The following is a 72,089-nucleotide window of genomic DNA, read 5'->3' as shown; positions in this document are numbered from 1 at the left end:
TGGTAGGGGATTTTAAGAACCTTTGCCTAGCCTTGATGGATGAAGTAGGGAAAAAATTTAAATGATATGGAGATTTGAAGAGTGTAATGACAAAGCTAATATTTTGGCCATCTCTCTATATACCTATGTCTATATCTGTATCTGTCTTTATATGGAGAACTTCTCACTCAATGATTAAAGAAATTCACATAGTTTCATTCATGAATGTAATTTATAAAAACAGAGAAAACTTCAAAAATATTAAACATTTACTATATTATACCCCACATTCTCTATAGCAAAAGGAAAAAAGAAATTAAACACCACAAAAAACACACAAAAATATACTTTGCTAAGTTTTAAAAACATCTTCTAAATAATTAATGGTCAAAGAAAGAATTATAATAAAATGTAGAAAATTAATCATACTTGTGGGAGATAGCTAAAAGTTTTCTTTTAAGTTTTTATTTTATTTGAGAGAGAGAAAGAGAGAGAGAGGGCGAGCAAAGAAGTGGAGGAGAGGGGCAGAGGGAAAGAGGGAGAGAATCTCAAGTAGGCTCCATGCTTAGTACAGAGCCTGATTTGGGGCTCGATCTCACAATTGTGAGATCATGACCTGAGTGGAAATCAAGAATCTGATGCTCAACCAACTGAGCCACCCAGGCATCCCTAAAACACTTTTTAAAAATAAATCTGTATCTTTAAATATAATAAAGTGAAGCAATATAGTTAATAGGAAAAACAACAACAGATTAAATACAAAGGAAGTATAAGAAGAAATCAAGAACAGAAATTAACAAAATAGGAAACAAAAATAGAATTGAAAAGATTACTAAAGCCAACAGCTGGTTCTTTGAAAAGACCAAGAATAAATAAACCTCTCGCAAATTTTAGCTACAAAAAAAGGAGACAAATACATATAGTCTTAAGCAACATCTACCAAGAAAAATATGACAATTGAGGTTAGATTTTCTAAGAAAAATATAACTATAAAAATCTGCTCAGTAATAGATAGAAAACCTAACTAGATCTATAACCCACAAAGAAAACAAATTTAAAGTTAAAGTATCTGTTTCCCATTCTTTTATATAAACAAAATCCTTGAATTCTGTCAACACTCTAAGAGATAAACACTTTCTATCTTATGCCAACTGTTCACACAATATGGGGAAAAAAGGGAAAGACCTTCCCCCAAATTCTTTTATGAGTTAGTATAACCCTGATACCAAAACTCAAAGAAGAGTAAGATAGAGGAAAATTATTGGACAATTTTACGTATGAATACTGATACAAAATTCTAAATAAAATATTGGCAAAATAAATGCAAAAATACACATAATACATTATCACCAAACTCTGGAGTTTTCCTAGAATACAAGAAGAGTAATTTACCACATTCACAAATCAAAGGAGAAAATAATGTAATGTTTCAATAGATGCAGGAAATAAATTTTATGTAATTCAAAACCTATTCCTAATGAAAATCCTTAGTAAACCATGACTAGGAAGGAAATTACTTAATAACCTATCAAACCCTACAATAAACATTATATTTACTGGGAAAATATCAAAAGCATTCCTTTTTAAATTAGTATTAAGCTAAGGATATCTACTATCACAACTTCTATTTAATATTAATCTTGAAGTTCTAGTAATAATGAAAAGAACTGTGATGACTGAAAAAGAAAAAATGGTAACTAGTAATATTTCAAGACAATATGTTTATCTGCAGATAAACTATTAAATAAACTAAGCTACAGATAAACTTCTGAGAGAACTCAGCAAGGTTGCTAGATATAAGATCAATGTTCAAAACCTAATGGTTCCAGGGGCGCCTGGGTGCAGTCGGTTAAGCGTCCGACTTCAGCCAGGTCACGATCTCACGGTCCGTGAGTTCAAGCCCCGCGTCAGGCTCTGGGCTGATGGCTCAGAGCCTGGAGCCTGTTTCCGATTCTGTGTCTCCCTCTCTCTCTGCCCCTCCCCCGTTCATGCTCTGTCTCTCTCTGTCCCAAAAATAAATAAACGTTGAAAAATAAAAATAAAATAAAATAAATAAAATAAAAAAACCTAATGGTTCCATATACCATAATAACTTATTAGTAAATGGGATTACAGACAATATTCTCTGTCTAGCAACAGGATATCATGTAACAAAAACGATAGGTCTGTGTAAGAAATTACAAAATTTATTGAAAGACATCAAAAAAGATTTAAATAAACAATTAATTTTCCTTAATTGGAAAGGCTCAATATTGTAAGGCTAATAGTTCTCCTGAATTAATTTCTAAATGAATTGTAATTCCATTCCTGACTGGGAATTTTCCAAATTGATCCTAAAATTATTGTGATATAGTGGAAAAGGCAAAGGTAGCAAAGGTAGTTTAATGGAAGGCTAATGGTGGAGAGGGTGGGGGTTGTTGTAGACATCAAGACTTATAAAACTATAATTATAAAGATAGCTGAACTGGTAAGGGATAGAAAAACAGACTTGTGGGGCGGATTATTAATTCAGAAACACATCTCATATTTGGTAACCTGACATTTGATGGAAAGTTGTCATTACCAATCAACAGAGAAGACTGTTAATAGACAGGGCTGGGCCAACTGGCTGTCTACGGAGGAAAAGAAAAATAGGTTTGTATCTTACTTCTCACAAATTACAGACTTGTATGAAAGGCTGTGAAAGTTTTAGAAGAAAATAGAGTTTTAAAAGAAAATACTTTTATGATGTTGGGGGTAGAGAAGCTGTTCTTAAGAAACAAAAAGCACAAATGAAACAAATGACAGGCATGAACATTTTGATTAGATGGTTTTAATGCTGCATCACAAAAGATACCCTAGACAAAGTACAAAGAGAGGGAGACTATATCTGCAATCTCTATAAAGTGACAGAGAATGAATCCACACCATATGAAGAAATCATATAAATGAGTATAATTAAGACAAGCAACCCTATAGAAAAATGAGCAAAGGATGTGAACAGACGCTTGTGGAAAGGAAACCTAAGTGGTCAATATGGTGATCTCAGCCACAGTAATAATCTGGGAGATAAAAATTAAATTATCACTTACACTCCTCAGAAAGGCAAGGTTTAGAAGTCTGGTAAGAACTGGCAAGGATGTGGGGACATGGAAATCCCAACACCAAGTGTACATTGGCACAATCCATCCCTTGGGGAAGTGGGGTAGATGAGTGTTTGGAGATGTGCACATGCTATGACTTGGCGGTTCCCAAAGAAGCCGTGAGCAAGGATCTGCACTATAGCCAGCCTTCTGTGTAAGAGTCACCATTTCACCAGGACGATACCAGGCCATGGGGAACCTGAAACACTGTGATCTGTCTAAATTGCCAACCTGCTCCCCACCCCCAAATACATACTCCCTACTTCCATTCCTTCTTTAAATGTTCTCCTTAGTACTGGCCACTGCTGAAGTATATTTTCCATATACAATATATTTCATATACATCATAGCATATATTTGACATTTTAATCTTTTCTAGTATCTATCTCACAAGGGTAGGTTGTCTATGTCTTTTTTTTTTTTTTTTTCCCAATCCTACCACCCAGAACCTAAAACAGTGACTGGCTTATTGCTTGAAACCTATAATTATTTGTGGCAAAAATAAATGGGTGAAATCTCAAAAATACAATACTGAATGAAAAAATGAATATGTGAAAGGTATGATACCCTTCCTGTAAATTTTAAAGCACTTGATAGTACATAGTTTATGGCTACCTAGTGGGTATGTAGTAAAAAAAAATAAAAATAAAACATGCATATTAAGTAGTAGCTATCTCAGTGGAGAGACTTGGTAGTGGGGGAGCTTTAGGGTTGGGTTTTTGTCACATGTATAACATTTCGTTTCTTAGATTGGTCAACCTGATATAAATTTGGCAAAATGTTAACATCTATTATCTTTAGTGTTTGAAATATTTTATAACTTAAAAAATTTGCTGGTAAGTAAAGAAGAGAAAGACTGTTAAGGTATATGAAGGCCGTTTCCTCCATTTCTGATGCCAAGGCCACCTTGGATATATGGAATTTTTCACATTAACCCTCTCTCCTTAAGTTTGCTGACACCGCCGTAGGCAATAATATGCAGGTGTTTCTGGTTCTACTTATCTTGGAAGATCTAATTTTGCTGTGTTTTATTTAATCAGGACCCTCTATTTTCCTGCAGGGAGAGGACATCAGCTACTGGAAATGAGCCCTTCCCCAGTCAGCCATAACGTCACTGTGCTCCACTCACCATGGTTGGGGAGCAGACACAGGCATCTCGGTGATCAGATGATGGGTGTATGCCAAGCAGAACAAACTCCAGGGCTGGAGCAGACGTAGACATTTATTAACACAGATAAGTTTTTATCGAATTAAGAAGGAGCACTTAGAAGGAAGACTCTAGGGAGTAAGAGGATTGAGTCATTTTGAAACATTTTTCTCCTGTCAACTGAGCAAATGAAACGCTAGTGTGGCCATCTGATTCTGATTCTCTCAAGCCATGTGGAATGGCAGCCTCTGAAGTGAAGGAGAGTGCAGTTCCTAGGAAAAGCATCTACAAATAGGAGTCAGGAACAACCTATCTACAGGACATTTCCCTGACCAAAATATCCAGAAAGTACGCTCACTACTCTGATAACAAAGGAAGGAGATGTATAAGGTACCATGGTCTTTTTTATTATTAAAAAAAATACAATTTTTAATAAAAAGTCTCGATGTACTTTCCTTCCTTGATAGGTTGCTCTAAGGGCGGAACACATATCATGTCCTCCATCTTTGCCACAACCCTATAGTGGTCATTATCCTCACTGTGCAGATAAGGCTGTAAAGATCCAGAGAGGTTAAACAATGCTGGTCATGGGGCAGGGTGGGGCTTGAGGTGCCACCACCTTCAACACCTGCACCTCTTTTCACTGCTTCACCGCCCCCACTGGCCACCCCCTGCCAACACACACGCATTAGAGAGTTTGACGACCAAATATCTCTGGTTCACAGTCTGAACATGAAATTGTGTTGTGTGAAGGACTGTTGAATGTGTTCTGAGCTGAGATTATACTGTACCAACTGCTATCTCAATTATTATATTTCTCTTTTCCAAGACTTCTGATCGGTTCTTTCCCCATTTCATTGTTTCTTAGTTTTGTTTCATAAAGCCTTGTTAATATTTTGACTAGCCTTCCTTTATATCTTCAAGAGCTTAAAATTCTCCTTTTAAGTTCACTTTGAGATTGCTTCTATTACACAAAGAGTGGTTATGGAGTTTGCGGAAACACTGTATCAGAGCTTCATTTCCCGCGTCCCTTAGAACTTTTCTTTGCAAGACCACCTGGACTGGGAATTGTTCCTGATTTCTCTGTCCCTCTCATTTCATACTTCCTTGCTTTTGTGGTTGTTTCCTGCTGCCCACCCAGGATGGCCTGTTTTCCTGACCTGGAGGTACTCCATTCCTGGGTGATACCTTCACCCAGGTGAAACTTTTCTCAGCTCCTTCCCCAGCTGTGAGGATGAATTAGGACAGCAGCCTTGCTCTGCCTTTCCTGCCCCACTCCCTTGAATCTGGCCTCCAGGAAAAGGAAGCTTTCAGTCCCAGCTCCCCCCATGATCGAGCTCTGGCCTTCTCTGCTTGGAGTGCCACAAATTCATGACATCAGCACTTAACCATTGTGTTCAGTTTCTAGTCCTTGGATATGTTTATTTTGGTTCTAATTGTGACCCTGTCTTTTTTAGGTAAAAAAAAAAAAAAAAAATCATCTATAACTGCTATGCTTGCAGAGCAGGGAGAGATTCAAAGGGTAAACTCACAATATTGCTTTGAGCTGAGGCCCAAAAGCTGCTATTAATTTTTTTTTTTTTATTCTTTGAACAGGCGTGGATGTTTTGTTTAACTGTTTTTTTTTTCTGCCTCTTTTTATTTTTTTCACCTAAAAGTAGAATGCAGAACATTCTCCACTCCCTGTGGAAAGTCTTGATTTCTGAGAGTATTGGCAAGATGGTTTGGATTTTTTCTTTTTCAGATTTTTATGTTAGCACTTTCAGCTATAATGGGTGGAGTCTGGCCCATTCCTGTATTAGGAGGACTAAAAATTGGAGGAAGGGAGGGGGGGCGGTTAAGAGCTGCATTCCATGCCTTATCTTTAGCATTTACAAGAACCATATAAATGTATTCAAAATCCCTAAAGCAGGAAAAGAGTAGTAAAAGCCATGTGTTCATAGGAAATTCCGTGGCTGTTTGCTCTGCAGTGTGTTCTGGGAAGAGCTAAGAGGTAAATAACCAGAAGGGTGGTGTCCTGGGGGCCAAGAGAAGACGATGAGGCCCGCTCTAGCTCCCTGCAGAGGGCCACCATGCCCAGTCACCCTGGCATGGTTCTTCCAGGTTCCTGTGGATCATGGAGGCGGATAGAGAGAAGCTTGGTGAGCTAGGATGGTTTGGTGGTCTGTTCTAGACACGAGCACCTGCATCATTGTGTCTCAGAGCTGAGAAGTCACAGTAACTGTCTTCCTACTTGGCTGCTCTCCACCTTCCACGATAAAACAGACAAAATGTCAGAGTCTGTGCATACAGTGTGGCAGGTAGCATGGTACAAAGGGCAAAAGCACAGACCTAGGAATCAGAAGCACGGGCTCAGCAAGGCGGCCCTGCCACTTACCTGCCCTGTGATGTAGACAGGCTCCTCCATCCCTCCAGATCTCAGCCTCTTGGCCAGCAATAAAATGGAGCTAAGAGAGAGACTCTGGCTCGTGTGAAGGCTCATGTGAGTCGAAGGGAAGGAATGCATAGTAAGCACTTAGCACAGTAAGTACTCCATGCTGTGGTACTCTCTTTTGCATTATTTCATCATATGGGCTCATCAAGGCATGGAAGGCAAATTAGAAAGCCAATGTATTTGCTCTTGGGCCAAATTCCAAGGACTAAAATTCCTTTCCCCACCTCCACCCAACCTCAACTGGGCTACTCTTTCAAATTAATCTCGTAATTCTAATTGCATATCTGTGCTCCTTAAGGTTTATTGGGTCTTCATTTCCACTCCCAGCCTATCTGGAATGTGGCTGTCTTCACAAAAGTTGAAGAATGCATCTTTCCTGGGACTCAAGTGCCTCAAATTGGAGTTGGGGGACGGGAGCTCTGAGGTCCTGGATGAACCAGAGTTTCACCCACCCCCCCACCCACTCCCCACTGAAAAAGACGCCACCCAAAAGAACCACTAGTAACCACTTGTGTCCATCAGACCGGTGCCACCGAGGCCTCCTGACCCACTCCCTCCACCCTGGAGGACTTATGTGGAAAACAGGAAATTGTTTTTTCTCTTCACAAATCGCAAAGAGCTGTGTGCCACTCTTTTTAATATGAACCATGTTTGTTGAGGAGAATCACAAATTTACCTCTGTTCTGACCCCAGCTGTAGTAGAAGCATGAGTGGGAATATTTGTGCATGTTTTCAAGCAAATTTCATCTACACTTTCTGTGCTTCAGGAAGGTAAATAGGATTAATCTTTAAAATATGATTAATCTTACTTTAATCCATTGCATTTCCCCCATTAACTAATTATTGCTTCTCAGCATTAATTTTCTACCTCTTTTCCTCACTGAATCAACAAGCCACTTTCCCCAAACATAACACTTTAGAACTAAATTTTCTACAGCTTGCTGGAATTCTCTAATGATTTTCTGATGGTGTTATGAGAGACCCTAGGGTTCCAAGGACCAGGGGAAGTCAGAAGAGGAAGGGGGTGGGGAGTAGCCAGAGGGGTGAGGCTACCCTACCTTGTTTTAATCCAATCAGCCCATTTTATATAACATATTATACTTCTGGGTAAGATTTCACTTGAAGAAAAAATTCTACTATTCCCAAACTGCTATTTCAATGCATTTCATGTGTGCCCACACCTCATGAATTGGTAGTGTGTGAGTGTGATTAAAATGGTGTAATGATTTTAGTCAACCAGAACTCATGCCTGAGGTAACTGCTTCACCTTTGAAGTTGCCATGTTAAGACAATAAAGACATATCCCTATGATATTGCCATTTCTCAAAAAAATTTTTTTTGTTTTGCTTTAAGAATTGATTCCAAGGCTAACTATATATTGCTTTGGCTATTTTTCACTAGAGAAGAAATCCCATACACAAAACGATGATAAAAATAATACTTATTTCTATTGTAAGTACTTCTATTGTCCTGAAGAACAAAGGAAATACATGTAAAATTTACTTTGCAAAATGTAAAACACCAAACAAATGTTATGTTTTTAAAAATCTCTGAGGCTGGGTTTAAATTTTTGAAATGGTCCCAAATTACTCTGAATTAAAACTATTAAAAGAGATGGGGGGTGGCGCCTGGGTGGCTCAGTTGGCTGGGTGTCTGGCTCTTGGCTTTAGCTCAGGCTGTGGTCTTGTGATTCATGGGTTAGGGCTACGCTGGCGGTGTGGGGTCTGCTTGGGGATCTCTTTCTCCCCATTCTTTCTGCCCCTACCTCACTCATGTCCTCTCCCTCTCTCAAGATAAATAGATAAACTTAAAAAAAAAAAAACAACTATTAAACAAGATGGATAATCAAGCTAGGTACTATAGTAAGTGGTCCAAAGATAGGAGCAATTGTCAGGCAATGGAGTTAACTTTGTTGGTGGTTTAACCTTCTTTAAAGGCAATTCCAGAAAAGCAGCTTTCAAGATTAGAGTATTTTGGGGCAACACCCTTGAGAGGTACCATTGGTAGATATACTCTGGTTGTTATCATTGTCCCATATCTGGATCTGGGGATTTGGAGTCTGGGTCCCATAAGGAAGGATTAGGATTAGGATTTCCCTAATCATCATCCCTGGAATTTAGCACAGTGGTCGGCAGGAGGCAGGTAAGGAATGGATATTTTTTTTTAAATAAAGCTTTCTCAAGACTAAGTATATACAAATTTATAGAAATACTGATTCCTAGAAGATTGACTTTACACAAAACATTTTGTGAATAGCAAACTAGATTTGAAGCCTTGAATTTCCCTCACATCTTTGTTCTTTATCTTGTGTGGTTAGATGACCCAGAGCAGCTCAGTGACTCACCCACAGTCACATAGCAAGCACATGGCATGGTGAGAACCAAACCTGGGGATCCTGACTCCCAGCCCAGTGCTCTCTCTGTACCCCATCTTTTTGCCCAGGCTGGCTTCATGGGCATGCCATCTGTGCATTCACAGATTGTCCCCACTTGCTTTAATGATCTACTGTTGCTGTCTTGAAATTCTTAATAATTTTTAAAGAAGGGGACATGCATTTTAATTTTCCACTGGACTCCACAAATTATATGGGTCCCACCAGTACCTTTGTGGGCATGATTTAAGGATTAGTCATGTCTCTTTGGACAATTGTATTCTCGTGCTCTGTCTTCAGGATCAAAGACAGAAGCTGACAGTAAAGGAGGATCACCGAGGACTCTACCCTTGGTTTTGACTTCTGTTTGGCATTTCATTCATGGCAACTGCTTACCAGTTGACTTGTTCCACACCAAAGCCAGCTCTTCCTGTGGTAGCTCCCTGTGCTTGGAGGTAGCTCAGTAATAATGATACTGTCAGCCAATGTCACAATAGCTGGTTGGAAAGGGAAACATCGTTTCCTTAAACATAATCACTGGATGTTTGGTACATTGCCAAGAGAGTTGAGCTATTGTTTTTGTTTATTTATTTATTTTCCTGCTGAACTAATTGATTTTTCACTGAATTGCCTGAAATGTACTGTTATGACACTATGTGGGGGCAGCTACTGGCTTTTGTTGTATGGGAATTGGTTTCTTTTCTAATGGGACCGATCAAGTCCTGTGCTCAGCTGATGTGATTAAGTGTGGAGCATGCTCATACAAGCCAGTTCATCAGCTTGACCATCTTCTCCCATCCAAGGCTGGTCTTTGGCAATGCTAGGATATTAAAAATGGTTGTTCGGCACCTTCCCCCTTTCCTCTGGGTCTTCTGTGACTTAATTCTTCATGTATAAAACACTCAAATGCTCATGGCCACCACTGTCGCCCTCCCCCCCCACCCTTGGCCTGGGCTATTGCTCTACATTTTCAGTGTTGTTTCTCCATCACAGTTGACCTGGGCTGGTCTCCATCAGAGCTGGAGATCATACTCTGATGCCCGACTGTGAGCAATCCTCAGCTGATGCCTTTTACCCCTATGCCTGTCTTGCATTGGCTTGCTGATGTGTCCCCGTGCTGGTACATATGCCTCAGCTCAGTTTGGAACATGTGCAGGCTGTAGCAGATGCTGCCACTGTCCTGAATCATCTTGCAGCACTGCATTGATTCTAGTCTGTGCCGACAGCAGCTGACCGCTAATACCTGCCACTCTCTGCCTGAGGACTTTCTCTCAGGTGCCCATGGGACACACCAGGGTGACATCTCCAGGAGTGAGTGGGAGTGGGAGGACAATGCCCCGGCCTTTACAGAAGATGAGGATCCTGAAGCTCATGTCACACTGTCTCCCAGAGATCGTAGCAAGATGGAGCCCAAGTTGACTGCACTGGTAAATTGCTGTGAACATATCCTTAGTGTCTTCCCCTAGTCTCCTATCTCCCTTCCCACTCCCATGTTGGTGTTTCCTGGGACTACTTGCCAAATAAATCTTTTGCATCCAAATCTTTGTCTCCACAGCTGTTTGTCACGGAACCAGCCTAAGACTATGGGTACCAGGAGAAGTTTCAGAAGCAGAACCTCAGGACTGGATTCTGAATTACATCACTTGCTGCCTAATGGTGGTTGACCGCCAGGGTGCTGCAGAATCACACTTACTAAGGCTTTTTGCCTGCTGGGGGTTAAGATGGGCCACAGGCAGAAGGGCAGATACAGTGGCTAATGCAATAGCTCTAGTGGCTAAATATATAGGAGGAATGTCCACTTTAATTTTTTTAAGTTTTATTTATTTATTTTGAGAGAGAGAGAGAGAGAGTGAGAGCAGGGAGGGGTAGAGAAAGGGAGAGAAAATCCCAAGCAGCCTCTGCACTGTTAGCATGGAGCCTGACATGTGGCTTGAACCCACAACCTGAGCAGAAACCCAGAGCTGGAGGCTTACTGACGGAGCCACCCAGGCACTCCAGGGAATGACCACTGTTAAGGATTCATTGTAACTGCCATAGTTACCCAGAAGAAAGAAGGTAAGAGGCTCAGGTCAGGCAGTTATCACTCAGGGCGCAACGTGAACCCCAGAGGCCTCCATGGAAGTGCTTAAAGAGCTCCTCATCTAGCCATGGTGGGTGCTGAAGGCCAGGCCCAAACTGAATTGTGAAGATGGTAGAGGTTCAAGTCGTGGCAGGTCTCATCTGCTGAAGTCAGGACGCTGTTCGGGAAGAAGTGGAAACCAAGGACCTGTGATGTGGCATTTTTGAGGATGAATTTGACCCCCTGAGCCCTCAGGACCAGCAGAGGTGATGCCCTCCTTGTTGCTGGGGGTGAGCACTCTCCCATCGCCTGCACACCACACAGAGGCTGGGAAGATGCTTGCAAGGTGATGTGTATTTTCCCCAAGAACTTTCCTGCCTTCCCTCATGTCTTCAAGCCCGGTAACAAGGGTCATGACATAGCCTGGCCTGAGCAGGGAAGCACTGTCCCAGCTACTGGAAGAAAGGGGTATGGCCCCAAGTGCTGCAGGCCTGCCTGCCTGATGGTCACTGGTGGGGACTGGGTAGGATCTGCCTGGGAATGGCTCATGGATGGAGGTTGTGAGGACCGGGGAGAAAGGAATATAAGGCTAGATGGGAGTTTTCTGATAGATCGCCACACTTCTGTGGCTCAGGAATTAGCAACCTAGCAAGCACAGCCAAAGCTGGCCCTGTGCATTGCCAGGATGGCTTTGTTGATGCCCACCCCGCCCCCCACCCCCCACCTGAGTCGGTGAGGTGGAGATGTTGTGATGCACTGGGATCCACTATTAGCACATATGACACAACTCCATACTTCTGAGTCCAGATAACTGCAAGGAACTCCCATAACAGATAGCAAGAACAGAATGGCCACCGGGGAGACTGACCCACAGAAATCTGTGGTGGTGCTGAATAGGCCATGGAGCATCTGGTGGCAAGGTAGAGAGGAACCCCATAGGGTGCTGCTTGGCTTATTCTTGGTGAAGTGAGATCACAAGAGACTGGGTGGAAGGTTGAGGTCAGCCACAACTGACCTGGCTCAGAAATGGTTCTCCCTTGCCCAGTGTTCAGGACTGAACCTGTTTTCAGACCCAGAGACCAATAAAAGAGAAGCCAAGTTTCCTTGAGGGAGGACACTGCAGCAGCAGCAAGTGCATAGAGTAGATATTCCTCTAATCCTGCTCCAAAGGAGCCTGTAGATATTTCCAGAATATACACACTGGGAGAAGGGGAACATTGAGATTTTTTTTGAGGGCTTCGGGATACACTGATCCCAGGTATATTGGTTATCTACTGCTGTGTAACAAATCACCCCAACAATTAGTGGCTTAACGTGACAAGGATCCTTTAATATCTCTTATGATTTCTGTAGGTCGGGAATTTGATGGGGAGTCAGGGGGACTTCAGGCAGGCCCAGAGTGTCCAGGAGTCAATGCCGGGGAGCAGCCCACAGCCAAGGGCATTGGGGAGGGAAGCCCCGGGAGTCTGTTAGCTCCGTGCTTCCAGCACCCCGTGCGCTGGTCTCTCCCTGCCCAGTCGGACTCGTCCACTTCCCTGTTGGTGCTTCCTGAAATCCCTTCTCTGATAAACCAGTCACGCTCCAATCCTTGTTTCAGGGCCTGCTTGTGGGGAACCCAGTCCAAGACACGGGCCCTTGTAGAAGAGGCCCTCAGCTGCCTGGGACCGGGACACCGTGTCTATGGGGCAAAGAAGGTTATGCTGAACTGGCTGCAGGAAGGGCCCACGGTCTTCAGCTGCCTTTTAAGAAAAAGAGTCCAAGTCAGTGCCTTCCTGGATGCACGGCTATCGCTGTGCTACTCATCATAAGGGACACCATTGCTGTCGCCTTCACCACAGGTGACAGACCAGGGATTGCTGTGTGAGTCAAAGACAGTGACGGCATAGGTTAGACACCTCAGGGGTGGGTGATGCCCAACTGCCGAGTCCGTGCTCCAGACTGTCTGAGAAAGACCGCCATCCGGGGAACGTAATGCCGGCACACAAAGAGAAGGTGGGTCTCCCCGTGCAGCCTCAACACCAGCGTGCTGTGGCTCTGATTCTCCGCCAGGTTCGCAGCACAGCCAGGTGGGCAGAAGCCCTGCAGTGAGCGTGTGGCTGCAGAGAACCCTCATCTCCTGGATCCTGTCACCTGAGATTAGCTAGGCATCTGCTGGCCTTGCGATTTCAAGAGCCCCTGAAACGGCATGCCGGGATCATCGTGTTCAACCCAAGGTATATGATGTCCCAACTGGAGCCCTAGGACTACACATGCCCATTAGGTTCACCCCTTGGGCTCTCTCTCGCGCTCTCTCTCTCCATATACATACATATATATGTACATGTACATATACATATACATACACACACACATATATATACATACATATATACATATAACTTCTTTATTGGGTTTTATTGACCCTTTATATATATATATATATATATATATATATATATATATATATTCACCTGGCTCCCAACCCCTGGAGATTCTAATTCAAATGTTCTGTTTTGAGGCACAGGCACTGGCATGTTTCAAAAATTCCTCAGGTGATTTTTAAAGAAACTTTTTTATTTTGAAATAATTATAGATTTCCAAAAAAATTTAAAAAAAGGTCTTATGTACCTTCAACCCAGCCTCCCCAAGTGGTAACATTCTGTGTAACACAGTAGACTATCAAAACCAGGGAACTAACACTAGAACAATACATAAAGCTTATTCAGATCTCACCAGTCACACCAGCATCCTGCGTCCTGATGTGTGGATGCTGTGTGTGTGCATCTGCGTGTGTACATGTCCATGTGTGTGTGCGTGTGTTTGTGCACACCACCTGTCCCATCTCCTACTTTGGAGCAGCCAGCCCTCAGCTTTCCGTACCTCAGTTCTCTGGTTTCTAAAACCAGGGAGTTGAGTTTTTATGATGTCCAAAATTTCTTCCAGGTCCACCATTGACCGTCAGGAAACTTGAGTTAGGCCTAAAAGAGGAGATTTGCACCTCCCAGGAATTGGGAAGGGCAGAGAGTGAACAAAGCAGGTCCTGGCTGCTGAGGGGAAGGGTGGGCTGTGGGGGGGCATCTTGAGCATCTGGAGGAGTGAGAGTGGCAGATTGGGGCTGACATTGTGAGTGCTCGCTTCCCTTATTACTCCTGCCAGATTTCTCCTCTCCCAGGACTTTCAAACTATGGAGAATGGCCCATGCGATAGCACTGGCTAATGAACCACGGCCAGAGTCTTTGAGTGGCCCAGCAGCCAGCTACCCACCTGTTCCTGGGCAGGGCTGGGGCTGTGGTGGGGAGAGTGGGGGCTGGAGGAAAGCTGCTCTGGGTGGGTATCTGCAGATTTGTGGGAGGGTGGGGACAGGAAAGGTGGAAAGGAGAAGTGGGTGACTATGAAATCAGCAGTGCCTAGGGCTGAGGACACTGTAAGGCCAGTATGGGGCTGGGGAATGAATCCTAATAGGCTGGTCAGCGTTGCACTGAGCAGCCTGAGTAGAGCAGTGGGGGGTGTGTGGCTATAGGGGATTTCTGGGGCCTGGAACTTGGCGACTATGGCCTTAGAAACCTATGGTTTTGACTCTTTCATTTTGTACTTGACCGAAGGGACTACAGCATCATTGCTTTGTGGGCAGAGCCATTGGGTGGAGTTTCAACTCTCTGGTAAGGAATCAGGACCATCTGAGTTATATGGGTCCCAGGGAGACTAGGGAATATCCAGATATTGGAGATCAGGAAGGGGCAGGAAGCACCCAAGCTTCAGGTCAAGGGTCAATAACTATGATATGAGCCACATTCCCTCCTTTGGTAGAATTAATGTCAGAGTTCCTTTGGAAACTACTTAGAAGACTGCTTTTGGAGTCAGACCAGATTTCACAATGTACTAGCTCTGTGACATTGGGAAAGTTGTTTCATGTCTCTGGGCCTGTATCCTCATTTCTTCCTCCTACGGTTGTTGGGGCTTAACTGACGTAAGACCCAAGTACAGTGCCTGGCATATAGCAAATGCCCTACTGCATTAACCATGCCTCCCCCCCCCCCCCCGTAATCTGATGCTTTGACATCTGGGAGTCTTGCTGACCTGGCTGTCCCATGGCTAGTCAGTTCTTAGAGGTAGTAAACAACTTGCCTGCAAGCATGCTCTTCAAATACAAATCAACCAACCCAGAGCCCACACAACCAACCACTTCCTTCATCGGGCTCGCAGACTCCAGGCTACTATCTACCTGCCCTAATCACTCCAAAGCTGGGCACTGTGCAATGAGAGATAGTCCCTATGGTTCAGAGCCTGCTGAAAACTGGCTAATCCTAAACCTCTTACCCTAGCTCCCTGTCCCTTCCCATGGAAAGCACAATAAAGGCTCTTGCCCACATTTCCTCTGGCTCCCTCTGCCCCCTGATGGGTGCTTGCCCTCCACTCCATGCCTCCTCCTCTTGAGAACTGTGACAAACTGTCATTTCAATGGCAACCATCTCCTGATCTATTGGCCTTACTGTACCTCAAATTTTCTATTAATGTATTATATTTTATTTGACTTTGTTTTTAGGCCATTTTTAGATTCACAGCAAAATTAGCAGAAGGTACAGATTTCCCACATACCCCTTCCCCCCCCCCACATGCATAGCCTTCCCAACTATCAATATCTGCCAGCAAAGTGGTACATTTGTTACAAGTGATGAGCCTACCTTGATCCATAATTATCTGAACATTGTATTTTATTTATTTTCTTATTTTAGAGAGAAAGTGGGCCTGAGTGGGAAGGGCAGAGGGAGAGAGAAACAATTTTAAGCAGGCTCCAGGATCAGCATGGATCCCAACGAGGGGCTTGATCCCACGACCCTGGGGTCATGACCTGAGCAGAGATCAAGAGTTGGACACTTGACCGACTGAGCCACCCAGATACCCCTGTACCTTATATTTTAAAACACCTGAATATGTTCAGTGATAATATTATTTGTGTAGTTGTTTGGCCTTGTTGGTTTGTCAGTGGATTTATATGACCTTCCTGGGCTGACAGAGACCCAAAGCAGTTATATTCTCCTTCTGGGTCAGCAATATCAGGAAACATGAGGACCAAGTGCTATGACAGAGGCAGAGCATGCTGGCAGCTGACACAGGGCAGCTCTTCTCCTTCTTCTTCTTCTTCTTCTTTTTTTTTTTTTTTGACATTTATTTATTTTTGAGAGACAGAGTGAGATAGAGCACAAGTAGGGGAGGGACAGAAAGAGAGGGAGACAAAGAATCCTAAGCAGGCTCCAGGCTCTGAGCTGTCAGCACAGGACCTGACGCGGGGCTCGAACTCACTGACTGCGAGATCATGAGCTGAATGGAAGGTGGATGCTCAACCAACTGAGCCATCCGGGTGCCCCACAGGCAGCTCTTCTTCAAAGGACAGACCATCAGAAAGATCACCGCCCAGTGGTAAAGGCTACAGTTCACCAGAAAAATATAACAATTTGGAGTCTTTTACATCTATATTCGCTTAGCACGTAGCCTTCAGATACCCAAAGCAAAACCTGACAGACTCATAGGAAAAGTCGACAGATTCACATTCATAATGGGAGAATTTAAACTTTTTCTTCAAGCACACAAGGAACATTTTCAAAAAGTGATCACATACCAGCCCACAGCACAGCCTGAGAAATTACAACACTTTAGAACCATCCAGGCCAGGTTCTCTCAACACAGTGCAATGAAATGAGAAAATAAAATGGTAGGGAAAAAAATTTTCCATGTTCTTAGAAATGGAAATGTTCTTAGTTTCCACGCTCTTAGAAATGTTACAGTACTTCTAAATAACTGGTGGCTGAAGAAGAAATCATTTGGAAGAGGGACGGTAGGAGGATGAGTGGAGGCATGGAGACCAGTGAGGGGATAGCTGGAACAGTCCAGAAAGATGATGGAGGCTTGGGTTACAATCACCATGAATGAAAGAAAGAATTGTGATATAGATTTGTGATGTACTGAGGAAGAAAATTGATGGAAAGAAATGAAATGCACTGCAGCTCTCTCCCATCCTCCTGACTGAAGGATGGACTCTTTACCCCCAACATCTACTTCTGGTTTTCAGGGCTGTTTTTCAATCGCATTGCAGGCATGCCCAGGGAGATTCTGGTCCTCTGGCATGGGGTGGGGCAGACCATCCTCGGTCCTCAGCCATGGAGAGCCCAGAGAGGGGCCCTGAATCTCTTCCCTCTGCCCTGCTGAATGCAGCTCTGGAACAGGGAGAACAAGTTTATGTGGCTGAGGGACACTAGCCCCACTCATTTCCATGGTGTATTCCTGGAAACCAACACAGAGGTGGTTGCTTAAAGAAAATCTTTTCCCCTGCTGAAACAATGTTGTAATTAAGGGCTACATCCTGACCAAGGACTTAGCAAATAACTCGTAGAGGTGATGCCCTCACCATGTAAATACTATGCAATGAATTGCAGAATTTAGATGACCTAATACAGTCTCCTTTTACAATTAGACTAAATGTTCCATAAAGATAACCATGCTGGTTTTGCTTACTACCACATTTTCAAGATCTAGCACAAAGAATAAGATATAGAAGAAGTTCTAATTGTGTTTTCTTAGGTTTTTTTTTTTTTTTTTTTTGGTCTATTTGGCATTCATTTATCACTGGGCCAATTATATTAACTATATTTTCTTTTCACCCTCAACTTTATTGTGGTATGATTAATAAATAAAAAAATGTACATATTTTCATATACATATACATTGGGATATGGTGACCATAATCAAGCTAATTAACATATCCATCTCTTCATATAGTTACTGTGTGTGTGTGTGTGTGTGTATGGTGAGAACACTTAAGATTTACTCTTTTAGCAAATTTCAAGTATACAACACAGTATTAATAAGCACAGTCTAATAATGCATTAGACCTCTATTTCATTTATCTCTGCCCTGATCTTTATTATTTCCTTCTTTGCTCTTTTTCTAGTTCCTTGAATATAAAGTTAGGTTGTTTATCTGAGATCTATTTTCTTAATGTAAGAATTTAATTCTATAAACTTCTGTCTTAGAACTGCTTTTACTACATACCATAAGTTTTTGTATTTTGTGTTCTATTTTCATTTGTTTTGAGATAATGCTTATATCCTCTTGATTTCTTTTTTGTCCTATTGATTGTTCAGGAGCATGCTGTTAATTTTTACATATCTGTGAATTTTCCAATTTTTCCCATGTTATTGATTTCTAGTTTCAAACATTGTGGTATAAAAAGAAAAAATACTTGATATAATTTCAACCTTCTTAAATATTTTAAAACTTGTTTTGTGCCCTAACATAAGGTCTATTCTGGAGAATATTCTGTGTGCACTTGAAAAGGATGTGTATTCTGCTGCTGGTGTTTGGGATATTCTGTTTATGTCTGTCAGGTCCATGTGGTCTAACGTGCAGTTTAAGTCCAATGTTCCTTATTGATTTTCTGTCTAGATGATCTATCCATTGTTGAAGTAGGGTATTGATGTTCCCTACTATTATTATATTGCTGTCTATTCTCCTTTTCAGTTCTGTTAATATTTGTTTTGTATATTCAGGTACTCCAATGTTGAGTACATATGTAGTTATAATTGTTATATTTCCTGAATGAATTAATCCCTTTATCATTATATAGTGATCCTCTTTGTCTCTTGTGACAGTTTTTGACTTAGTCTATTTTGTCTTGATATAAGTATAGCCATTCCTGTTCTGCTCTGGTTACCATTATCATGGGACATCTTCTATCCCTTCACTTACAGCCTGAAGAACGTACTTAAAGCTAAAGCCACTCTTTCATAAGCAGCACATAGTTGAATTATGTTTTTAATCCGTTCAGTCACTCTATGTCTTCTGATTGAGAATTTAATCCATTTACATTTAAAGTAGTTATTGATAGGTAAGGACTTATTGCTATTTTGTTAATTGTGATTTGATTGCTTTGTAGTGCCTTTCTTCTTCTTTTGCTGTAGTCCTTTGTGATTTGATGATGATGATGATTTTTTTTTTTTTTGGTAGTGGTGTGCTTTGATTCCTTTCTCTTAATCTTCTGTGTATTTATTATAGGTTTAGGTTTTTTTCTTTGTGATCACCTCGAGGCTCACATAAAACATCTTATAGTTATAATAGTCTGTTTTAAGCTGATAACAACTGAACTTCAACCACATACAAAAAGTCTACATTTTTACTTCTCCTCCTCCCACATTTTATGTTTGATGTCACAGTTTACATCTTTTAATATTGTGAATCCACTAACAAATTATTGTAGCTATAGCTTTAGTAAAATACTTTGTCTTAACTTTTACATTAGAGTTAAAATAATTTATGCACCACCATTACAGTACTGAAGTATTTGAATTTGACTGTATTCTTACCTTTACAGTGAGTTTTAGACTTTCATATGTTTTTTATGTTATTAATTAGTATTTTTTCATTTCTACCTTGAAGAACTCCCTTTAGCATTTCTTGTAAGGCAGGTCTACTGGTGATGGACTTTTTCAGCTTTTTTTGATCTGATAAGATCTTTATCTCTTCTTCATTTCTGAAGGCCAGCTTTACTGGGTATAGTAATCTTGGTCTACAGTTTTTTTCTTCAACTCTGACTGTATCATCCCAGTTTTTCCAGGACTATTTCTGCTGAAAAATCCACTGACAGTTTTATGGGGGTCCCCTTGTATTACAAGTCACTTTTTTCCTGCTTCTTTTGAAATTCTCTCTTTGACTTATGAGAATGTGATTATAATGTGTTCTGGTGACAATATTTTTATGTTCAATCTATTATTTAACTTTATTTTTTAAAGGTTATTTATTTATTTTGAGAGAGAGAGAGAGAGAGAGAGAGCGAGCAAGCAGGGGAGGGGCAGAGACGGAGAGAAAATCCCAAGCAGGCTCTGGGCTGACAGTACAGAGCCTGACATGGGGCTTGATCCCATGACCCTGGGGTCATGACCTGAGCTGAAATCAAGAGTTGGACACTTAACCATCTAAGCCACCCAGGCACCCCTATATTTAATCTATTTAGAGTTCTTTGGGCTTCATGGATCTGGATGTTTAAGTACCTCTTCAGATTTGGGAGGTTTTCTGTCGTTATTTCTTTAAGTAAGTTTTCTTTACCTTTTTGTTTTCCTGCTCTTCCTAGGTCTTTAACAATGTGCCTACATCTTTGACTGATGATGGGGTTATGTACCAATAAACCCATCTTAAGTTGAAAATATTTTAAGTTGAAAATGCGTTTAATATATCTAACCTACAAAAACATCATAGCCTTGCTTACCTTAAATGTGCTCGGGACACTTATGTTAGCCTGCAGTTGGGCAAAATCACCTAACACAAAGCCTATCTGATAATAAAGTGTTGTTCTTCATTCTGCTTGATTGAGTCTACTGTTAAAGCTCTCTTGAATTTTTCAGTTCAGTCATTGTCTCCTTTAGCTCCTAAAATGATTTGGTTCCTTTTTATGGTTTCTGTCTCTTTGTTGAACTTCTCATTTTGTTCATGTATTATTTTCCTGGTTTTGTTTAGTTATTTATCTGTGTTCTCTTTAAGCTCACTGAGCTTCTTTATTTTGACAATTATTTCAAATTCTTTGCCAGGCAGTTTGTAGGTTTCCATTATTTTAGGATCAGTTACTAGAACATTGTCTTATTCCTTTGCTATGTCATAGTTCTCTGATTATTCATGATACTTGTTGCCTTGTGTTGATGTCTGTGCATTTGAAGAGATAATCACCTCTTCCAGTTTTTACAGATTGACTTTGTCAGGAAGAGCTCTTCAGCAGTCAGCCTGTTCAGAAATTCTGGATAGATCAGCCTGTGGGGGCCATGGGCTAGTTTGGTGCTAGATTCCTCAGTGGGTCTGGGCTTGTGCCTGGGTCAGTGGGTTAGTGAGCCTGGTGCCTAGGTCCACAAAGGCACACCTGGAACCTGAGTCTACTGGGGTGGGTGAGTCCTGGATTGGCAGCGGCTGGCCTGACACAAGGGTCCAAGGGGCACACCTGGAGACTAAGTCTGCAGGGATGTGTCTGGAACCTGAATCTGTGGGGGCCCTCCTGGTGCTGAGGCAGGCTTTGAGCTTGAGTCCTCAGGGGCCAGCTTGGTACTGGAATGGGCTTCATGCCTGGATCCACAGGGACAATACTGGTCCTGAATCTGTGGGGGCTGGCTTGACACCAGGGTTTACTGAAGTGGGCCTAGTGCCTGGATCCATGGAGGTCAGCGTGGCGCTGGGATCAAACTGGAGCTTGAGTCTCTGGGAGCTACCTGGAGCTCCATAGGGGAAGGAGGCCAGGGGCTTGGGGTAAGGGGATGGCTTGGCACTGGGGCTGCATAGACCAGCCTGCTGCCTGGATTCACTTGATGCTGTGGTCTATGGCAAAGATGGGTGCTCATGTCACTCTTCCCCCTGCAAACAGTGGGTATCTTTCTCCATGCTTCACTGTAAAGAGTTAGGGAGGGGTGTTGTGGTGTCTTAGTCCATTCAGGCTATAACAAAATACTGTAGACTGAGAGGATTATAAACACAGGAATTTATTTCGTACAGTTCTCGAGACTGGTAGCCCAAGATCAGGCTACCAGCATGGTCAGGTCCTGGTGAGGACCTCTTCTGCATTGCAGAATTCTGACTTCTCACTGGTAAAAATGGCAACAATGGTTTTAAAAAAAATGGTAAATGGTAACAAGGGCAAGAGAGCTTTTGTGGCCCTCTTTTATAAGGGTACTAATCTGATTCCTGAGGGCTCTGCTTCCCAAAGGTCTCCCAAAGGCACCATGTCCTAATGCCCTCCCAGGGGACGTTGGTTTCAACATATGAATTTTAGGAGAACACAAACATTCAGACCATAGCACATGGGTAATGTGAAACTGTCCTTCCTGCCCTCTTCAATGCATTTTCTTATTTCTGCGCTTCTGTGCTCTACTCAGGTGCTGCAAACTCTTCACTGGATTCCTCGGCTCTTATGGAGGTGTTTCCATGGGTGGATGGTTGTTCAAATTGATGCTTCTGTGAGGGAAACTCCTATTCTGCCATCTTGCTGATGTCACTCCTATTAAGTATATTTTCGTATTTTCTGCATTCTTGATACACTGGCATTTGGGGATCTTGCAGACTCTGGGAGAGATTACCCTTGCCAGGACTAGCCAATTCTTAGCACACCACTTGGCCAGGAACACCTCTCTCACATGCAAAACAGACAGTCCCAGGTCTACAGCCCTCACCACTGCTCATTGAACTCCCTCACACCTGGCCAATACTTCCTCTGCCCTACATCATCCCAGGGCCAGTACCAGGTAACTAGAGACCATCCTTATTGTCCAAAGCCCAATGTAATTATTCCATCTAGTCAATACTAAGCCCTTTAACCCCACCCTGCTTTGCCTTTCCTGAGGAAGCCTCAATAAAGACTCCAACTCAGACTTTCCCATCACTTTTGTCTTCTCTCTCCTCACCATCCTGATGCTTCCCCTGTGGCCTTGCTTGGAGTCATGTGTTCCTTTCTCTTGAGAAATAGAATTAATCCTTCTTTCAATAGCATTGGCTTTTATATGTCACCTCCATAAATTAAAATCACACAATATACACTTTAGAACAGAAGATGCCTAATAAATTTTTGACCGTCTTAATGAAAGAATGAATGAACTAATTAAAAATAATCTTTAGTTATCTAAAGTGGTTAACCTAAATTCACCAGGCTTGGCAGCAATAAAACACTGAAACCCTTAGTCTCTCAACTTTTATTTATTGCTGCCTTCCTTTGGGAATCTCAGTGTACTTGCCATGTCGGTATACAGGAGCTGGTATATAATCTAAAGAATACACAGGGCCGACACAATAAAACTCTGTTGTATCATAAATTGGACATCCCAAACTATCCTTTCAGGTTGTTGCAAATAAAATATATATTTCCTTCATAATTGTATTTGTTTTTTCAGAATCTTAGAGGGTTTTAGGGATGATTACCATTTTTTTAAAGCTGTTTCAGGGAGAGCTGATGAGAGCCCTATTTTCTGGTATTAAGGCTCCCCCAGGAGCTTTCCAGAACAATCTCATTGATCAGCGTTCTCCAGGCAGTTATTGCGTCTTCTGAGTTCTTGAAGGCTTTTCTAAGGGATCTTAGCTGGGAAGCCAAGGAATGAATTTAGGCCTTTGGGAACTGGTCTTTTATGAGATAATTTGACAGTATTGGAGGATGAGAATAGTGAAATGCAACCTAGAATCAGGACTGTGTAGATACTGTGATGGTTCAGAGAAGTCTTCAGGCCAGCCAGACTTGGGTTTGAATTCTACCTGAATAGCCTGAAATACACTGATTAATCCTCAGTATGCTCATCTGTAAGATGGAATGAAAACCAACCAAGGTCCTAGCTTATTCTCTAGAATTAGATGACATATTCACATAGAATCAATTAAGTACTCACTAAAAGGAAGCCATTGTTGCATTTTGTAAGGCAGGCTATGGAGAAGTGATGATTTCACAGAAACAGCCTATGTCTGTGGTGCTAATGTGAGGGAAGCTCTTACCCTCCAAGTGCCCAGTCATCCTAAATGCCCAGGCTCACAGACTGAAGGGAGGAGGACATTGCAAATCTGGACAAATCTGCACAGTCCCTCATTCCCTAAGCTGGGAGATCTGTTAGTGGAGGCCCAGCAGAGGCTGATCTCATCTGTGTCACCGGCCAGCATGACAGTAAATGGGATGTGCTCAGTTCCAGGAATTTGACAGTCAACAAACCAATCAGACAAACATTGAACAGACTTTACTGATCACCTACTGTGTGGAATGCACTAGACTTAGAGAGTCTATTCTTGTTCTTCCTCATGAACCAAATGAGAAGCTAAACTTCCCTGGAACTGAGCAGGCTGGAAACCACCTGCTCCTGTCAGGGGTTGAGGTTTTCCAGAGCACTGTGGGAAAGAGTCATTGTTGACCTTAAAGTCGGTGACTATTTTGGACTTTCCAATACAATTCAACCAAAGGCCATTGCAAAACTTAAGGAAGAAAAAGTAGAGCAATGTGATTTTCAAAGCTATGAGTTTCTGAGAATTAAAAAAAGTAACAATTCAAGGGTAATTTTTAAATGATAGTCAACATCCTGTTGAATGATCCCCAACGTTTAAAAATAATTTTATGTCTTATCTTCATTAATGTTTATTTTTATTCAATTATAGTTGACATACAATGTTATATTAGTGTCAGGAGTACAACATAGTGATTTGACAAGTTTATACATTATGCTATGCTCACCACAAGTGTAACTACCATCTGTCAGCATACAACACTATTACAATATCATGACTATATTCGCTCTGCTGTGCCTTTCATTCCCATGACTTATTCATTCCATAACTAGAAGCCTGTGCCTTCCGTTCCCCTTCACTCATTTTGCTCATCTCCCCCTCCCCCCCCCCCAGAAGCCATCAATGGGTCTGTACTAATGGGTTTGCTTTTGCTTTTTGTTTCTTTGTTCATTTGTTTTGTCTTTTAGATTCCACATATAAGTGAAATCATATGGCATCTGTCTTTCTCTGACTTATTGTGAAATTTAACATAGTACCTTTTAGGTCCATCCATGTTGTCACAAATGTGAACATTTCATTCTTTTTTATGGTTGAGTGATTATATATATATATATATATATATATATACACACTAATGTTTATTTTATATTTTACCAATGTTTTTTTAAACTTTAAAAATAATATATGTGCTCTTATTTTACATCATATACAAAAAGTAACTCAAATGGGTCAAAGACCTATACATAAGAGCTAAAATTATAAAAACTCTAAGAAGAAAATAGGGGAAAGCTTCATGACGTTGGATTTGGTAATACTTCTTAGATATGACACCAAAGCATAGGCTATAAAAGAAAATATAAGCAAGACTTCTTCAAATGAAAACTTTTGTGTATCAAAGGATACAATTAACATAGTGAAAAGGCAACTTATGGAATGGGAAAAATACTTGCAAATTAAATATCTCAGAAAAGATTAATATCTAAAATATATAAAGAACTCCTGTAATTCAGCAACAACAGCAAAAAGCAACTGATACAAAAATGGACTTGAAAAAAGGGTTTCAGTAGATATTTCTCCAAAAAAGATATGCAAAGAAGATGTAAAAATGGTCAATGAGCATGTGAAAAGGTATCTAACATCACTAGTCCTTAGGGCATTGCAACTCAAAATCACAATGAGACAATCCTTCACACCCATTAGGATGGCTGTTATCAAAAACAAACAAACAAACAAACAAACAAACAAGCAAACAAATAAAAACCCAGAAAATAGCAAGTGTTGGCAAAGATGTAGAAAAATTGGGACCCTTGTGGATTACCAGTGAAAATGTAAAATGCTGTGGAAAACAGTTTGGAAGTTCCTCAAAATGTTAGACATGGAATTACCCTATGATCCAGCAATTCCACTCCTAGATAGATACCCATAAGAATTAAGAGCAGGGACTTGAACAGATACTTGCACACTAATGTTAACAGCAACATTATCCACAATAACAAAATGGTGGAAGCAGCCCAAATGCCCATCAACAGATGAATGGATAAAGCACATGTGGTATATACATACAATGTAATATTATGCAGCTTTAAAAAGAAATGAAATTTTGACACATGCTACAACATGAATGAATCTTGAAGACGTCAGGCTAAGTAAAATAAGGCAGACAAGTATTGTATGAGACTACTAGTAGGAGGTACCTAGAGTAGTCAAACTCCTAGGGATAGAAAATGAAATGGTGCTTTTCAGGGGGTGGGATGAGAAGGCATGGGGAATTACTGTTTAATGAGAATGGAATTTCTGTTTGAGAAGATGAAAGAGTTCTAGAGATGGAAAGTGGTGACGGTTGCACCACAATTTGAACGTACTTAATGCTACTGAGCTGTATGCTGAAAAATTGTTAAAATGGTAAATTTTATGTCTATTTTTCCACAACAGAAGAGAATGAAATTCAGACACATGATACAACATGGATGACTTTGGAAATATGATAAGTGAAATAGTCCAGATACAAAAGGACAAATATTGTATGATTCCACTTAAATGAGGCGCTGAGAATGGGCAAATTCATAGAGACAGAAAACAGAATGTGGTTACCAGGGATGGGGGGAAAGGCATAATGGGGATTTATTGTTTAACAGGTTCCTATTTGAGATGATGAAAAAGTTCTGGAAATGGATAGCGGAAGTGGTTGCCCAACATTATGAATGTACTTAATGTTACTGAACTGCACACTTTAAAACGGCTAAAAAGGTAAATTTTATGTCATGTATTTTACCACAATAGAAAAAGTAGTATGCATGCAAGTTAAAAGCATTGCATAATATAAAATAGCATAAAATGAGAAGGGAATTTCTCCTCCTCCTAATAAACACTTTTAAGTTGTTTCTAGTGGTTGTCTCCATAATTCTAAATCACCCGTGTGTATACCTGTGCTTTGACCCTCCCACTGTAGATAGCGTCTGGGGTCTCCTCTTAGGGATGGATGAGGGATCGAGGGTATGTCCACTAACTCCTATCAACCCTCTGCCTCTGTCTCCTGATTGCAATATTTACATTATACTTTTGGAATTTCTAGTGGTTAATTTTTCGCTTTATTTTTTTTAATGCTTATTTATTTTTGAGAGACAGAGAGCTCACAAGTGGGGGAAGGGCAGGGAGAGAGAGGGACAGAGGATCTGAAGTGGGCTGTGCACTGACAGCAGCGAGCCCAATGTGGGGCTTGAACTCACAAACTGTGAGATCATGACCTGAGCCAATGTCGGATGCTCAACTGACTGAGCCACGCAGGTACCCCTAATTTTTAGCTTTAAATAACACACTTAAAACTTTATCTTCTGAAACCTTTTTAATATGGAGATTTTCAAACACATATAAAAGTAGAGAGAAGAGTATAGTAAGCTGCTATACCTAGCACCTAGCTTCTGCTGTGAACCCATAACCAATCTTGTTTCATCCACATCCCTACTCACTTCCTTCTACTAATTATTTTGGAACAAGTCTTAGACTTTGCATCATTTTACCTGTAAATATTGCAGTATTATTTCTTAAAAATAAGAATTAAAAAAACCACAACGTAACTGTAATGCCATTACGACACCTAAAAAAATGAACAATAATTCCTTAATAACCAGTTACTGTTGATATTTCAAAAAAATGTTTTTAATGTTTATTTTTGAAGGAGAGAAAGACAGAGTGTGAGCAGGAGAGGGGCAGAGAGAGAGGGAGACACAGAATCTAAGGAAGGCTCCAGGCTCTGAGCTGTCAGCACAGAGCCTGATGTGGGGCTAGAACTCACACGCCATTAGGTCATGACCTGAGCTCAGCTGATGTCTGATGCCCAACCGACTGAGCCACCCAGGAGCTCCTGTTGAGATTTTAATCATTTTTCTTTTTCAATTTATTCAAATCAGGATCCAAATACTAGAAGATCTTTATACTACAGTTGGTTGACATGTTTCTTTAGCCTCTCAATCTATTGGTCCCTCACCCTGCTTTTTCTTCTCATTGCAATGTAATTTGTTGAAGAAACCGTGTTGTTTGGTTTGTAGAGTTTCCACTGTCTGGATCGTCATGATTACATCTTGATGGTGTCATTTAATGTGTTTTCCCCTTGCATTTCTTTATGTTTCCTGTAACTTGGTAATTAGATCTGGAGACTTGCTCAAATTGAGATTTGATTTTATGGCAAGAACACTTCGTACACAGTTTTATTAAATTCTGCCAGACGGTATATCATGTCTGGTTGTATCTTTCTTCACGATTCCAACAGCCATTGATAACTATTGTCTGGATCCTTTAATTCATTAGTGGTAGTGATGAACTCTCAGCTTTTCTTCACTGAATAGTTGGAATGCTTCTATAAAAAGAAATTGCCCCTTTGGCTATTTGATAATCTGAAGATAGAGGAAAAGTAGAAATGATTGTTTGACTCTTAGGTTAGAACTTATTTAATTACCAGTCCTGAAAGTGGTGAGTTGATTTCCTAACATCCTGTAATGGTTAACATTGGCTTTCTTTTTCTATTAGCATCATGGTGAAGCCATACTTGATATGTTTCAAGTCACTGTATTTCAATTCTTATTGATGTTGAAACTGTCTTGTTTACAGCCAATGAAAGCCTCTTCAAATTTACTCCTGAATCCTCTTGACCTGATTCCAAGAATCTTCGGTACTCTCATCATTTTCTAGGGAGTAGAGGTTCCTGGCTCATGTGACACATTTGCTGACCCAGGCCTGGATTAATTATTTCTCCAAGGAATTCTGGTTGCTTTCAGTAGAAAATGGTATTTGGAGATCACAGTTTGAACATTTGAATGTTCATTGCTATTAGTTTGGTCATTGTTAAACTTTTTAAACTTTTTATTATTTTTTAATTTTTTTAAATGTTTATTTTTGAGAGAGAGAGAGACAGCATAAACAGGTGAGGAGCAGAGAGATAGGAAGACACAGAATCAGAAGCAGGCTCCAGGCTTCGAGCTGTCAGCACAGAGCCCGATGCGGGGCTCGTACTCATAAACTGCAAGATCATGACCTGAGCCAAGTTGGACGCTTAACCGACTGAGCCACCCAGGCACCCCAAAGTTTTATTTTTAAATCCATAAAATTCAGACCATATTTCTTTACCCCTTTCCTCCAGTAAATGAGAAATTTAGCACACCTTCATTTTTTTCCTACTTTTTCCTTCAACTTCCTCAATTTCTGTCAGCTATAACATTACTTTTATAAATCTTCAAGACCTAACCTTGACATTATAAGGTTCTGTGACTATGATTAATCTTCCTGACTTTGTCTATAGACTGATTATTAAAACTGTAAACCAAAAACCAGCATTTGTAAAATTATAATTATATAAATATCGTTTACTGATGAGCCTCAAAAAAGTATGACTAGATCCATAGCAAAGGAAATGTAATCTTATTCTACTACCCAGAACCACTGTAAGGAAATCTTTGTTAACCTCATGGCCACATGGATTCTGTTTTATTTACAATTATGATTATTTGCTCAATGTCATGCCACCTTTATTCTGTTATATATTTATATATATATTTTATTCTGCTATGATGTTGTATGGCTATTTATTTTCTCTGGAATTTATAGCTGTTTTATTTATTGTTGTTGTTGACAGAAGCATATGCTTTTATCTGATTAAAAATTTCTAGGTTCCTCATCATAGAACTGTGTAATGAAACCATTTGGATTTTGAAGACATACGTGGTGGAGTCCTTTGATACATCTCATTTTAATTTTGACATTATTTGACATTAATTACAGACCTGTTGCAGAGTTTCAAGCTAATTTCAAGGTTATTTTTATTGCACTCTTGGGTTGATTTCACTTTTTTCTGGGTCACAGATACTCCTCTTTCTTGGATTCCTATTTGCTCAGATGGACTACATCTTCTAATGGTGTTTTAATTTTTAGAAAAGTTTATATAAGATGATTTCTGATTCCTCCTTACCTAAAGCTTGCTTTATTTTATTCCTTACTTGGTTGAAAGTTTGGCTGAGTATAGATTTCAGGTTTGAGATATTTCTCACCTAGAACTGTAAGTGAATTTCTCTTCTGTCTTCTGTCATTTAGTGTTGTCATTTACAAATCTCATAACTATCTTAATGACAGCTTTTGGTAGTAGGCTACAAGCCTAGTTCTTCTTCGTTTCTTCTTCCTTCCTACCAAACCTTGATTGTGTTCAAGAGTCAAGACCATTACTTAGAAGGAGGAGGCTTCTCTTCCCCAATGCTAAGGAGGGACTGATGATTCATTTAAGACAATTATGACAAAGTCATTCTTCTCACCAGTGATTGATTTAGGAATAGGTTTTTGGATATTTCTGCTTGAGCATTAGTGAGGTTAAATTGTTGCAGCCAAGAGACCATTGGGAGAATGGTAAAATGTCAGAGCTAGCAGAGTAGAAAAACAGAAAGAATCCAAGTTATTGATGCTATCATCGCACAGGTGAATTAACCAACCCTAAAGCTAACTACCTTACACCATAGAATTCTCCTCTGTAAATAGATTTTAGAGAGTCTTAGATGGTGGTTCACTTTGCTTCACTTTGAGGAGATTACTTTTATCACTATTTATAACTCTTATTTTGAATCACTGGCACCTTGACACGGCTGACTTTTGTGTTAAAATGATTCAGGCCTGATGTTTCTCTATTCTCCACGGAATGGTAAGGAATTTTTTTTAAAAACATCTCTATAATAAATTTGATAGACTTACAGAACTGAAAAGGCTGTCAAGAGTTAATTGAGTCTATTGCCTTGACTCTAAGCAGGCCTGAGGAGAAACTACCCCATAAAATTGTTCATATGCTTTTCATAGACACAGAATGTCATCACCTCCCTTGCTGTGGTGCATTCCAGCACATCGATGCCAAAGAAGGAGGCACGACATCAGAGTTTTATCCTGAAATAAATGTGGTGGCTTTTGTCCTGATAGAACCAGTTTTCTCGAGTGTGTGGAGGCATTTGTTGCTGCAAGAAAACAAAGTAATGTGCAAATTGATAAAATAGATTCAGGGAAGTGAGAGTTTGAACTGCAAGAAACGGCTTTGTTTTACAGTTTCCTAGAGTGTTCTTTTAAACATAGAGTTCACCAAATGGGTTAAAACTATAACTTACTTTCAAAATACTACCTATCTAATGAAGAATTTATTTCAAGTGCTAATGCTGTCAAATTTACAAAACCCCTCTATTATGTAGTAGCTATGCGGAAGCCTCTACTTGGGAGTGACATTTGCCTTCTCTCCACCGGGGACTTTCCTAGGGTGGGGTCATGCTCAGTTACCCTAATTCCTTCCACATGGAGGCTATGGACATCTGCAGTTGTAAACCACGATTCTTTGACACGCAAATCCCAGATGGTGCTTTGAATTTAAAGCCCATATTGCATGCAGATTTCTACCACATGTGGTTTAATTTTTTTTTTTTCTTATTGTTAACCCAATGCATGTTCAACTCTGGGGGGAAAAGTAGATAAATATATAACAAAAGGAAAAAGAAACCTCTCATAGCCCTATGATTGTTAATGTTTTGAAATTTATCCTAGCTGTTCTCTGGGCATGTTCGTTGATATGTATAACTTTAATTTTTCTTACAGAAATGGTATTGTGCCCTGCCCAGTGCTGGGCTGCTTCCATCCCGTACATTCATGCTGTGGATGCTGTGGTTCACAGGTGACCGAGCAAGGGGGACATTGGACCCCAGAGCTATCATGTGCTGAGTGTCTACTGTTTGCTAGTTGAGACTCTACATGCATTATCTCAACTTCTCATACCTACCCTCAGGGATGGTTTTCACCTACTACCTCTTTGCAGGTGAGCAAATGGACACCTGGACCAGTCAGATACAGCTCAGATTGATTTGGCTGCAAAGCCAGTATTTCCTATGGCACCGCAGTTCTTCCAGCAAGGCCGCTGTGATTACCTTCAGACCAGAGGAGGCAGGGAGGGGAAGATGTTTGCTCCTGGAAGAAGATGGAGATGGGGATGACTGGAGTTTCCTCTGATGGACTGAAAGGGGTGCCCAGGGGCCACTTCAAGGTCAGGAGAGGACGCGAGTGGCTAGGATCAAGCCTCAGTGGGAAGGGCAGGGTCTAGGATAGACGAATCAGGAGGCATAATGAGTTGCTTCAGGCAAGGTTGGCCCCGGGGGAAGCCGTGAGGCTGAGAGAGGTTGGTTTTCACCCATCTATGAAGTCCTCAAGCTCACCAGGTGCCTGCACCCACTCAAGGGCCCCAGACCCTATGCCTGCCTCCCAGACCTCCTTGGGCAAGACCATATCACAGTGCACGTCTCCTTCCTGTCACATCCAAACTGTCACATGTAGTTCTTGAGCTCTCAGAATGCTTCCCTGCCAGAGCTCACTAAAGAACAGCATTCGTGTTGTTAGGTTAGTGCATATTACTGGCTCAGTGGGTTTCTCTTTCTCGAATACTTGCACTTTAATAGCATTGTAGGCACCGGGTGCTGGCAATACAAAGATGAAGCTACTTTCTCCTAAGCAGCTCATTGTAGTGAGGAGACAGTCACTTAAATAAGTGAGTATGACACAAGGGGATATGATAGACGTATGTGCTGGGGATTATGCTGTACTTTCTCCCCTACAGATGGGTGGTTGGGTGTAGTCTTGGAAGAGACATTCGAATGTGGCTTTGAGGGCTGACTATGGGGTGTATCCAGGCCGGATGGGGGTGGGCTGGCAGTCACTGAGCAGGGTAAGCAACACTACTGATGCAGATGACCTCTGCTTGGCTAGATAAAACAGGAAGAGGCCAGTGGGCCGGGCTGCACTGCAGAGGGCTTCCCATGATATAAGACACTGGGGCTATATCCTATGGGCAGCTGGCCCCATCAGATTTAAAATTGTTTTAATCAGGGGAAAGACTTAATCTGATTTGTGTTTTGGAAAGATATTCTTGGTAACAGTGAGGAGGCCAGATGAGTCACTTGGAGCAAGGGAGACCGTATTCCACAGAGTTCAGTAATACAGGCATTTCTAGCAGATGGAGAGGGTGAGTTGGGTCAAGGAAGCCTTTTCCCAAGGTCCCAGTGAGGAAAAGACTAGCTCTGGCCTCAAAAAATGTGGCGGTACTGTCTGGTTTCTGGGTAGGTGAGAGGAGCGATGACCCACCCCCCAGCTCCTCGTTTTCACACTGAGGGGCTGCAGGCACCTGATGCTTGTGGCCAGGGGTTGGGGGGTTGGGATGGGGACTGGCTTTGCAGAGCCTTTAAAGAAATGAAGACTTCAGTTATTTATGAATCCTGATAAATCCTGGGACTGGCCAGTGGAGGCCCTGGATAGCTTTGCTGTGCTTGCTTTTTAACGGCGACCAAGTTTTGCAAAACTCTTCTTCTGGAGGCGGGGAACAACACAGGGTTCTGGATGATTCATCAGGCCTCTGGCTGGGAAGTGGCTTTCAGGTGGGCAGGAGGGCTCCCACCTGGAGAGAAAGCCAGTCAGACTTCGGAGAGCCAGTGCAGGCAGGGTGTGGTCTGCCTCTTGGGCAGAATAGTTCGTCTTAAAATTCACTTAAAGAGACAATGGAGTTTCCTGGTTAAGAGCAGGGACTCTGGAGTCAGACTGTGGGCTCAAATCCTAGCCCTTCCACTCCCTTACTATCTTCCTTGGGAAAGCCACTTTATCTCTCTGTCCCTCAGTTTTCTCATCTGTAATATAGAGGCAATAATGATACCCATTTTCCAGGTTTGTTGTGTGGGTTAAATGAGGTAATATGCCTACAGGATTTAGAGCAGTGAGCTCCTCGTGAGTACCATACATACGTTTGCTTTACTAGAGACGCAGGGCGGTCTAAGCTCCCAGGAAGTAAGCCTGCCCAGATTCAGCCTGGCCCCCTCCAATGTAGGCAGCAGCTGCACCCCGAGACACCACCCTTCTCTCCTCCCAACTTCCTGCAGATCCAAGGACCAACTGATGCCCAGACACACCCAATTAGGGGGCAGGGGAGGGGCAACGTGGCACCTACCACCTGTCCAGAGCCCAGAGCGGCCAGGGGAGGAATCTTCCCCTGCCCAGACTGTCCAGCTGTACCTGGACCTTGCCCTGCCAGATCACCCCTTGCCTGGAGCTTCAAAGTGGTTTATTTTTTCCTCTTGCGTTTGGATTCCAGGAATATTTAATGGGGTGTGTTAGAGCAAAACAGCCGTAACTTGCAATCTTTCTCTCAAGATTAAACAGGTGCATAATCCTTCTTTAGCCAAGCTCGTCAGCTGCAGCAGCTGGGAGCTCCCCATGTCTGTGGGCCTCTGTGGTTGTGCCTTCCTCCCGTCTTTGGGGCTCCCCAAATGCTCCTCTGTTCGGGGCCTTCCCGACATTCCCCAGCTGTCCTGGCCAAGTACAAAGCATTGCACTCCCGCATCGTAGCTGTGAGAGTCTGAAGTAAAAATGAAAAATATTTTTCTGTCAGCAGGTGCCTTTGGCTGAATTCACGTGATTTTGGAGGTGGGGGGTGTTAAGCTCAGTGGAAACCACACCGTGACAGACATGTGGAGCCGTTTAGGTGAGCTCTCCTGCTCCTTCTCCTCCCAGGTGGCTCTGGCTCCCACCTTAGGGAATGTTCCCGCTATGTCCTCAGGGACAGCCTGGCAGGGGCTCAGCCCACAGCCCAGGCCTTGAAGCGGTTCTGCCTCCCCGTGGGCGAGGCAGCTCAGCTGGCCTGATGGGTGTGCTTTCTGCCACCACTCTTTTTTCTGGAAGTTTCACAATCGTGTTCTAATACAAACAATACTGTCGGAGAGTCCGGTGGCCCCTGGGAATTCCACTGAGCAGTGATTGATGGGCCCGAGGACAGAGCCGTGGGCCCACATCGGTCACACCTCCCGCCTGGCTCCAGAACTGGCCTGTTAGCACAGCCTGACTTGGATCATTTGTCTCCAAGTACCAGGGGATTTTCAAACAGCTGTGGAGCCAACCATTTCAAAAAGGAACATAGTTCTGGTTTGTGGTAAGAATAACACACACCGCATGTGCTCCAGAATCCAGGCCTCCGAATTCCTGGAGCGCTGGGTGTGACGGCCTTTCCTCTTTGGGCCTGCCGTGTCACCGCTTCACCTCAGTGCACAAATGGTTATGCCATTTAGGGCCACCGTGGGACTCAAACTCAGGGCACGCAGACATGGAGGACATTTTCCTCTCTTCTCCTTTCCCTGTGACCTCATTTCTGTCAAACCCCAGAGGGGAGTGGTGCCTGTTGCCAAAACCTGGGCCAGGAAGGACGTTTCTTTCCACAGATGCAAAACTATATTCCTTTCCTCTTCTGTCCTCTCCTTGCCCCTAATCCCTTAGTTGTGCAGTGTTAGTATGAAAAAGCAAAAAAGGAAGTGCAGAGAGTCAGCAGGGTGTAAGAGGCCACTTCCCCTCCTTTCCCTCGGCAGCCTAGCAAGGGAGCCCCACAGGATGGAAGGCCTCCTCCCTCCATGTCCTTCTGCTTGGAAGTTGGCCTCTCTCCTGCTGGGAGAGCTGGGGGAGCAGCAGCGTGGGTCTTTGACCCACGGGGCACAGGTTAGCCTTGTCTGCTCCAGGAGGGCTGGCACTGGGTTCTCAGAGGGGATGATGGACTGAGGCTGGCAGTAGATACACAATAAAGATGCTAAGAAGGAGAAAGAGAGACCAAGAAAGGGCAGACAGCATATCAGAGGCTGATAATCAGCAAGACACAATGACCTGAGGTGGAGAACAGAGAGGGAAGTGAGAGCAAGAGCGGAGGCATACAGCCACCCTCAGCAGGAAGGAGAGTAGAGCAGCGAGGTCTCCAGAGCCCCACGGACTGTCCCGTACCCCAGGCCAACCTCATGGCTGTTTGATGGGGCTGGGACTCCAGGCGGGACCTGAGCCTGGGATCCCCCCCCCCCTTTATTTCTTCCAGAACTGCCAACCCAAGTTGAAAGGAAGGGAGGAGAGACTTCCCCATCCATCCTGCCCACCCCAGGGCTGGCTTGTGGGAAGGGTGCCTCTGAGAGCGGGTGCAGCCTCCTGAACCTCGCCATTTGTGTCCAAGTGAGCTGGAAAATTCTGGAGCCCAGTAGACTCAGCCAAGGGACCAGCCAGCCAGCAGACCAATGCCTTCCAAAGATGCTGTCTTCTTCTCGCCTGATGTGGGGCCACGTGATTGGGACACTGGTGGACACTGAAGGGCCATGGGAAAGCAGGGTTTGTAGATCCCAACAGTGTCTGTGATATTGGAGTGGCTTATCTACAGGATGTCATGGAGAACCCAGTCAGGGTTTAGTTCTTTTGTCTGCTTCAAAGCTATCTCTACAGGGGAAAAAAAATCCAATCTTGGAGGTGTTGGCCCAGGCATGATCCTCACAGATGACATAAACAAGCTACCCGGGGACATGGGCAACCCTTACTGTGACTCCTCTGCTTACCCTCTAGCAGGGGAGTGACTAGCATTTGCTGAGCCCGGATGGTCCTTCTCCCTTTCTCATTCCTCCACCTCTACTCCTACAAGTGTGTAAAGAGAGGACTCAGAACATAAGTATCCTACTTACACACGCATATACACACACAGACATATTCACTATGAAAGTAATCATAACCACTTACAGAACATTTGAAAACAGAGAAGGAAAAAAAATCCCCATGATCTCACTTAACATAGCAGCTGGGACAATTTGAGGATTATTTCTATTTACCTTTTGTCATATGAAAATGCTAATTTAAACACAGTAGTAGTTTTATTCTCAGTATGATTCTGCACCCTCCTTTTCTCATTTAATATTTTGTCATAAGAATTTTAGATGTTGTTGTATAGTCTTGACAGTTATCAGTGAACATGAGAGATTAATATTCCAGGAAATGGATGGACAATGGACAAGAGTCCCATGCTTTGTTTTGGATATTAGGTGATTCCTGTGTTTTCAGTTCTCTGCAGTATAGCCTTTTCACAGTTTGAATTTGTCTCCGGGAGAGATGAACCACCAGTTTTGCATTACGTTAGTCCAGCACCATAGACAAGCGTCGCCATCTTTATATATATATATTTATATTTATATATTTATATTTATACATACATATGAAATTTATTGTCAAGTCAGCTAACATACAGTGTACATACAGTGTGCTCTTGGTTTTGGGGGTAGATTCCCGTGATTCATCACTTACATACAACACCCAGTGCTCATCCCGAAAGTGCCCTTCTCAGTGAAGGGCTGCCATCTTTTGACCCTGTGCCATTTGCTGCAAAGGAAACTGTGTCAAGAGTGTGGATGAGTCAGTGCGCATCCACGACCATTGCTGGGCTGGCTCAGCCCCTTCTGGGTGAAGGGTGCCACAGATTACTACTGTTGTAGTTTCTAAGTCAATGGATCAATTGTTGGAGTAAAGCAAGTTGCAGGCTCACCATTCCCAGTTGCGTGAGCTCTGGAGAAGTGGCCGTAGCTGGGACTACTGGGACAGATTTTAGGGGACATTTGTGGCCCTTTTGAAATGCACCAGGTGCCTCTCAGGGTGGGCCACCTGTCCACCTCCCCCCAGTCCTGAGCAGGAAGCAAAGTTATCCTGACAAAGGTGCACCCACCTCTTCCATCCCTGAGGGAACTACTTACTGCTTCTCATTTGCCTGAAGCTCTAGGATCCCACCCTACAATGTCCCCATCAGCAGTAGTAAGGGCACAGATGGGGGTGGGGCTGGCTATGCTGTGCGTTTCTCAGCACCACCCTTTCATTTCACTGAATTAAATTCAAGGAGATGCAAATCCCAGGAAATGTTGTTTGTAAATGCAGAAAATTTGAAATACACAACTATCGAAGAACAGAGCACATCATTTGTCAAAATAATAGCATAGAAACTATGCTGTTGATACAGGATGCTATTTGTAGTGCATATTTGTGAGGAAAGCATGAGTCCAGGTTTTTAAAAATTAATTAATTTATTTTGAGAGAGAAATTCAGAGAAGGTGTGTGTGTGCACACATATGCGTGCGGGGGAGGGGCAGAGAGTGAGAATCTTGAGCAGGCTGCACTGCCAGCACATAGCCTGATGCAAGGCTCTAACACAACCATGAGATCATGACCTAAACCAAAGAGTCAGATGCTCAAGTGATTGAGCCGCCTACGTGCCCCTATAAAGGTGCATATATCTTTTTTTTTTTTTTCCATGCTGGGTATGAAGCCTAATGCTGGCCTTGATCTCACAACCCTGAGATCAAGACAAGAGCTGAGCTCAAGAATTGGATGCTTAACTGGCTGAGCCACCCAGGTGCCCCACGATCTCAGTTTTTACTGAATAAATGACACACACACACATACACATGCAAGTTTAGGATGCTAAAAATATACACTTAAATGTTAAAATGCTATTTCTGGATAGTGAAATGATGGGTGAACTTTATTGTCCTCTTTTCACTTAATTATATTTTCCACTTTAATATAATTAGCATACAATAGTTGTGTAATTGTTAAAAGGTGCTCTTTATAGTACAAAAATATCTGTCACCCACATTTCTTTTCACTTCACAAAGCCTTTCATAAATACTATTGTATTTGATCATCATGGCAACACAGGAATAAATCAAGAACAGTATTAAATAAAATTTATTCAATAAAAATGTATTAAATAAAATAAAATTCAGTAAATCTCACACCCCATTTTACAGATGAAGAAATAGATGTTCTGGGGGCTCTCACGGTACCGTGTTCTTTCAGGATGGACTCTCCGTTCTAGACTGTCAGCTCTCTGCGTCCAACAGGCAATCTCTGAGCTGCATTCCACTTAAAACAAAACAAAACAAAAAACAAAAAGGTCAGTTGCCTAACTTCTTCAACCTGGACAAGAGAGCTAAGAACACAGCTCTGATCATTTCCCGGCCCTTCCCAGAGCCTCCAGTGGCTCCTCTTGACTGCAGGGCAGGGGTCCTCAATTCCGGGCTGGATCATCCTTTGTTGTGGGAGTGTCCTGTACACTGTAGGGTTGTTAGCAGCATCTCTGGCCTCTTGGTAGATGCCAGTAGCACCCGCCCCGACCTCCCCCACTTCCCTCAACACGTACCCAGTTGCATCAGCCAAAAATGCCTACAGACATTTTGTCTCTAGACAAAATTGTGCTTGGCTGGGAACCAGCCAGCATCCCTGAGCCCCTACCCAGGCCTCTGGTGACTTCTGTACCAACTCCCTTGCCAGGGCCTGTCTCACAACCTCGACATCTGTATGATCCCTCACCTCCGCCTTCTTCACATCTAACTTCTCGGGCAGGTGGAACCCGTGTACCCATGGGGGCGGGGGGCTTCCTCTGTGGCCTCACGGCACCCCGTGCTAGCCCTTCCTGTTGGTGTGTGGAAATCCCCAACTGCTCGTCTGTCTCCTCAGTGGAGTGTGAGCTCTCGAGCACAGGGCCTGTGTGGCGCTCACCTCCTAGACCCTCGTGCCTGGGAAGGAGACATGGCACACACTTTATAAAATACTTGGGCTGGAAGGAAGAAGAGAATGCAAAAGGGAGCAAAGTTACTTGCACTTTCATGATCCAGCAATCTCATTTTTTTGTATTGTTCAAAAGGTCCGTTTATGACTTGTCAAGCCTTGTCTTGCACTGGAAGAGGACTGTACACGCAGTCACAGCTGAGCTTGTCCTTACCAGTCCGGGAAATGGAGAGTTCTGATGAGTGGCCTTAGAGAAGCAGCAGCAGGAGCCGCAGTGACATAACACCAGTGGATGTGAGTTTCTCAGGCCTCTGCCTCTCTGAGCCTCAGTTTCCTACTCTGAAAACATGAATCATAAAAATGCCCGCCTCGGAGTTGAGAGCGGGGATGCATTGAGCTGGAACACGTGGCTCCCCCAGCGGTCCCAGGTGTATAAAGAGTGTTCAGCCCATGGTAATTGAATCAAAGTTACAATCTGACTTGTAGCATCTGTAGGACCCCCACCAGGGCCATGATCTGGTATTGGAACCGGCCCTGAGGGATTCCCTTTCTTGTCCCGGCCTCCTGAAGCGAGCTGACAGGACAGCCTTTGATGGCTCCCATCCTGTCCTGTGATTTGCATTTTCCAATACCTCAGAGGCATTCACCATTTTCTACCTGTTCCCTTTGGGTTATTCCCTGGTTGTCGGGGCTTTCTCCCAGGTTACTGAATGCTCCATCCCTGGCTGGAGCCTGGAAACTCAGGCTCAGGACAGCTGCAGCTTCCAGTTGGGAACAAAGCTCCCAAGAGCGGTGTCCCTGGGCAGCACTGAAGCCCATTGAGGCTCCTCTTACTCTGGGGTTTGGCTCCAAGGAAGTGGCAGCAACGGTAGGAGGCAGGATGGCCCTTTCCATGCAGCAGGGCCTTGTGATGCCTTTGCAGTCCTGCCCTCAGAGACTACGCTGCTGTAGGTTTGGAATGTCCAGTGTGGAGTCCAGGGACATAAACACGAAACCCACTGATAGTAATACCATGTGGTGCTCTAAACCATGGTTTATTTTTTTCCCATGGATATCATGGCAATTCATTATTTCCTTCATTGCTTAGGCTGCTAGGTAGCTCAGAGTCCAAATCGTGTCCTGTCTCCCTGCACCTGAGGCAGATCGTTTAGTGTGCACATTTGTGAGGTCATCTGACTTTTCTTATTCACGTCTCCTTTCAGTCACTCAACAGTTATTATTGTTATTATCCTGAATAGAACCTTGTGTGAGGTTCACAGAATCATGTCTCGACAACCAGGATGCTGGACAAAGGACACACCGGTCCCCCTCTGTCCCATTGTCTGTGTGCAGTAGCCAAAGGCTTCAGGAGTCAGAGGCCCAAAGAGCTGGGGTCGCTTCTGTCGTAGGTTGTAAGTTCATTGAAAATCCTGCCCTGTCGGTTTATTTTCTTTCAGTCCCACGTGAGGCAGTGCTAGTTTTCACAGCTCTTCACAGGACTCAACACCTGATGCTAAAGACGAATTAAAGTGGATCCGCGTGCCAGGCACATTTTGGTTAAGTCAGATGATTTTCAAAAGAAATTCTCTGAGACTCCTCACAGCCTTTCGGGAGATGTCCCTTCCACCCTCCCTCTCCCTCTCCTCCCCACCCCCACCCCCACCCCGGCTCTCTCTCTGAATCTCCACTCGTCTCACATGTGCCCCACTCGCCTTTCTTTTCTTCCATCCAACATACCATCACTAGCTAAACAAGTTACTTCACTTATTTGAGCGTCAGGTTTTTTTTTTTTTTCAATCCCTAAAAGAGGAATTGAAAAACACCTCATAGGAAGATTGTGTGAATTACATTAAATTTATTTGTGTAAAGCACTTAGCATATTGTCTGACACAGGAGAAGTGTAACAAACGCTATTTTTATTCAATCATTCAACAAACATTTATGATATACCATATGTTGAATGCTGGACACACACAATCAGATATTTCTCAAGGGAAAAGTAATTCTCTTTATTTAAATACACACATACCCCATAGTAATCTGGGGCAGAGAAGCACTGAGACCCCACTAATGGTGCATACTGTGAAAGTCCTAGAAGAGGCTGGAACGGCACATGGCTTCATCTTCTCTGGAAACCTTTCCTGGGTTGGTGTCAGCAGTTCTTGTCTCCTTCCCTCGCCTCTCCCTCCTTTGGCGTCTGAGACCCTCCTTCTCTGGTTCAGGGTTACCTTTGGGGCCCCAGCTCCTGGCTGCACTTTAGGCCAGGCAATTCCAGGACTATACTCCACTGTCCAGACCTACTTGGGCTACTTCAATTGCCACTATCTTTATGCAAATTAGCCCCCAAAAGAGGAGTCTTAATGTTATATTTGCTTCCTCCCCTTTTTTTTTCTAATCACGGCCTGACTGCTTTCCGTTTCCCTCTCTGCTTTTGTGAACCTGTTGTGCCCGTGGCGCTCACAGGCTCTAAACACCGTCCATTCAGTGATGCCACGAGTGATTAATCTGTGGCTAGTTTCCTTCCATCTTCCCCAGAGCGTGTGCAGGGCCCATTCATCAAGATGCTCAGATAATTGAAGCAATCCACCTTCGTTCAGGGCCACGCTCTGGGCAGTGATGCTGGCCTGGAGAGCTGTTGTGTTGCATGTAATTACTCTTCCCACGTGAATCCCCGGGGCCCCTCTCTGCCTCTTGCAGATCCCCATCACCTTGAACGGTGTTTCTGCACATGCCTCTCCCCTCCTTTCCACCAAGTCCTTCTGTGGACTTTCATCCCGGGCTGGCTTTCACGATGTTTTACCCTGACCCTGAGAAGAGCCGTTGGCATTGACAGAGCAGGCAGACGGACTCACTGACACTGCGGTTAGAGGGAGCTGAGTTGGCCACTGGAGAGAACTGTCTTCCCTGAGGTTTGGAGAAGCAGAGATCCACCACCATGGAGGTGGTGTGATGTTTCTCAGAGAGCTCGAGGGAAAGGACAGAAAGGGGATCTCTTTTGACAGATGACTGGCGAACTGGACGTCCTCCCTGACCTGCGTCCAGTGGAAGGAGAGCTGTTAAGCTCAGAGGCGGCCTTAGCCACTGTCTGCTCCAGCGGCCCTCACAATGCCAACCTTGGGATGCCTTTTCTTAGCATAGATCTTCTTTAATTATTCACGTATTCACTCATTTACTCATCTCACAGATATTTGGGATGCACGGCATTGCACGGCCATACCCTTGCTGTCCCAAGCACGATGTGGGTAGAGGTGACGGCAACAAAGTGGTGTCCCACTAACCTGGAGGAATGAAAAAAGTTGTATAAATATCATCAATATTGTCTCCAGACTGTCAAGTTGATAAAAGCAATAAACATCACCAATTGTTTTAGGGGATATTCTGCAAGGGAGGCTTTGCATTCAAGAGGATATTATTTCTTCCAACCAGTGCCAATCAACAATGGCAACAAAACAAAGAGGCATAAATCACTGTAATAAAGAAGACTCTCACGAGTGTGACCTTGTAGCTGTATGCCGCAGCAAAGGATCTGAAGCCCAGGATTAGACTTAGGGGTGTAACCTCAGAGACCCAGAGAGTGTGAGGTTGTCATTGTCCTTGAAGGCCTGAAGAGTCTGACTGCCTCACTTGGAATTCAAGTCTCCCAGAAGGTGACCCCAACTTGATTTTCTTCTAACAAGCTGCATTAGACCTTTAGAGGAAGAAGCGCTGTCATGATCGTGGTGTCTCATTTCTACTCTCCATAGAAGTGAATATACGATATTAAAAACCATAGAATAAGTACAAGGAACACAACTCTAATTTTCTCCATAATGTTTTCTTGATGCTTTTTAAAAAATAGCAAGCAACAGATTCTTAAGCAAAAGTTGGTGTCCTTGCTGTGTTGATGTCTTGCGTATGTGCTGAGTTTGATAGAGGGCAACCCATATTGTCCACTTTGTCCCCTCCACTTTGTCTTATGAACCCTCCATTCAGTCGGCTCTGATCTTGATCCCAAGCTCAGGACTTTGTTTTCTCATGAACTTCCTTTGTGCCAGACAGAATATTTCTTTTCTTCTCTGTCTACATAACTTTTTACTTTTCATCTACAGCCCTGTTTAAATTATGGCCCAACCCTCCCAAACCGGGAAGCCTCCGTGGTCATTCCCATAGAGGGAAAGCTTTCTTGCCACATCACTTAATAACATACCACTTTGTGACATGTCCCACATTGTTACTTCATGTGTGTATTTAAGTGTTCCTGTGTCCATTTCCTAATGAGCCTATGAGTTTTTGAGGGCAAGACTCAGGTGTTACATTTCTGTCTCTCCCTTTGATGCTGCTGGGTGATAGACAGCACTCACATTTTAAGGAAGCTTGTTCCTTGCGTCAGTACTTCTCAATCTGAGGAGCAGAGAGACTCACTTTAGGAGTAGAAATTCTCTGAGATACTGAGAATACATTGCATCCTGAAAACATTGCGCAAAAAGTGGGTGATCCCTTGGTGCCAACGGAATGGTAAATTAAAATGCACAATCAAGCACTGATTAACATGATGTGAAAATACAAAACTTAAATGTCATTAGAATATATCCCTAGCACCCTCTTCCACCCCTATCCCTGCTCTCCACCGTCTTGTTCCACTACAATCCGTGTGCACCAGGGGAGCGGGAACAGGCCAATTGCATTTCTATGGGGCGAGAAGCTTGGAAAAACCTAGAGCTTTAGATCCTTAGTACATTTAGATTCTGGTACAGCATCTTCAGGTCAAATTTCTTTGTGTTAGAGCAAGGGCCAGGAGAAAAACCATCAAGGTAAGTGCAAGATTCAAGGTAGAGAGAGGGGTTGCTGATGCCAGATGCTGTGGGTTAAGTGGCATGGATGCAAGGAAGTGGGCATAGTTTGCAATATACCGCTCATGAGGAAAGAGGTATAAAAGGATTTCAATCTAAAATGGAACCACAGGATATGAAATAAAGAATCCCATGCATTTGCCCTCAGAAGAATGGAATTTCAGAACCAAGATACTGATTTTCTGTAAATGCTTGATTTACAGAAGAGTGAGCCTCATCTCCTCAGCAAGAACATCTGTCAAGAATCCCTTCCTATCTTCAAGTCCATGAACTTCCTATACTTGGACTTTGGCTGGACTTCCCCCTCTTTGCACTCCTTGCCCATAAATATAGCCTGCCCCAAACCCTCAATGGACTTGACTGTAGCTTGCTAAGGAATGCATTTTCTGAATTTTGGTTGTGCTGTTATTCCCAAATCTAAATTCTAGTGATTTGAGCTTGCCTCAGTTTACCTTTTTATGTAGGTCAACCGAGGGAAGATGAGAGGGAGCCAGACGATAGCAGTAGATTGGGTATTGTAGGAGGTAAGAAGATGAAGGTAGAAAGGAAGGGGCTGGAAACTTGAGGAGGAGCAGAGATGAAAGAAAGTATTATTTAGTTTTTTAATATGGAGATGAGCACATTTATATTCCCTGTAGGTCCTCATCTTCTTCAGTCTGATGGGGAAACAAAGCAGACAGCTGCAGCCACGGGAGACAGACTGGACTGACCCTCTTCACCCCAAACCCAAAATTCCATGGAAAGGTTCTCACTGATCCAGCTGAGTCTTCAGGAGCCCAACTAAGGGTCAAAAATTTTGTATCGAGGCTGTGGGGAGGAGGTCCTACGTAAGTGCATGCCAGCACCTATGGGGGTCATGCAGCTGGAATGGAAAGGAGAGCAGTGTTCAATGAAGAGGGGTGTTCATTAATGTGTGTAGTTTGGAGGTGGAAGAGAGTTTAGAAAATCTGAGAAGCTCATATCTCAAGCTTATTTTGTTTTGTTCTTTGTTCTTGGAGAAGTTAGGGCCACTGCAAAGAGTTAGGGGGTCAATGGAGATTTGAGTTACTGAGGGCTTGGAACATTACAATGCAAAAGGAGAAAGCCAGCAGAGCGACTGAGCAACTGGGACATGCATTCAAGGGTAGGAAGCATCGTTGTGTCATGGCATCAATACTGATTTTTTCACTTAATGGACATTATTGATGACAACCTCCATTATCTCCCAGCATCCTAAACATAGATGGCACCAATAAAAGCAGATAGTTGGGCTGATCCAGGGTTGGAGAGTGGCAATATAGATGCATCAGGAAAGGAGGCAAACCAGTGGAGGAGAGGGGAAGGGCTGAAGTAAGTGTCCACACAAGAGTAAGTGTCCACACAACTTGGTATACAGACCGGGACTGATGTTTTGTTTTTCATTTTAAAAGGGAGTATTTAATTCAACATAGCAATGAGAACTGAACAGTATTAAAAACAGGAGTGGCTTAAAATGCATTTTAATCTAGTTTCCTTTGGAGGAGTTTGCTAGTTCTCTACAGCAAAAGGATGCTAGGAAAATGTCCGTAGAAAACAGAAATTCTCTCAGGATGCACATCTAAAATTCTTAAAAGGGCTTAAAGATTCGGGGAGGAGCTAACCAACTGTTGTGTTTCAGTAGTGCGTCTTATCATGGCCCTTGCAAATGGAAATGACCCTTCAGGTAAGGCGGGCACATTGTGGTTTGCTGAGGAAAGTTCCATGTAATTATCAATGGCATCTCTTTTCACTATTGAGAGGTCCCAATTTCGATCTTGGTCAGCTCATACTTGGTCAGGTCTGAAGTGACTAGGGCAAGTGGTCTCTCAGTAATGTCACTTCTTTGTGTGTGGTGCTGTAGGCCTGATGATCTGGAAGGAGTAAACTTTGGCTCTCAAACTGCTTTTCTCTTCTTGGTGTGAATGGAGACTCCTGGAAGTCACCAGTGCCTGCAGATCTGGGGTCCAAAGAGAAAGGATCAGTGATAGAAACAAAGCTACCCTGTCCTGCTGGTTCCCGGTAGGGGAAGCCACATAAGCAAAGGCTAGAGAAAATGGTTACATTCTTTGTTGGCAGATGGCTTAGAAAATACTGCCCATACTGAACTGGATTCCCCTAGGCCATTTGATACACCCAGGGTGCCTCAAGGCAGGAAGTCCCAGAAACCACAGGCAGTTTGTGACCGCCCACTTCAGCTTTTTTCAGCATGAAAAATACATGGGCCATGCAGGAATCATCTTTGTTTCTTGCCACAGTGAAGACCGATGATGTCTTGCATAAAGGAGATTCTCAATACATACGTGACTGAACACGTGTCCTCTACAGAACAGACTGGGGTTGTTCTGTCTTAGAGGTGCCTCAGTTGGTGGCCTTCAACTTGGTATACAGACCTATATGTGTACAATGCAGCACAGAAGATGGGGCAGGTGAAGGTGGGGAAGAAGGCTGGCGGGAGCTGGGATAGATTTTTTTTCCTGAGCCCAGCTGGTGATCAGCTTATACCCTAAAGCAGAAGGATTAATAACCAGAGTAATTTTATCCCCATCAGAATGTAACTACAGATGTGGGCTTATTGGGTGAAACAGCTAATCCTTTCTACATTTGGCTCACTCATGAAATACGATGCCTGGGGTTGTCAAAAGCACTATTTCCACATGGGCGTGCTGCTGGGTGTGCAGCCCTCCTGGGCTGTGTGGGCAGCTGTCGACTGTGCTCTTGCTGTGAGTGAACTGACTTCTCACTGGACTGATGGAGGGGAAGGGAACAGGCCTGTGTGTATGTGTGGACACTGAGAGGAGGGAGGGCGCGGTTGAAGGAAAATGTCAGGTGTTGGAGTAGGTCGGTGCGAAAAGAGGCTGGAGGGAAAAAGACTCTTGGAAAAACCTAAGCTTCCTTGCAACCCTGTCTTACAGCGTCAGGGATAGGGAGGCAGCAGGTAGAGGGAAGAGGGCTGAGGAGAGGGGGTGCGCCTGGGTGTACACGTGCTCCAGATCTGAGCCAGCAGGCACCCAGGGATTTACAGCGTGGCAATGGTTGGAGGCTCCAACGCCAGGAGACTCAATTAATCAAAGAGCTGCTGCTGATGGAGCAGAGATGAAAGGGTTTCCAGGCCAGTCAGTGATATGCTTGGAGCTTTTCCCCGGGCAGCCACCCTGGGGTGAGTAACAGGAGACAAGATTCTTTCTGAGAGCTAAGGTCTGCGAGTTCCACGCCGCCACGGAGGGAGGCACCCAGGCAGCCAGTGGGCGTTAAGCGGGCGTGGCCAGGGCGACGGGGCGTGGCCCCAGCACCGGGGCGGCGCGCGTGACCGCCCCCACCCCGGCCGGCTCGGCGCACCACCTCCCGCTGGGCGTGGGGGCAGGGGGCGGGGAACGACGGTGGTCCCGGTGGGCCGCGTGCCTCCTACCTGACCCCGGCCGCTCCCTGCGCGGTGATCCGGGTCCCAGGTTGGGCGGCGCAGCGCAGGGCGCCGAAGGCGTCGCCCTCCCTTCCACCCACCGTTACCGGGCTCGGCTGGTCGCTCCGACCCGCTCGCTCCCCCGCTTCTTTTCAGTCCCAGGCTGGAGGGGCAGGAGAGGTTAAAGCTTCATTCCAGTGAGCTAAGTTCCAGAACCTTTAAAAAATGCCCCGGGGTTCCTGGAAGACGTTGAGAGGAAAGCAGAGTGTCCGACGTCCCCACCCAAATGCTCCTGATCCAGAGAGACCGCCTTTGACTGAAGAGTCCCGGTGGGTGGGAGGAAAGGGCAGAGTGGCTTGTAAAAAAAAAAAAAAAAACCTTCTTATCCATTCGTCTTCCTTCCCCTACCTTCTTGGGTTCTTAATTAATGTCTCCCCTTCCCTCCAGCCCAAAGAATCTGGAGCCTAAAACCCTTCTCCCACAGGGCAGGGCGGGCCCACCGAGGCCGCCCTTAGCCCGGGAGTTCAGGCGGGGCCGCGCAAGGAAGGATTGCGCCTCCCGGGCGGGTCTCGGGGTTGGAAGGCTCACATCACCATGGCAACGAGGTCCTCGCTTCCCGTGGGAATAACGAACTCCCGAAAGTGCAGCAAATTGGAAAGGGACCTGCTGAGTGCCAGCTGGGGCTCTAGGCCCGAGGGGGGAGGGGAGGTGGTCTGCAGCGGGCGGGCGGGGAGGGGGGGGGCGGGGTACGACCGGGCCTGAGGGGCGACCCCAAGCGTGGATGCCGGGCTGCGCGTGTTTCCTCTGAGTCAGGTGGGGCCGCACATGCTGGACACGTGACACGCCGTGCTTCCCGGGGCCGCCAGTGAGCAGATGTAGTTGCTGACTTGCTTAGAGCAGTGTCCTGGCTCTGGCTAAGTGGGACGGTTCCCTTCTGTTCTGGCTCGCGGCTGAATTCAAGTTCTATGTGGCTGAGGCCATTAGTTTATTTTTTACAATTTTTTTTTTTGGAGTTTTAAAAGTTGTTTTAATGGTAAAAAGAAAAAATCATTTTTTAACCCATCAATAAATGTGTAAAGAAGGAAATGAAAATGATCCACAATCCCCAATTCTTACACCCAAAGATAGCCACTATTAACATTTTGTTGTCATCCTTCCAGATTCTTCCTGCACGCGTGTTCTCACGTGAATGTAGTATTTACAAAAGTAGATTACTCTTCACATGATGCTTTGTCACTTAATTTACCACAGACAGGGAAAGCAGGAAGAAAAATCGATTTATTTATTTTTTTTAATTTTTTTTCCCAACATTTATTTATTTTTGGGACAGAGAGAGACAGAGCATGAACGGGGGAGGGGCAGAGAGAGAGGGAGACACAGAATCCGAAACAAGCTCCAGGCTCTGAGCCATCAGCCCAGAGCCTGACGCGGGGCTCGAACTCACAGACCGCGAGGTCGTGACCTGGCTGAAGTTGGACGCTTAACCGACTGCGCCACCCAGGCGCCCCTCGATTTATTATTTCTAATGGCAACATAGGATTATCATAACTTATTAAGCATTTGCTACTGCTGGAAGTTTAAGTTGCTTCCCAATTTTTACTCTTCTTTGTGGGAATAAACATCCTCACACATACATTTTTGCATACAGTCTGTTAGTTATTTTAAGTTAAGTGAAACTTCTAGAGTTACTGGGTCAAAGAATAGGGGCATTTGAGATTTTGATGTACATTTCTAAATTCTGGGTCTCTGGGTTGTTTCAGAAGCAAGTGGGCTTTTTTTCTCCTCCGTTGGTACTAGGAACAACAGGGTGAGTTCCTTTATAATATGGTGTCTTGGTTCCTATTCCCGCCAAAGCAAAATCTGAAACAAGAATAGTATGACGTGTGAATATTTATTATATCTATTGGGTGTGAATAGTTTTTTTTTTCAGAGGTGATCCCAGAAGCACACTGAAAGGTGAGCAATTAAAAGTGCACTAATGAAGGGGTTACTGCTGTGGGCAACTGGGGGGCCCAGTCAGGCTGGGGACCCTCTGAGAGAGCACATAGAACACTCCTCGGAATGGATCCCCATTTATTTCTGCAGGACATTAACTCTCCAGATCACCCAACCTTCCCCACTGTTGTTTGGAAAATGTCTGCAGGTGAGTTCTGAGGTAGGCCAAGGGGATATGGCCGAAGCGTCTACAGCCTCAGCCACAAATGAATTATTACAACTTGCCCTGAACCCAGGCCAAGGGATGAGGTTAATGCAGGATAAAATTGCGTAATGGGCTCCGATTTTCCCCAGCCCCTCCACCTTCCCTCTCTGTTCCCTAAGCCATCTCTCGGTGCCAACTTCAGCTGCCCAGGGCTCCCAAAGTATTGAATCCTCTAAGGCATGTCGAAGAGGTCTTCTCAAGGACTCGCTCTAGAGTGTTAGAGACCAAATCTGTTACTTTTCCAGGTACATTTACATTTTAAGACAGAAACCAGAAGGGAGAATAATTCTTCACCGGAGGAACTGATGAGAATGCTGGCATTTCAGGCACTGTGGCAGCTGGAAGATTCTCTGGCAGAGGCAACCGAGGCCGAGGCTGTCCAGAAGAGGAATTCTGTGTGTCCTCTCTTGACCTGCAACAGGTGAGAGGCAGTTGGAAGGCGGAAGTGCAACAGGAGAGAAGAGTCCAGAGTCTTGTTTCTCTCACAAGGATGACACTCACTGGCCTGCAAATTTAGAAAATGAGGCGGGAAAGAGGAAATACTGCTGAATTGGCTGGACAGACTAGGGGAGCAATGAGCCGCCAAGGCAGGTGTAGAGAGAGGAAGTGGCCCCTCTTGGCTCTGGCTGAAAGGGGACACTCAAATGAGGGATTCAGCCTCAGTTCATATCTTCCCTACGTAGGCTCTTGCCTGTCCTCCTTCCCCTCTGGCCACTCTTTCTCAGTGTCATTAGGGGTCCACTTGTTTCTGCCTGTCCCGGACATGCGGGTGCTACTTAGAGATCTGTCCTGTACTCTGTTTTCTACTCCAGCAGCACACGGTGTTGGGGAGGTCAGCATCCCTCTGGGCTTCCACTGCCATCACACACAGATGCCATACAGATGGCTGGCCCAGCTCTCTCTCAGGAGCTCATGTCCCACCCCCCGCCCCCAGAAGCTGACAGAAGTCATGGCAATGGGTGGCATCTTGGGGTAGACGCGTACTCCCTCCAGGCTGTATGGTCTCTGGTTGTCACGTTTGAAAACCAGTGTCCCTAATTAAGTTGTGAGCTGTGTGAGGCCGAGTGCTTAGCCACACGAAGTGGCCATCAGACAATGGCTGAATTGCCTGCTGTAGGAGTTTCTCCACCAGCACCACTGCGGGATCACCAGAGCAGTCCTGCTCTATGTGGGCACCTTGGTTTCTCCTGACACAGTCCCTGCCCTCAGCCATCTGCCCTTCTGGGAAGCGTCTGCTCACCAAATCAGTAGTGCTTCTCAGCTCATCCTCCTTGTCTGCAGTATGTGGCACTGTCTGCCCGTTCCACAGTCCTGAAACTCTACCCTTTATGGGCCTCCATACATCACACCCTCTCAACATTCCTCGGCCCAGTGAGCTGTTTCCTTTTGTCCCCTAAGATACCGTGCTTTGGAGCAGCATGAGGGAGTGGAAAGAATGTAGGTTTGGGAGCCAGAGTGACTGTGTTTGAATCATTTATTAGTTGGGTGACCTCTCTGGCCTCCATTTTCTCACCTGTAAACTGCAGATAATCGTGGCGTTGGAAGATACAGGAAAAGCGCCTGACACAAAGTAATTGCTAAATGCACAGCAGTTATGGTTGTTCTTGTGAGACTTTGCCAAGCATTACACAACCCCGTGTTGACTCATGCTCACCTCTGGGCTGAGGAACACCAGCACTCTCTCACCATCCCCGACTGTTCTCCTGCGTCTGGTCTCTGTCTCCCCATATCTGCTAAGTATTTCCACTTTTGATTTCCTGCCATGACCTCAGTATCAGCCTGCACAAACCAGTCTTGTCTCTTCTCCAAAGCTTTTCGTGCTTCAGGATTTCCTTGAGTCAGTTGTCCACAAAGACTCTTGGGCTTCAAAAGCTTGGAGGTGTCTTCCTTTGCCTTTCTTGTTTGGAAATAATGATTATTATTGGCAGAGGGTCTTCACATGACTTCTGGCTTACCTGCAGCAGTATTTTGAAATAGGCTATTCTACAGATGATACCTGGAGAGGCAAAAGCATCTGCCTCCGGGGGAGTGGTAGAGCAGGACTCAGACTCAAATCCTGGGCTTATCCCATGTCTCAGAGATTCCCTACACTAAACGACTGGTAGCCTGGCTGCTCCCAAGTCCCACTGACCCCAAATGCCGAAGTCTGTCCATCCTAAAAACAAGCTGACAAGCCTTTCCCAACATCTCCCTTCAGCTCCAAGTTTTCTCTCACCTCTCCTCAGAGACACACTTCTTTAAAAACTTATGCGCATCTACTAGTTGGATTTATCCTCTTCTCTTTGAGTCCTCAATGACTGCAGTCTGGCCTACAGTGCCCCTGGATTGATGCTTGCCAGGGTCATTAGGTCACTTTGCCCTTTCACCGCCCCCCCCAAACATCCTTTCCCTTTAGTGTCTCCCCTGAATTCCCTTGCATCTTTCTGGCCATTCTTCCCTAGTGTCTTTGGCTCAGTCCATCTCTTGAATGCTGAGAATCCTTAGGTTTTTGTTTTAGGCTGTCTTCTCTTTTTAAACCATGTGACCGCCCTGGTTATTTCATTTACTCCTGTGGCTTCAGTTATCATCAGCGTGCTGGTCACTCCCCAGTCTCTGTCTCTTTCTAGCCCAGATATTTCCCCTTACTTCAAAATCTTCACATCCATCTGACAATGGAGTTCACATCCTGATCCACGATTTACCAGCTGGGTCACTATGATGGTTATTTTTATGTGTCAACTTGGCTGGGCCACAAGGTGCCCAGATATTTTATCAAACATTATTCTGGGTGTGTCTGTGAGGCTATTTCTGGGTGAAGTTAACATTTGAATACACTGAGTAAAGCAGACTGCCCTTCCTAATGTGGGTGAGCCTCATCTGATCACTTGAAGACCTGAAGAGAACAAAGAGACTGATTGCCTGTGTGTAAGAGAGAACTCCTCCTCCCTGACTGATGAGCTGTGACATCATTTTTTCCTTGCTTTTGGATTCCACTTGAAACATCAGCTTTTCTCAGATCTTGAGTCTGCCAGCTTTCAGATTGGAACTCATACCATTGGCTCTCCTGGGTCTCAGACCTTCAGACTCAGACTAGAACTATACATTAGATCTCTTGGATCTCCACCTTGTTGACAGCAGATCTTGGGAGTTCTCAGCCCTCATAATTGTATGAACCAATTGCTTATAATAAATTATCTATCTATCTATCTATCTATCTATCTATCTATCTATCTATCTCCTGTCCATTTTTGTGGAGAGCCCTGACCAATACAGTGATCTTTGATAAGTTACTTCTTTAATCTCTCTGTGCCTTTCTTTCCTCATCTTTAAAATAGGTATAATAATAATTATCTTATAGTATTGTTGGGAAAAATTAGCAAGTCAAGCTTAGACTCAGTGCTGTAGAACTTGGTAAGAGTTCCATAAATCCTCACTATGATTCAGATGATTATTAATTTTATTTGAATGTGTCATAGGCACTTCTACTCAGTTGTAAACTGAGCTCATTCCCTTCTATTTCTGTCTCTGATTGGGTTCCCTAGAAGCCGAATCCGAGACAGGGATATAGGTGCATGAGATTTATTGAGGGAACATTCCCAGGAAAGAGAAAGTGAAGGAAGAAAGCAGGATAGGGCAGGGGAAAGAGCTAAGCATGGATGTGATCTCAACTGGAGTCTAGTTTCATCCTACAGGGAACTCTGAAGGATGAATTATACCATGGAGGTGCTTCCACTTTGAGACAACCTTTCATGAGGCAAGATTAGACTTTTTCTTCCTCCATTAGGTCATAGATGTGAAGCAAAGGAGAGACATTGTTACAGCAATGTTTGTTTCTGTTTCCCTCTCTCTTCAAAAATAAATAAACATTAAAAAAAGTACCTAATTCAGGCTATGTAGCCACTTGATGGCTCATCACCAGATGCTCAATCTGTGTAATTTTTTTTATTTAATGTTTATTTATTTTGAGAGAGAGAGAGAGAGAGTGCGCGCGAGCACATGAGCAGGGGAGGGGCAGAGAGAGAGGGAGACACAGAATCTGAAGCAGGCTCCAGGTTCTGCACTGTCAGCACAGAGCCCGATGAGGGGCTGGAACTCACGAGTTGTGAGATCATGACCTGAGCTGAAGTCAGACGCTCAACTGATTGAGTCACTCAGGCGCCCCAGCAGATGCTCAATCTCTGAAATATAGTATGTCAGAAGCTGTTTTTCAAATGATGTAGAGGTCATTGCTACAGAATGCATGGCCTTTCTCCAGATCTCTAGGAGTTATCGATATGGTGGATAAACACAAGGTTCTATGGAAGGTTCAGATGGCCCAGGTTCCTGTAGACTAACTAAGCCTGTAAATGTATACTGTTTTTCAGCCTGTGTGAATGTAAACTGTTTCTGATTCTCCTCCTTCAAGGGTACTGGAAATAATACATTTACCAGACCAGTAACTATATCCCATGTACCAAAAGCTGTGTTAATTTGTTCTGGAAAAAATACCACACAGCTGCTGCAGTTGGAGCTACTACTTAGTAGCTCAGTGTGAGGTGGTCCATTGTCAGCTGTTATCATACATCCAGTTTTTGTAGAGACCAGATAGCGAGTTAAATAGAGATATAATGGGGACCATCCCCTTCAAAAGACCAGTTCATTAAGTTTTTGAACATAGTGTCATTCTCTGCCATTCCTCTCAGGATGAGATTCTTAAAATTTACTATTTTGGCTGAGCAGTGGGGTCACATTTATTGGCTTATACCTGGGTTTTCTTACTATAATAAAACTTACTCTACAGATCAAGAAACCAATTCTGTTGTTTCCAGAACTGTTAGCAATTGTGTCAACTGCTAACATCCACCCCCATTATACATTTGGGAAACCGGGAAACAAGATTTGTGGACCTGTCATGAGGCAGTTGTGGGCCAACAGCCTCTTTATTACTAGGCCCTCATGTAACTCTGTTGTAGCAGGGGACCATAATGGCATGTGGGGACCCAGGGTATCTGCATCAACTCAGATCCTGTACCCAACTGTTTGTTCTCAAAATGTCTGGGTATTCCGCTTTCCCCACTGTATAGTTATCTGGGTAAATGGCCATAGGTCCCTTTGGAGGAAAGACACTGCTGACCCAGACTTTCCTTTAGCTGATGGATATAGGTCTGAAAAATGGCTCAGATCTGAAAACTGGGGAAAAGATTGTGATTTTTCACTGGGGCCATCAACAATCTTCTGCTTAGCTATTTTTTATCTCTTTTGCTTATATATACATTAGGTAATACCTTTGTTGGTTGTCCATCTATCTTGCCTCTGGGAACATCATGTTTTGTTAGTCATTCCCATAGCTCACTACAGATTGGGATCTCTGGTTGCCCTTCCATACTTGCTGCCGTTACAATAAGAATATCTATATTACTTCTGATGGCTTAGTGCTGCCATTGGCCTCGGTTTTTCTGGAATCTAATATCATACTCATTACTACCAAAAACCCCAGTCTGTGGGGAAGTAGGTGAGGGAGGTGGGGGAAATAGGAGATGGGGATTAAGGAGTACACTTGTCGTGATGAGCACTGGGTGATGGATGGAATTGTGGAATCGCTATATTGTACACCTGAAACTAATATAATGCCATATGTTAACTCTACCGGAATTGAAGTAAAAACTTAAATGAAAATCCCAGCCTGTAACCACATGTCTACACCAGCATTGGACTGCAGAGGAAGTCAATACTAACTAAAGTTTCTTCATGGTGATGGCGCCCCTCTCAACAGTGCTTTTCTTAGCACTTTGGCAGATGCTTGTCCTCTGAGACCTTCTGAGGGACAAAGTCAGCTGGTGGGTTTTCTAGTCTGCAGACTTGTTCTAGTACATCTACTTCTATGGCCTTTTGATCCCTTCCTCTGTGGTTGGTCATGAGGATTCTGGCATTGCCTTTTCTAAGCCCCTAAGAGCCATTCCAGTAACATATCAGGACTTCCTTCATTTATCTGCCCTTAAACCCTTGCTGTGATGTTACATCCGTGTTACAGAGAATATTTCCATAGCAATAAAGTTGCTTTTATTTAGAGTTTTCCCTTCTTGATCCAGCACTGTTGAGATGCATCTCAGTCATATACCTCTAGTTCCTGCCAGTACACGTTAGCCCAATCCCACAGCGACCTTGGTATACAATTCTTTTGGTTCTATAATTCTTTTCTTCCCTTAGCAGGCCCAGCACTTAGTCACCCTGAACGTAGCCCTAGTCATTGGTCTGGTGGCCAGGCAGAAAGGGAGGAAGGAATATGCTAAGAGAATAAGCATGATATGATGGGCATTTGCCTCATTTGAGGCTTCTGCAAAATGTTCAGTTAAGGGAAAGCTGCTCTCCTCAGAGTGAGACACTTCTATCCATTGAAAAAGTTCAGAGGAATCCGGCAACTGGAAGGTTCTCTAGCACATTTACCCAGAAACACCCAGTCCACATCTCAGTCCCACTCAGTCCCTTCCAATCTGTATTAGGCCCTGACAGATGTAAGAGATCTGCTTTACTTAAAGTCTTGAGAATTTGGATTACAGCTGGATTAGTTTCTGAGTAAAGGAGATATTTTTTTATTAGTTTATTAGTTTGTTTAACATTGCCAAGGAAGACTCTGTCTCTCACATGTTGCTTTGAATTGGTAATTGATTGCCTGAACCTGTCATTTTCTCTCTTTAATCCATTAATGTTGATCAGCAATAACCACCAATTCCACAGCCCTTTAATTATTATCTGTCCCATACCTCTCAGGCACCAGAGATATTGCACAAACCAGTGCATCTCCTTCAATTTGTATCCCTTTCAGCTTGCCACAGGTGAAAACCTCAGCAAAGGCACTGCTACATCAGGCCAGGTCTTTCAAATCTGCCACTCTTACCACCAACAATGAGGTCCTCATTGCCAGCTAGTTGGCAAGTGATCAACTCCAGAATCTCATCTTTATAATTTGCTCTGAAGAGTATTCTTTGTACCAACTATCTAGGGTGGGTTTCCTAAAAGCAGAGTTTGAGATAGGGATTTGGGCGACTGTGATTTACTGAAGGAGTGCTCTTAGGAGAAAGGAAGTAAGAGATATAGGACAGACCAGAGGAAGGACCTAAGCATAGAGCTGGGGTCTAGTTATGGCTTCATTTCTCAGGTATCCCTGGAGCATGAAGGGTCCCACAGAACTAGTCCCACCTTGAAACAAAAGAGCCAGCCTTTTGTACGTCTATACCTGTTGGTCATTAGTTGCAGGTCTGGGGGTGTGACTCCTGCCTGAGGCAGCTACTGGATTCTATGTGGCTGAGGGCCATTTTCTGGTATTTGGCAGATGGTTTTAGTGGCCTGTAAAGTGATCCGGGCAGGACACCAACATCTTCGAAGACTATTTCAGTAAGTAGCTCCTCCGTCCACCGGTTGCTTAAGCTAGGAACCTGGGAGTCATGTTTGTCCCCTTTCTTTTTTTCCAATTCTGATTCAGTCAATTCAGTCTCCAAAACATGTATTCAATCTCCTAATCACTCCATTTACTTTTTCCATTTTCCCTCTCACTACCCAAGTTGACGTCACCACCATCTATCCTCTTTATTACTGCAATAGCTCCTAACAAACCTCTTTAGTGTATTACCTGCAAGACAGCCAAAGTAATCTTTCTAAATCCCCATCTTTAACATCACTTCCCTTATTAACCCTTCAGTGGTTTTCCATTGCTCTTATGATAATTTCAAACTGCTTTATATGACTTACAATATCCTGCATGACCTTGGTCCTACTCATATTTCCTGGCTCATCTCTTACTACCTACAACCTCAAATGGCTGGCCCAAATGGGCTTCTTTTAGTTACTTGAATATACCACAGTATCTCTTTTTTTTTTTTTTCAGTATGTGAAGTTTATTGTCAAATTGGTTTCGATACAAACACCCAGTGCCCATCCCAAAAGGTACCCTCCTCAATACCCATCACCCACCCTCCCCTCCCTCCTACCCCCCATCAGCCCTCAGTTTGTTCTCAGTTTTTAAGAGTCTCTTATGCTTTGGCTCTCTCCCACTCTAACCTCTTTTTTTTTCCTTCCCCTCCCCCATGGGTTTCTGTTAAGTTTCTCAGGATCCACATAAGAGTGAAACCATATGGTATCTGTCTTTCTCTGTATGGCTTATTTCACTTAGCATAACACTCTCCAGTTCCATCCATGTTGCTACAAAGGGCCATATTTCATTCTTTCTCATTGCCACGTAGTACTCCATTGTGTATATAAACCACAATTTCTTTATCCATTCATCAGTTGATGGACATTTAGGCTCTTTCCATAATTTGGCTGTTGTTGAGAGTGCTGCTATAAACATTGGGGTACAAGTGCCCCTATGCATCGGAACTCCTGTATCCCTTGGGTAAATTCCTAGCAGTGCTATTGCTGGGTCATAGGGTAGATCTATTTTTAACTTTTTGAGGAACCTCCACACTGTTTTCCAGAGTGGCTGCACCAAGTTGCATTCCCACCAACAGTGCAAGAGGGTTCCTGTTTCTCCACATCCTCTCCAGCATCTATAGTCTCCTGATTTGTTCATTTTGGCCACTCTGACTCGTGTGAGGTGATATCTGAGTGTGGTTTTGATTTGTAGTTCCCTGATGAGGAGCGATGTTGAGCATCTTTTCATGTGCCTGTTGGCCATCTGGATGTCTTCTTTAGAGAAGTGTCTATTCATGTTTTCTGCCCATTTCTTCACTGGATTATTTGTTTTTCGGGTGTGGAGTTTGGTGAGCTCTTTATAGATTTTGGATACTAGCCCTTTGTCCGATATGTCATTTGCAAATATCTTTTCCCATTCCGTTGGTTGCCTTTTAGTTTTGTTGGTTGTTTCCTTTGCTGTGCAGAAGCTTTTTATCTTCATAAGGTCCCAGTAGTTCATTTTTGCTTTTAATTCCCTTGCCTTTGGGGATGTGTCAAATAAGAAATTGCTGCGGCTGAGGTCAGAGAGGTCTTTTCCTTCTTTCTCCTCTAGGGTTTTGATGGTTTCCTGTCTCACATTCAGGTCCTTTATCCATTTTGAGTTTATTTTTGTGAATGGTGTGAGAAAGTGGTCTAGTTTCAATCTTCTGCATGTTGCTGTCCAGTTCTCCCAGCACCATTTGTTAAAGAGACTGTCTTTTTTCCATTGGATGTTCTTCCTGTTTTGTCAAAGATGAGTTGGCCATACGTTTGTGGGTCTAGTTCTGGGGTTTCTATTCTATTCCATTGGTCTATGTGTCTGTTTTTGTGCCAATACCATGCTGTCTTGATGATTACAGCTTACCACAGTATCTCTTGATCCTTTGTCTTTGCACATATTTTTTTATCTGCCAGGACAGCTTTACCACTTCTCATGTGATTGCCTCTTGTTCATCTTTAAGGACTTGTCTAGTTAGTTATACTTGCCCCTGAAAAGTCTTCCTTGCTCCTGGCCTTTAGACTCCCATAACACCTTTATTTTTCCCCATCATGTCACTTACCACATGGAATTGCCATTGCCTCTTTATTTAGTTGCCTGCATCTCACTACAGTGCTATTTCTCTACTAATTTCCTCATTCTGTTCTCACCCTTCTTCCTTTCCTGTATTTTTTAAGACAAATTTCCCTGGATTTTCTCTTCTCTAGTCATTTGGCAGTAATATGTCTAATTTTTACACTTCAGTGGTTTAGCATGAACGAATCTCTACTTAAATTAAATTGTAAGTTCTGTGGGAGCATGGATAGTGCTTGCATTATTTATCACTGTATTATCATGCTTGGGGTATGGATGGAATTCAATAAATGTTTATTATATGAACTAATAAATGTATAAAAATATTTCATTTCTTTTTTTTTCCATTGCTGCTCTAGGTGCCAGCACCTGCAATTGTGCCTTGCATATAGTAAGTGCTTAATAAGTATTTGTTAAATTCAGTAGTGAACTTAGCCCTTCCTTTCAATTTGCATGATAGCTATCCTGCCTAATTTAGGTCCTCAGCGTCTGTGTCCAGAGTCATGCAGCAGAGACTGATACCAGCAAAGTAGAATACTAGAAAACTCCTAGTCCTCATTTTCTTTAAAAAACATAAAAACAAAACAAAACAAAAACCCAAGCTATCTTAAACAACTTTGTAGGAACTCTGTAAAATGATCAAAGTCTGATAGCAACCAAATAATGCCCAATCACGAAAAAAACCATGTTCAAAATGGTAGGAAATTTTGCAGTGTTTTTACTCACGCTTGCTTCAGCCCACCTCACCCTTCCCAGAACAGTGGTGATTTTGGTTTTAAGCAGGTGGCAGCCTAGCTCCCAGTTCTCCCCACCAGAGGAAGCAGAGCAGAATCTTATTTTCTAATTACTGTGTATGTCTGTTCTAAATAGTCTGCGGATACCTGAAGGACTAATGCTAGACAATAGCCCTGTTGCACAGAACTTGGAATGCAAGTAGGAAAAGCAACGGGCACTGCTTGTAAAAGCTACAAGGTGGCTACAAACCTACAGACATCTGGAGTATGAGATTCTGAGTGAAAACATGCAGCAGACCATCTAAGGCTGGGAAGATAAACTGAGGTGAGATGTTTGGGGGAATTAGGGCATTTAAAAGTAGCCATGTATACAGGGGAATTTATAAATACATGTTTATGCCAGGGAAGATGCATGCTAAGAAAAATCCTGTGAACTTAATCTTCCACACTGAACTAATTCCTAGGCTCACAGCAAGCCTACCTAAATGGTGAAGGGATGACACTAGGACCAACTCTAGGACCAAACCATTCCACAAAGACTGCAAGTAGTCGGTGTTCTCTCATTTTGGTGTGTGTGTGTGTGTGTGTGTGTGTGTGTGTGTGTGTGTTTTAGTTCCTAGCATTTCAGGAAACCTCTATCCAAACACTACCTAAACACAAGCTAAAGGAATAGAAACTTCAGTGATTACACATGACAAGATATATCATCTTTGCAAAAACAGCTTGGAAAAGTTTTGAAACAAATGTATTGCTGCAGCCTTCAACAACAACAACCACCAGAAAAAAAAAAAAAGACAGACAGAAAGAAAGAAAGAAAGAGAGAAAACTAGCAAACTCTGGGATAGGGGGAGAAGGAGAATCTGATTTCCAGAGTTACCAGTTTATGATAGTCAAATGGCTAATTTTCAACCAAAAAATTCCTAAGGCATATAAAGAAACAGGAACATATGTTTCATTCAAAGGAATAAAATTAATTGACAGAAGTTCTCCCTGAGGAAACCCACACATCAGAATTACTAGGAAAAGGCTTTAAGCCAACTATATTAGATGTACATAAAATGCTAAGGGAAAACATGGACAAAAAGCTAAATGAAATCAAGAAAACAATATATGAACAAAATTAGAATATCAACAAAGAGAAATTATAAAACACAACTAAACAGAAATTATTGAGCTGAAAAGCACAATAACTAAAATAAAAGTTCATTAGAGTGGTTCAGCATCAAATTGGAGCAAGCAGAAGAAATAATCAGTGAACTTTAAGATAAGATAATTGAAAGTATTGAATCTAAGGAGCAGGGATAAAAAAGAATGAAGAAAAGTGAACAGATCATAAAGGACTTATGGAACACCATTAAGTGGACAAACTTATGCATTATGGGAGTTCCAGAAGGAGAAGAGAACAAAAGAGGTAGAATAATTGTATGGAGAAATGATGACCAAAAATTTCTCAAATTTGAGAAAAGACATGAATCTACAAATCCAAGACACTCAATAAGCTCCAAATAGGATAAACCTAAGGAGGCATATAATCAAACTATCAACAGCCAAAGACAAAGAGGAAAATCTTGAAAATAGCAAGAGAAATGTAACATGTCACATATAAGGGATTCTCAGGTGATTTCTCATCAGAAGCCATGGAGATCAGAAAGCAATGGTATGATTCGTTTGAAGTACTAAAAGACAAGCACCTGTCATCCAAAATTTCTTTATCTGGTAAAACTGTCCTTCAAAAAATAAGAAATAGGGGTGCCTGGGTGGCTCAGTCGGTTAAGCATCCGACTTCGGCTCAGGTCATGATCTCACGGTTCGTGAGTTCGAGCCCCGCGTTGGGTTCTGTGCTGACAGCTCAGAGCCTGGAGCCTGCTTCACATTCTGTGTCTCCCTCTCTCTCTGCCCCTTCCCTGCTCATACTCTGTCTCTCTCTGTCTCAAAAATAAATAAACATTTAAAAAATAATAATAAAATGCAACAAATAAGAAATTAAGATAAAAACTGAGAGTTATCACTATTACACTTGCTCTCCAAGAAATTCTAAAAGGGGTTCTTCAGATTAAAGTGAAAGATTTTAGACAGTAGTTTCATGTGATAAGATCTCTAGTAAAGGGAAACATATGGACAAATATAAAATCCAGTATTATTGCAGTTTTGGTTTGTAACTCTACTTTGAATTTTCTATTATATCTAAAAGACAAGTGCATAAAAATAATTATAAATTGGTTATTAGGGACTGATCTGTATAGAAGTTGTTTATGTGACTTTTCATGCATTTCTGCCCAGAGCCGCACATATACAATCATGAAGGTGCTTAGTTGACTTGTACTACATATCTGGCCTCAGGATCAAAACTGGCCTTCTGTTCCTGTTTCCAAGAAGGATTAACTTGCCTTACCTTGAGCCAAACCAGGCTGGCCCCCTGGAATGGATCAGGGAGGGGAGAGAAATATGGAAACTCCCAGGCTTCTAAGATTGTGAGATATGATAAGAGAAATAGAAAAAACAAAAACAAAAACAGTTTGCTTGGGACTGCACTTAGGCAAACTTAATGACAAACCATAAATCACACATGGGTAGTATATGAATTGCCCTGGCGGGAATAGCTAGTTGGAAGTCTTACCTGAGAGAAGGACACTCCTCCCAGAACCCTCAATAGGGACTCCAACCAGGCTGTTCTCTGTGGGGCCTTTCCAGCCAGAAAGCTGGATGTTGTCAGTACTCGATTTCTGTATTAAGCCCTCTTTGTTCTTCTCTTTCTCCTTATTTATGTTTACTACAATTGTTTAATTCCTTATATTCCCTTTCCCTTATCATTAATAAAATCTTCCTCCATGAAACTGAAAGTGTGGCTGTTGTGAATTACTATTATTAAGAACAGGGACACAATGTATAAAGGTGTAATTTGTGACATCAATAACATAAAGAGGAATGATGAGGCTGTATAGGAGTAGTTTTGTATGTGATTGAAATTGACATCAATTCAAATTAGATTGTTATAACTATAGTATGCCATAAATAATTCCCAAGGTAACTACAAATAAAATATAAACATACACAAATGAAATGAGAAGCGATTCAAAACATGTCATTACAAAAAACAGTCAAGTAAACACAAAAGGCCTTAACAGAAGAGAAGACCAATAAGGCATCCAGGGGGGCAGGGGGAGGGGAAAGCAAAATGGCAGAAGTATTTCCTTGTCAGTACTTTAAGTGTAAATGGATAAAACTCTCCAATGAAATGCATATATTATGTTACACAATAAAGAAGGACTGGGTGAAAATCTGTCATACATCTATTACAATATGTCCCCACTCTCACATTGTAAAGACCCTAAGGAAAGAAAATAAAATATAATTATTGGAAATGTGATAACACATTAAAATTAAAGATACTTTTTTTATAAAAAAATAAGTTGTCAGATTGTTCAAAATAGACATGAACAATATGCAATCTACAAAGTATCATTTTATATTTAAAGGAAAAAAAGGGTTGAAAATGAAAAAATGGGAAAAATATCCCATGCAAATAGTAAACAGAAGAGAGCTGTGGTGGCTATACTCTTATTATACAAAGTAAATGTGAAGCCAAACACTATTGTAAGAGACAAAAAAGTCAATTCACAAAGATGATATGCAATTATAAATATATATGAACCAAGCATTAAGTCCCAAAATATATAAGGCAAACATTGACAGACTGAAGATAGAAACAGAAAGCTCTGCAGTAACAGTAGATTTTTAACATCCTATTTTCAATAATGGAAGGAGCAACCAGACAGAAGATCAACAAGAAAATATAGGACTTAAATAACAAAATTAACCAACCAGATCTAACAGGTATATATAAAACACTCCACCTAGTAACAGCAGAATACACATTTTTCTTAAGTATACATGAAACATTCTCCAGGATAGACCATATGTGAAATGACAAAACAAGTGTCAATAAATTAAAAAAAAATTGAAATCATGCAAAGTATCATAATTAAATAGAACTAAAACTCAATTACAGAAGGCAAATAGACAAATCTGCAAATATATGGAAATTGAATAACACACTCTTAAACTATCAGTGGATCAAAAAAGAAATCACAAAGGAAATTAGAAAATACCTTGAGACGAACACAAACAACAACACAATACACCCAAGCCAGTCATCTTCATTTAAACCAAATTGTCCTGGGCAGGGCTGGGAAGGAAGTGAGTTCTGGGGTCTTGCAGACTACTGCTTAGCCCATGGGCTATGGATTACTAATGTCATCTCACTGGACCCTGACCCTTTTTTTTCCTAGTGTAATCTTTCTCCAAACTGCTACAGGATTATTTCTGCAGACATTGCTCAAAAACAAATTCTAAATACTGTCTGGTGGAGACTTTAGGGTGGCCTTTGTGATTCTTGCTTCCTGGTGTCCCTGACCTTGAATAATCTTCCTATAAGTGTAAGTGGTACCTGTGCTTCTGATAGAATATGACAAAGGTAATGGACTGCCACTCCCATGACTAGATCAGATTATATAAGACTGTCTCTTAGCAAACTGGGGCTAGACACTCTCCTTATGAGCTTAATGAATGTTGTAGTCATTTTGGAGAAGCTCACATGTCAAGGAACTGTGGGCAGCCTCTAGGACCCAAGGGTGACCTCCAGCCAACAGCCAGCACATAACTGTTGGCTATATAGTCACAGGAAATGCATTCTGCCAACAACCTGAATGATCCTGGAATCAGAGTCTTCCCCAGTTGAGCCTTCAGATGAGAATGTGGCTCAGCCACCACCTTGACTGCAGCCTGGTGAAACAGAGGACTCAGTCCAGAGTCAGAACCAACAGAAACTGAGATAACAGATGCCTGTGGTTTTAAGCCATTAAATTTATGGTCATTTAGTGTAAAATGTAGGGAACCAATACAGAAAGCGTTCAGCTAATACAAAATAGCTGAGAAATGGAATGTCCTTAAAGAAATCTGATTATACTTTCCAGGTTTACCTTGGAACCCAAGAACCCTGCGCAGGTGGTTTGCAATGGGCCATGTTCTCATGGTTTTTGCTTTCTAACTGTGATCTGATCTATCTAAAATTCAAGTGCATAAACACACAGAAAGACAACTGCATTGATGGGTAGGGGTCAGAACAGCAGTTCCTGTAGAATGGGATGTAATGGAAGTCCAGATGTGGTCCTCCCTTCTCATCCACAAACATACTCTGGCACCAGTTTTCCAATGGAGTCTCTAGGAGTGATGTTAGTGAGGAACATCTTAATTTCTGTCTTGAATCAGTGATAAAACCAAATAAAAAAATTTCTTAAGTTCTGTCTTAATATGTTCAATCAATTAAAACAAGATGCAACATTTAATGAATTCTTGTTAGACTTGCTTTTATAATTAGGTAAGCACACTTTGTAATTAGCATAGTACTTGCTGATATTCAAATGGGAGCTTGAAGATTTTAGTTTTTTTAAAGTAGACTAAACATCATCATATCTTCTTTAAATTATTATTTTGTGTTTCAAGAGATAGATATGTCCCAATGATAAATAGCATTACCCCTCTCTTAATAGTCACAAATGTCAAATAAGTTGGATACAAATGATCAACCTTTTACTCTAGGCTGGAAGGACAGACCCGAATCCCACTGTGCCTCTCCAGGGCCCTCAGCAAGGCTGCCGGTGGTCACAGAAGAGGGAAGGACATGTGTGTGTTCTTCATGGAGAGCCAGGAGAGAGCCTTGGGCTGTCTGCCATAATCGAATCTAATGTTTCATCTTTCTTCTCTTGGAAAGCCCTCAACAAGCAGCCCCACAGTCCATGTGGGGTGGATGTAGGACTTGGGGGTCCCAAATGGCATTAGATTAATCAGATTCTTTCCAGAGAATCTTGAAACTTGACCCCAAAACCCAAGTTAGTCAGAAAGTGCTGGCAATTGGAGTTAAGAGGTCATATTCCTTGACTAAGACAGATGAGGGAGGGTGATTCTGGATTCTGGGTCTTGGTTTGTTTGATGGATGAGAATGCTTCCCCTCCCTTCTTTCACTGTCATCCAGAAACCACATAGTGCAGAGGGCCCCACACTGTTGCTGTTGAGCAGGGAGCAATATTTTGCCTGCAGCATCCAAGTTAGCAGCTTTCCTTGGGAAAGAGTCCATGTCTTCCCCCAGACTTCCCCATGGCAGGGGTGAAAATTACAGCCAAGAGAGGAGCTAAAGCTGTTTTTGTCAAAACTCACTGCAGGACTGCCTTTCCTTCCAGAAGGTCTGACCTCCAAGGTCAAGGCACTGAACTATTAATGGTAAAATACTGCACTTTGCCCAGAGAAGCAAGGGAAGGGAGGCATAAAAGAGTTGCCACCCCACCTAGACTCGCACTGGGAGGACCGAGCAGCCCATCCATGCCCAGGACTGCCTCTCTTGCAGGGCTCCTTTTTGGCCCCCAGACATTCCTGAGGTCACCAGGTTTGTCCTCCTGGAAGGTCCCGTGGTAGTGGGAACTGAAGGCAGCACAGCTCTGGGCCAACTAGTATTCCAGCAGAGAGAATCCTGCATCCTGGGCCCGTGTGCCCCACTGCTAGCTGTGTGACCCTTTAGTGAATCTCTGAGCAGCTCTGGGCTTCAGGCTTCTCTCTCACCTGTAGAACATGGCCCTCTGCCAGTGTGTCAAGTTCCTGGATGTGTTCCCATGTGTTCCTGAGTGGGCATCACAGCAGAATCACTAATGATAAGGATAGGAGTCCAATTTTCCCATTTAATTTTTAAAAAAATTTTTTGGTAATGTTTAGTTATCTTTCAGAGAGAGAGAGAGAGAGAGAGAGAGAGAGAGAGAATGAGTTGGGGAGGGGCAGAGAGAGAAGGAGACACAAAATCCAAAGCAGGCTTCAGGCTCCGAGCTGTCAGCACAGAGTCCGACACGGGGCTTGAATCCACGAACCGTGAGATCACGACTTGAGCTGAAGTTGGACACTTAACCCACTGAGCCACCCAGGCATCCCTCCCATTTCTTACATTAGGGAGGATTTATTTGCCTGTGTGTAAAAGAGATCTCAAATAACAATGGCTTAAACAAGATCAAGTTTCTTTCCCTCTGATGGAAAAGTCTGCATGAAGGCAGTATGTATGGTCTCCAGATCAGGCTCTCCAGGCTGCCTACTCAGCCATCCCAAGGGCATGGTTGTGGATGCCTCCAGGTCCAGAATGAGTCAATGCCCCCAGAGCAGGATGCAGGACACAGGAAGGAGACGCATGACACTTTCTTTAAGGGATCTTGTCCCAGAGGTTCCAAACATCCCTTCTTCACACTCCATTGGTCAGCAGTCCCTGGCTACAGGAAGGCAGAGAAAAGTGACCACAAACCCAGCTGAATATTGACAAATCTATTATTGTGGAAGAAAGAGTCAATGATGATTGAGGGGACAGCAATCAGCCTCATTTTTTCCCATAAAACTTAGTACTACATCATTTTTTTTAATTGAAAATACTTGCTAATAACAAATTAAGTGATCCAAAGATACATAAAGAAAAACCTCTATGCACCACCCTCTCCCCACTCCCACAACCTGAAACTAATAGTTCCTGTTAATAGTAACATTTTGATGTGTATTCTTTCGTGCCTTTCTTGAGAGTAATTAAAACATATGCAAAGCTTTCTGTGTCTCTGCCCACTTTTAATTTTTAGTTTTTATTTTTTAAAAACTGTTTATTTAGAGAGAGAAAGAGTCCAGGTGGGGGAGGGGCAGAGAGAGAGAGGGAAAGAAAGAATCCCACTCAAGTTCCACACTGTCAGCGCAGAGCCCTACTCGGGGCTCGATCTCACCAACCGTGAGAACGTGACCTGAGCTGAAATCCAGAGTTGAATGCTTAACTGGCTGAATTACCCAGGCGCACCCTCACTTTTAATACTTTAAAATGAGATCATCCTACACACAATATTTGCTACAATTTGCTTATTTCTAATTTATAATGAATCTATTTACTATATGTGGCTCTAACCTGTGTATTTTAATAACTGCATATCTCATAATATAGAGTTCTTAGTTGGGGTCACTATAATTTCTTCCACCACTCTCCAATAGAATATACATGTTGTTTCCTTTTATTGTTACTATAAATAATGTTTCAAGAAACAACCTTGTGCACATATCTTTAGGTATTTGTTTTTGTAGGATACTTGATTAAAGGATATGTACAATTAAAATTGCAATAGATTCTACCTGGGCCCGGGTCACAAATGAGAATGACAGGCCCTTGATAGCACTCCCCTTTGCTGCTGGAAGGAAGAGGAGAAAGGGGGAGAAGGGTATAGAGCAGACAGCGTGATTTCCAGGTACTGGTTTGTTCCCTGGTCTAGTAGCAGAGAATGTGCTTCATTCCACCTGCTCTTGGAGAGAAAGGGACGGAGGGCACCTCTGCTTCCGCTGAGAAGCAGGTGGAATCACAGTGCCTGCCTCACAGCAAGCCACCCTGCCCTGAGGAGGACTGTAAAGAGGATTCACAGGTAAGGAGAATGGGTCTGGGCACCCTACAAGGGATGTGAACCCTCCCAGCCCCGTGGCCAGGCAGACAGAGCGCTAAGCCTGCAGCCCTGACTCACAGAGCCATTTTCATGGGCCATGTCCCCAAGGCCAACTCCCCATGGCCCAGACAAGGAAACTGAGGCTCAGGGAGACCATGGCTTGGCCAAGTTCACTGAGGAAGGCTGAAGGAGGGTCTGGGGACTAGCACCCACTACCAGGACCCCCGAACTGTTCCCATCACCCACATTCCCGCACTTGGCTTTATCTCTGAGCTTTTTGGCTTGGGTTGTTCTTGCTGGTCCCAGTGTGCAGCCTGGAGAGCTCATGGGGTCACCACTCTGGCTTATGATTTCTGGGCCGGCAAGGGTAGTGGCAAGTGGAGGAGAGCTTTGCAGGGTTGGGGTGGCTGGGGGTGGAGAAGCAGGGCCTGCTCCCTCCTGCTCCCCTCTTCCTCCTCTGTCTTCCCAGCATGCTAGACACTGGGGCGGGGGGGGGGGGGGGGGGCGGTGCCCAGCCGGACAGGATGACAGGCATCATCCATCTCCCAACTGGCCAAGGCAGAGAGAAGGCTGACATGTCTGGAGATTTCAGCCCCATTCACAGATTGGGGACTAAGGACTAAAGCCTGATAGCTAGGGAGTGACAAAATGGAGTGCTGAGCCCAGAATCGACTCACCCCCCCCAAACCCTTGCCTTCCCCTCCAGTGCCAGGGGGGCCCCTGTTTCCCTTTCACACAAGCCTAGTGCTCACCCCCCACCTATATTCCTTCTGTCTCAGCAGAGTAAGGGGAAGGATGTTGGGGACGACAGGCTAACACTTGTCCATGCTCAGCACTTTGCAGGGCATCCTGTTTTGCTGTTGGGGGTGTTCGGCCTGCGATGAGGAGGGTTGGTGCATAAGAATCTCAGGTCGGCTCCTGGCAGGCAGCCACACCCCCTTCAGAAATCACTTAGCTTCCTGGATTCCTGGAATCTCCACTTCCAAGGTCTCTACCTCCTGGAAGGATGCAACGCACCCCCACGCCACCTCCCCCACACTTACAGCTGTGTCCCAGACATATGGAATGACCTGACCATTATCCAAACAGTTTTACTCACAGCCAAAGACAGAGAGAATGATCCATGCAGTTGGAGAGAGGAGGGCAGTTTCTTTCCTGTCTAGGGATCCTGTGCATCTTGGGTCATCTAGTAAAAAAAACTGCTGTCATTGGGCACAGACAAATCAAAGTTATAACTAAATAACTTCAATTCCAGAAACTGCCTTCTTCACTTAGGCCTGTCGGCTCTAACTGGTTGTCAGCTTTGCTCGGTCTGGGTGTGCCGGTCTGTCCAGCCCAGCCTGCAGGGCCAGGACTGGGAACCAGCCTCAAAGCTCTTGGGTCTCACCCTTTTATCTGCCAGTGACTTTTGCTGCATGGGGACGCCTCATTCCCATCAACCTACCCTTTGTTACTCGGGAGCTTATATTTAGCTGTTGTTTTTCTCACATTTTGGGAAGTGCTGACTTTGTGCATACAAGGCCAGAGGCTGCCTTGTATGTTTTGCTCAGCAGCTCAGAAAGCTCTTATATTTGGGATATTCTGAATTTGGAAGAGGAGGGAAACAAAATCCTCGAGGGTAGCCCTCGATTGTTGTGGGGCAAGAGCAGCAAGAGATTGTTATGAGGGATTGGAGTCTGAGCTCCTTAAAGGGCAGTGATGATGTCTTCATATTTCTGAATCCCTAGCACCTATCAGGGGCTGGCCCAGAAAGTGCTAGATAAATATTGCTGGGCAAATGTAAGGAGACCCTGAGCTCACAGACAGGTCACAGGTCAGGAATGATTGTGCCCAAGAACCCAATGTCTTTTGTGATAGGGGATCCAAGAGGGGCTGCAGCTCAAGGAGAAGGGGTCCACGAGGCACCCTATCAGCCCCTGGGGCAGGCTTTTGGAGGACATGGGGGCATTAGCTGCGTGTTTGCCCCACGACTTGGACACGAGGGATGAGAAGGCTGTGCATTGTACTAGGTGAGCAGCTGTGCCCAATGGAAGCCCCATGTGCTCTGGGGCAGTGGGCCGGGAGCCCTGCACCCTATTTCTGTAGCCCCAGTTCTGCTCCGGGGGATTGCAATCTGCTGGCTGGTCCTAGCAACAGTTACTAAGATAAATAGCAGAGGACTCCTGGATCACAGCTTGCTCCCTTTTGGGGATGGCCCTGAGGGAGATGTGTCGGGCCCCCCCCCCCAGATGGTCTTATGGGGGTGGGTGGAGGCAGGAAGACCACAGAGGACTCTGGGGATTGCTGCACACCACGGAGATGAACACAGCCATTTGTTATGTGTAATTAAATTGAGCTAATTTCATTCTGTGGCACAGAGCCGGAGAATCAGGGTTCTCAAAAAATGTTATTATCTTATCTCATTTTGTGTAAATGTCATCATGGCGCAGCTGGAACGGGAAGAAAGGACATTTTTGAGATGTTCCTGGTCCCCTAAATGGATTGCGTTCTGTTCCTTCAGCATTAAAGTCAATCTGATGCCAAAGCCTCCAGGAGCTGATGTAGATGAAATGTTACATTTATATAATCATTCCACAGATGGACAGGAAAGCGCTTTTTCTGGATAAATCTCAGAACCGAGGGAGGGAGACTGAGAGATCAGAGGCTCGCAAACCCCCTGGGGCCCATGGCATCTCTGCTCCTGAACCAGCTACAGCCACTCCGTTTTCTAGGTTTGCCCCAGAGGGGAAATGACTGAAAGAAATGGAGAAATAAACCCAGGCAGCCAACTTCCCCTTTTAATCTTTGTCCTCCAGCGGCTCTGTCAAAGTAGGCAGCCCTCAGGGACACGGCTGGAAAAAAGTGAACAAAAAAGAATAACCACACGGTTCTTTTCAACATAAAGATATGAGATACAAACCAAACTTATGACATGTGCCGCAAAAGGTCAAAATCTGGACGAACTCAGTCCACTCTTTCAAAGAGTTCGAGGGAAAAGGCCCATGTAAACAAAAACAAGATGGAGAGCTTCTTTCCAGGGGGCCAAGCATCTTTTGGGTCTTCCCGCCCACGCAGCCCTGGCACGTGGGATATGGGCAGGTGTCCAGAGCCTCACTGACTTCCCTCGTTGACCACACCCTCAGCCTCAACACTTTTTAGGTCCCTCTTTTCCACTTGAAACCACTCACTGCTGTCTTCACAGAGGGGATAGCTGTTGAAGATGTAAAAGTGTCCTTCAAAGCAGAGTTTGCCTGGATCGGGCTCCCTACAACCACAGCCTGGCTGGAGGGACCGATGGCCATGCCACCTCAGCTGGATCTCAGACACACCACTGCGATGGCCTCCTCAGAGCTTCCCATTCATGGCTTGTCTGTCCTCGGGCTCTCCATGGCGATGCTTCCTCCCTCAGTGCCGGGAAGTTTTGGAGGTCGGTGGCCTTTGTGAAGGTCTTGCTGTGAGAGACGGACACGCAGAGTGTCTGATGTGTTCCTGTGCTCCAAACATGGTGGCCACCCTGTGGCTCTTCATGGCAGCCAGCAGTCACAATGTACTGGTTTCTGATGTTGCTGTGTTAGAAAGATCAATGATGGATTCAGGTCTTAGGGGTGAACCAGTCGATAGGAAAATATCCCCAGGTCCTCAAAGAGGTGTCTCAGATGCTGAGGACTGCACATGTCATTTTCATGATGTGCTCACATTTCTCCATGGGGCCACATCACCCCTCGTGATGGCCATGTGCTTGCGTCCTTGGGAAGATGGCCTGTCGACACCCAGCTCCTTCCTCCTGCCATGCTGCCCACACCTCCTCTGCCAAGTCATCAGGTCACAGGCCTTTCTGAGTCTGGATTTCACAGAAACATAAAGCTTAGGACTGGAAGGGACCTCAAAAAGTACTTTATATTTCTGTCATACTACTGATTTCACTTGCTTTCATATACATTGTCTCATTTCCTCATACAGACTGTCATCTTCCCCATGCAGAATACAAACGAGGACACCGAGGTCTAGAGAGGTTAAGTGGCTTATTGAAGGTCATGCTGATCCTACTGGGTTCC

The 72,089-nt window shown here is 43.6% G+C and overlaps 2 long non-coding RNA genes across 2 annotated transcripts; both read right to left on the bottom strand.

The window, feature by feature from the left end:
- Nucleotides 1-38,130: 38,130 nt before the first annotated feature.
- On the bottom strand, nt 38,131-40,564 carry LOC109501393. The gene is made up of 2 exons (XR_002159418.3): nt 38,773-40,564; nt 38,131-38,325 (listed from the first exon to the last, which is right to left on the bottom strand). It is a non-coding gene; the product is annotated as an uncharacterized LOC109501393 (long non-coding RNA).
- A 284-nt stretch (nt 40,565-40,848) lies between these two features.
- LOC109501392 lies at nt 40,849-48,098 on the bottom strand. The gene is made up of 2 exons (XR_002159417.3): nt 47,182-48,098; nt 40,849-42,227 (listed from the first exon to the last, which is right to left on the bottom strand). It is a non-coding gene; the product is annotated as an uncharacterized LOC109501392 (long non-coding RNA).
- Between the last annotated feature and the right edge of the window lie 23,991 nt (nt 48,099-72,089).

The sequence above is a fragment of the Felis catus genome, chromosome B4 (assembly GCF_018350175.1).
Source record: "Felis catus isolate Fca126 chromosome B4, F.catus_Fca126_mat1.0, whole genome shotgun sequence".
Lineage (NCBI taxonomy): Eukaryota > Metazoa > Chordata > Mammalia > Carnivora > Felidae > Felis > Felis catus.
Note: the sequence above shows the minus strand (reverse complement) of the source record. Positions and strands in the feature narration are given on the sequence as shown.